Source organism: Procambarus clarkii, chromosome 46, assembly GCF_040958095.1.
Source record: "Procambarus clarkii isolate CNS0578487 chromosome 46, FALCON_Pclarkii_2.0, whole genome shotgun sequence".
Classification (NCBI taxonomy): Eukaryota; Metazoa; Arthropoda; class Malacostraca; order Decapoda; family Cambaridae; genus Procambarus; species Procambarus clarkii.
In genome coordinates, this window is record NC_091195.1 from 28,142,416 (window position 1) to 28,214,504 (window position 72,089).

Consider the following 72,089-nt stretch of genomic DNA (forward strand, 5'->3'; position numbering starts at 1 on the left):
CAGAGGATGAGTATAGGGTGCACAAACTGGTTGGGTAAATGGAAATGGTTGGGTACATTTCCTTTCACCTAATGCGACTATTCATGTGTCCGGACACCGGCGATTGTGTAGTATTGGCTATTTATTTAACCATAACTTTGCATTCATTTAATAATTATATTAAGATATGTTTTCCTTGAAATGTAGTTACATTATCGTCTACATGTCTTTATTCTGACAAAGACCTATGGCGTTACTTTACATACATGCAAAGTAATTATAAAATTGATTGGCTTGTGTGGAGGCCTTCACACTCCCTGAGCGAGCCATCAAGTAACTATAAAAAGGCATATATCTTCACTTTCACTTCAGTTATATTTATGCCAAAGTATTAACATGCAGCTTATATTTATGTCTTTATGATGACATAGAAAACTTCGTTTATTACAATATCTAGATTAAATTAACATTGATCTTCGGAAGGTCATAGTTCCCATATCGGTAAGGAGAGCGTCGGCCATGAAGCCTTGTTTAAAGTATGAATATTTTTCCTCTCTAATAAGGTATAATCTCTGTGATGGATTCACAAAAACTATTTTATATCTGCCTTTCTGATAACATATACAAATATAATCTTTATTTGTGAATATTTGTTAATTAAGCAATATATCAGAGGGCGTGTAGGGTTCGGTGTTCAATGAACGAAAAGGACTGGATCACTGTGTACAGGAGGCTGATATGGCAGCAAACACTCTCCAGGCGACCATATATCTTGGATAAGTCGCTCCACACAATTGTCGCTTGGACCGTCGACTTCCTATGGCGTCACCTCTCACATATTTACGTCTCATTTCGTTATGAAATTAGATTATTTCAGAGTAAAAATAGGTTTGATCATGTTCTACGTGTAGCACCAACATTATAGTAAGTAAATATACCATATTTCTTCATTACTTACGTAATGCTAGGACGATTTGTGTAGTTTTGGGCCGATTTGGGTAATTCTATGGACCGCTTCGGGGGGGTTAGGGAGTAAGACCTCCAACCCACAGTGGTTGGACTTGCCTACCCCATTCTTATCGAAAGGGAGACTACTTTTGTCTGAGGGTTCTTCCTGGAAGGACGTGGTGATCTTCCGAGACACCGGTGCCATCCAGACATTAATTTTAGAGAGTGCTTTGCAAGGTGCCAATACTCTCGACACTGGAGAGGTGGTACTGGTCGTGGGTGTCACTAGTGATACTCGAGCAGTACCCCTCCATAAGGTTACCCTGGAATCTGATTTCCACAAGGGTGTTTGTACAGTCGGAGTCACTTCATACCTATCTTTCCCTAATGTTGATGTAATAGTTGGTAATGATTTAGCAGGGGATAAGGTAGGGGACTCCAGACTGCCTATTATGTTGCCTACCCCTAAGGTTTGCCTGGATCCACCTGCCGCAGAGGATAATGTTGTGTACCCTGCGTGCGCAGTGACCAGGTCGATCTATGGGACTTAACTGTAAGGGCAGCCCTGTGCTTGCCAAGATGGTAAATCCCGAGGACACGAGGAACTTTCCGAGTGGTGAAAACCAAGTGGACCTCGCGGACACATTCATGGCCCGACTCGATGACGTGGCCGAGGACATTGTGGAAAGCCTGCCACCGCCACCTACCAAGAGTAGTGGGGAGGTGGAGGAGAACACTGTTGAGCCTCGGCCAATGGCATCTGACCAAGGCCTAGATGCCTCCTTGAGTGAGTTACAGAAAGCTGACATCACTCTTGCAGATTGTCATGAGACAGCCGTCTCTATGGAGGAAATTGTAGACGCAGCAACTGGGTACTACTACAATGATCGGATTTTGATGAGAAAATGGAGACTACAGAGTGCTCCCTTGTCAAATGAGTGGGAGGTAATCCACCAGGTTATGTTGCCGACCTGCTATAGAGAAAGAGTTTTGGCAGCTGCTCATGATGATCCTATGGGGGGACATCAAGGTATTAATATTACGTCTCACAAAATTTTAAGGTATTTTTTCTGGCCCAAGCTGAAGAGCGACTTGGCAAAAATTTGTAATGCATGTATTGTTTGTCAACTGGTTGGGAAACCAAACCAGACTCCACCTAAAGCTCCTCTAAGGCCTATTGTCGTGTCAGAGGAACCATTTTCTCATGTGGTAATGGACTGTGTTGGTCCATTACCTAGAACTAAGTCTGGTAATATTTACCTAATCACGATGATGTGTATTACTACTCGTTACCCAGAGGCTTTTGCTGGGTCGTGCAAACTGACAATGGTACTAACTTTAAGTCTGATATTTTTGAACAATTTTGTAAGGACCATGGAATAACTCATAAGGTTTCCAGCCCATACCATCCACAGAGTCAGGGGGTAATTGAACGTTTCCATCTAACTCTGAAGCAGATGTTGAAGACATCGTGCGAGAGTTCCCACACCTTCTGGGACGAGAATTTATCGTATGTTTTGTTTGCGGCTAGAGAGGGATTACAAGGTTCACTGGGTTGTTCTCCTTTTGAGTTAGTCTTTGGCCATAAAGTTCGTGGACCCTTGCAAATGTTACAGGAGAATCTGTTAGGGAACGTAACGTTAACCGAAGGTTCAGCTTTCTTTGTGCAACACCACCAGAGACTCAAGGACTGCAAGGCGGCGGCACTAAAGTATCTTGGGAAGGCCCAAGAAAAGATGAAAGAACGTAACGATGCTAAGGCTAAATGGCGGGTATTTCAGCCTGGCGACCCTGTCCTGGTATTAAGGCCTCGACTATAGGGAGCACTATGTCCCACAAGTACGAAGGCCCCTACATTGTGACAGAAAAGACTGGGGACCTCACGTACAAAGTGAGGCACTCTGACAAGCGTAACCAGGTAATGCTCGTACATGTAAATCGGCTGAAGAAGTTCCAGGGCCCCAGGCCCATTGCACTAACCAATGTTTCCATTTCCAGTGAGGGAGGGGATGATTGTTCTGGGGACCCAACTAATCTCATTTTCAATAATTCTAGTTCTGTGAATGCTGTGGAGGAGGGACTGTCCCATTTGCAGATGGCCCAACGTGAAGAGGTGCAGTCGTTGGTTGATGAATTCTCCAGTCTGTTCGGGGAGGTCCCGACCCAGACTGATGCCATTTGCCATGATGTCAAGTTGACGGACTACACCCCCATTCGCCTTCAACCCTATCGGATGAGCCCAGAAAAGAAGGCCATCGTACGGAAGGAGGTCGACTTCTTGCTCCAGCACGGCCTCATCCGGACAAGCCAGGGCTCTTGGTGCTCGCCCTGCCTTTTGGTCCCCAAACCAGACGGCTCCTGGCGATTATGCACCGACTACCAGCAGCTCAACAAGGTGACCATTGTGGATGCCTATCCGTTGCCCCGTCTCGAGGACTGCATCGACGAAATCGGGAACGCCACGTATGTCTCGAAATTCGATCTCTCTAGGGGGTACTATCAAATCCCACTCACTGAACGTACTAAGCAACTAACTGCGTTCGTGACACTCGAGGGTGTTTTTGAGTATCAAGTGTTACCGTTCGGCTTGCATAATGCCCCTGCCACGTTCCAGAGACTCATGAACTCTTTGCTCGCTAATGTACCAAATTGTAGGGCATATTTAGATGATATCGTGCTCTTTGACAGTAATTGGGCTGACCACATAGCTAGGTTACGCCAGTTGTTCACAATTTTAAAGAACGCAAATCTAACCTTAAACGCAAAAAAGTGTCATTTTGGCCAAGGCACAGTGATATACCTCGGTTATGAAGTGGGCCAAAGAAAAGTGTTACCTCGGCAAGATAAAATCAGTGCCATTCTGGAGTATCCAGTGCTAAAGTCTAAAAAGGACGTTCAAAGATTTATCGGTATGTGTGCGTACTATCGACGCTTTTGTCAGAACTTTTCCAGTGTTGCCACTCCTCTCACAGACTTGTTGCGAAAGGCCGTTAAATTTAAGTGTCATCAGACTGTGTAGAGGCATTTAAAAATTTGAAATTGATCTTAGCTTCCGCCCCAGTGCTTGCTAGTCCAAGGTTCGACCGACCGTTTAAAATTCATGTTGACACGTCTGACTCGGGTGCTGGTGCAGTGTTGTTGCAAACTGGGGATGATCAGGTGGAACACCCAGTATATTATTACTCTGAAATTTGACAAGGCGCAGCGCAATTATTCAGTGGTAGAAAAAGAGGCGTTGGCGCTAGTGTTAACATGTAAAAAGTTTGAAGTTTACCTCACAGGTAATATAGTGGAAGTGTACACGGACCATAACCCACTAGTCTTCCTGACTCAGATGAAGGGGAAGAATAAACGCATCCTCAGGTGGGCATTGTACCTACAGGACTTCAAACTGTCTATTATCCACCTACCGGGCCGGCTCAACGTGATGGTCAACGCTCTGTCCCGGTTGCCTGAATAACATTCATCTGGGCCACAGGAAACCATTTACCAACTGTCATGCTTTAGTAATTTTTTTTTTAGGTTCTCCTATGACATTAAATATGCCGTGTCCAATTTATTTACTTCCCTGTTTTTTTTGTGTATGTGTTTTTTTTTTCAGAGAATTCCCTTGTACTTTTCTTGCAGAGAAATTGTTGTTTTTGACTTATTTTTTTTGCCATAGATTTTCCTTTTTATTCTCTGTATACTCTTACAAAAAAATATGACTACTATTCTAGTAGTCACATTTTTTTTTTTCTGAAGGGGGGAGGAGTGTTACAACCCTGGGTTCCTCAGTGGAAACCAGAGGTCAAAATTGAGCTATTAAACTTTCTTATAGTATAGTTGGACGCATCACGAGCTGTGATTGTTTGTATCTTCCCTGCCAGACGTAAGACAATTCATGTTTCTCAAAGAGCATTTAAAGACTGAGCTTGGGGTTGATGATTAAATAATAACATAGGCACCAACTATGTTTACTAATACTTTCTAATCATTTGTAAATTAAACCTGAGTAAACTGGGTATAGGGCTGCGGTACGATTAGTTGAGCAGTCTGCCGGCAGCGAGCCAGCTGGGGGAAAGGAGACTGAGAGTTCCTTTCTCTGAGCTGGCGTGGTGTGGACAGGATCCTCCTACCCTTCCTCCTCATTTCCTTATTTCTGTGTCTTGTTCAAGCTAAGTATACACTGTGTACATTATTCAATCTCTGGCATACACGTGTTCTATGTGTAGAGTAGTATACTTTGTGTGTAGTAGGTGTTTTTAGAGTTTATATTATTAGTTATTCAAAAGGGGGTCCCAGTGGAACCACGTGGTCTCCCTACCCTAAGCGGACTCTAGCTTCAAGTGTTTCCCTAGTAGAACTTTACCCTAGCTTGTGTTCAGTGTAAACCTTGTATCCTGCTTAGGTGGAACAAGGCTTTTAACGTAAGATAGTGTGGTAAAGTAATTATTATTTTTGTTATTGGTGTGAATGTATATGGGGGGTTGTTAAGGGGTTAATAAATAAGTGAAGTAAGAGAGTATCAGTTCTTCCTGTGTAGATCTTAAATCAACCTCTAGACTGACCTTGTGTGTAGCCAAGTATTCAGCACTGCTTATAGTTTTATTTGGGGGCCGGGCCTTTTAGATCTCCCATTTTGATAACTCTTAATGCTTGCTATTGCCCCTACATCCAGATAATACTAGGCCCCATAGTACAGACACTCCATTATTTAACAGGAACACAGATGGAAGCTGAGTACCCAAATGAGACATTAGAAAGAACTTTTTCAGTGTCAGAGTAGTTACTAAATGGAATGCATTAGGCAGTGTTGTGGTGGAGGCTGACTCCATACACAGTTTCAAATGTAGATATGATGGAGCCCAGTAGGCTCAGGAACCTGTACACCAGCTGATTGACGGTTGAAAGGCGGAACCAAAGAGCCAAAGCTCAACCCCCACAAGCATTACTAGGCGAGTACACTCAAACCTTGATAAAGCACTCAGGAGAGTGTGAAAGACTTAGTGTAAAACAACATCAAATACCATATGTACTATTGACAATGATATTGATATAATCATATCCTGAGAGTTTATTGTGATTAACTTCATTTATTTGTGATCAACTATAGTGATTAATGGTAATTACAGATCATTTATTGGGAATACTGAGTGATTGATCATGGAGATCGTTTACGGTAACAAAACAGAGGAAAAGTAGCGTCGATTATTTAGGCTACAAATGTTGAATAGCCTGGTCACTGAGTAGCCTGATCACTGAGTAGCCTGGTCACTGAGTAGCCTGGTCACTGAGTAGCCTGGTCACTGAGTAGCCTGGTCACTGTGTAGCCTGGTCACTGAGTAGCCTGGTCACTGAGTAGCCTGGTCACTGCGTAGCCTGGTCACTGCGTAGCCTGGTCACTGCGTAGCCTGGTCACTGCGTAGCCTGGTCACTGAGTAGTCTGGTCACTGAGTAGCCTGGTCACTGAGTAGCCTGGTTACTGAGTAGCCTGGTCACTGAGTAGCCTGGTCACTGCATAGCCTGGTCACTGCGTAGCCTGGTCACTGCGTAGCCTGGTCACTGCATAGCCTGGTCACTGCGTAGCCTGGTCACTGAGTGGCCTGGTCACTGAGTAGCCTGGTCACTGAGTAGCCTGGTCATTGAGTAGCCTGGTCACTGAGTAGCCTGGTCACTGAGTAGCCTGGTCACTGAGTAGCCTGGTCACTGAGTAGCCTGGTCACTGAGTAGCCTGATCACTGAGTAGCCTGATCACTGAGTAGCCTGGTCACTGAGTAGCCTGGTCACTGAGTAGCCTGGTCACTGAGTAGCCTGGTCACTGAGTAGCCTGGTCACTGAGTAGCCTGGTCACTGAGTAGCCTGGTCACTGAGTAGCCTGGTCACTGCGTAGCCTGGTCACTGAGTAGCCTGGTCACTGCGTAGCCTGGTCACTGAGTAGCCTGGTCACTGAGTAGCCTGGTCACTGCGTAGCCTGGTCACTGCGTAGCCTGGTCACTGCATAGCCTGGTCACTGAGTAGCCTGGTCACTGAGTAGCCTGGTCACTGCGTAGCCTGGTCACTGCGTAGCCTGGTCACTGAGTAGCCTGGTCACTGAGTAGCCTGGTCACTGCGTAGCCTGGTCACTGCGTAGCCTGGTCACTGCGTAGCCTGGTCACTGAGTAGCCTGGTCACTGAGTAGCCTGGTCACTGCGTAGCCTGGTCACTGCGTAGCCTGGTCACTGCGTAGCCTGGTCACTGCGTAGCCTGGTCACTGAGTAGCCTGGTCACTGAGTAGCCTGGTCACTGCGTAGCCTGGTCACTGCGTAGCCTGGTCACTGCGTAGCCTGGTCACTGAGTAGCCTGGTCACTGAGTAGCCTGGTCACTGAGTAGCCTGGTCACTGAGTAGCCTGGTCACTGAGTAGCCTGGTCACTGAGTAGCCTGGTCACTGAGTAGCCTGGTCACTGAGTAGCCTGGTCACTGAGTAGCCTGGTCACTGCGTAGCCTGGTCACTGAGTAGCCTGGTCACTGAGTAGCCTGGTCACTGAGTAGCCTGGTCACTGAGTAGCCTGGTCACTGAGTAGCCTGGTCACTGAGTAGCCTGGTCACTGAGTAGCCTGGTCACTGCGTAGCCTGGTCACTGCGTAGCCTGGTCACTGCGTAGCCTGGTCACTGAGTAGCCTGGTCACTGAGTAGCCTGGTCACTGAGTAGCCTGGTCACTGAGTAGCCTGGTCACTGAGTAGCCTGGTCACTGCGTAGCCTGGTCACTGAGTAGCCTGGTCACTGAGTAGCCTGGTCACTGAGTAGCCTGGTCACTGAGTAGCCTGGTCACTGAGTAGCCTGGTCACTGAGTAGCCTGGTCACTGAGTAGCCTGGTCACTGCGTAGCCTGGTCACTGAGTAGCCTGGTCACTGCGTAGCCTGGTCACTGAGTAGCCTGGTCACTGAGTAGCCTGGTCACTGCGTAGCCTGGTCACTGAGTAGCCTGGTCACTGAGTAGCCTGGTCACTGAGTAGCCTTGTCACTGATACTACTTCCCCAATGTATAGAAAACAGGTTATGAAAACCTTGTAAATAAATATAAATATTTATTTCTAGTAAATTCGTATATATTGTACAGTGACTTTGTGTCCCTCTGTGGACCAAGTGTGTTGGTAAGAGATGTTTACAGGTGTGTGACCATAACAATAATTATACTATACTGCAGCTTCAAGAGGCATAGATGAGCAAGGTGTACATGAGGACAGTCTAGCACACGGAACTACACAAACAGCTACACAAACTCATAATTGGCCTGGGAGAACAACCCGTCCTCTTAAAAATAACACTTTTGGCTCGTATGCGCGCTATGACCAAAAGTGGACGTCATTTGAAATGAAATCAGCTCAGGAAAGTGACGTACTGTCCCGTTTTCTGTTTGAGTCGTCCGGCTTACTCTAAAAGGTTAGGAGAGGAAACTTTCAATTAACGTTTTTCATAACGTTTTGAAACTTATGCGAATTTCCTGCCCACCTAACCTATCAGAGGACCCTTATCTTACTGGTGTTGAAAAAAAATCTCAAATTTAATTTAATTTATTTTCATTTTCAAATTACGTCCACTTTCGGCCATACGGGCAAACGGCCAGAAGCGATGTTTTTTAAGAGGAGAGGTTGGGGAGAAACCCTGCTCTGTAGTCGGGCAAAATCCTACAAAGATAGAGTGGGATGCCCTTATGGAACTAAACAATAGGACGGACATAGTGATTAAAGTAACCGACAAAGGGGCGACAATGGCAGTATGGGGAACGGAGAACTACAGGCGGGAAGGCCTCCGCCAACTAGATGCTCCCACAAACCATCTGATACAATTCTAGGAGAGGCAGTGGGAAACGCACAAGGAAAGAAGTCGGAACTCGGTACTGACAGTATACTCCAACACAAACGGTACAGAGGGACTCCTCACAGCAGCGGCCAGGGATGCATTCATAACATTTTCACATGCAATACCGCCACCATACGTCCTGCCAAAAATACATAAATCATTAAATCCAGATGCACACATGGTCAGGAAGGTCCATACTGAGTGGCTGTGGGGCGTCAACGTGGCCCATAGATCTGATATGCATGGCAATCTTCGTGCCGCTTTTGGGCCTCTTGCTGGAACGCCTGAAGGATGTTATGGACTTTCTGGCCAGATCACAAAACCACAGGGAACCTATTCCATTAGGGGCAAACCTTCATCCTCTGGACAGGGTGTCCTTGTACCCCAGCATTCCCCAGAGAGGCACGGTAGATTGCGACCTTTTTCGACACTCAAGGGACAAATCCAAGTAGAACTGCAGGAGGCATCATACAGGAGACCACCACCCAGAGCCCTGCTAGAAGAATGTATATTACACATCACACACGTTGCTACATTTCAGTGGGAGGGCTTACAGGCAAATCAAAAGCACAGCAGTAGACAGAAGCACCAGCATCTCAGTGGTGGAAACTTGCGTACAGAGAGTACGTGTTGGAAGAGCTCAGAGAACAGCACGCCCCCACAACCCCTCTACTACCCCACAACCACTGTATCTACTGCAGATACAGCGATGACGTTTTTGGCATGACAGCGAAGGAGGTGAACAAGACCTTCAGAATTTTTTTGACTCTTTTAATGGAGTTCATGGGAATTTTAATATTACATTAGAAAGCAGTGAAACGGAGCTGGCCTTCTTAAACACATATGTGTATCTAGATAACAACAATGGGGTGCGGATGGGGAGCCATATAAAAGTTCCAAGCTACATTTATGCCACTCACCATCATTCACACACTCCCTACTGTACTCACTGGCAATAAGGTTAAAAAGAACAGCGAGTGAGGGTAACAGACTTGAGAAGGTGCTAAATGATCTCTCGAGTTTCTTTTCTAAACGAAGATATCCGGACAGGATTCTCAGGAATGCAGAAAGGAAACTGGCATTAACGGAATGACAATCAGTAATTCATACAAATAACAAATGTAACAACATGATAGAGTGATAATACCAACATTGTACGCACCCACTTCGGCAGGGCCGATACGAAGGGAACTAAACATCCCATGAGAATGGATCAACAGGATATATGCAGAACACACAGCGCGGGTCTCCTCGAACAAAGCTTGGATGCTGGCATGGCGAAAAGGACAATTTTCAGCTTACATACCGGTGAGTTCACAATTCCCTATATCCAAAAGTGATAGGCCTAAGGACGAATAAAATAATTCTAAATATATCAAAAAAAGTTTCAAAAACTGTTGGCATTCTTTCTAAGATCAGATATTATGTACCCCGCCCTGCCCTGGTTACTCTCTATTACTCCCTCATCTATCCATACCTCAACTATGGTATTTGTGCTTGGGGTTCTACTACCCAAAATCATTTACGTCCTCTTATTACCCAACACAAAGCTGCTATTAGGACAATATCCAACTCTGGCCCCAGACATCACTCGGTACCCTTACTCAAATCTCTGAATATGTTAGATATTAAGTCACTGCACATTCTCTCTTGTGTATTATACATATATAAAATGCTGAACTGTAATGCCAATCCTGACCTCAAAAGCTTCATTGAAGGTTGTAACAGAACCCATGAGCACCACACCAGGAATAAATACAGTTTTGATATTCCAAGAGTACGACTTAATCAAACTAGAAATGCTCTACAAATCAAGGGACCCAGAATGTGGAATGACCTTCCCAACCATGTTAAAGACTGTACCTCTCTCAACCAGTTTAAGATAAAAACTAAACACTACCTAATAAATTCCCTGTAACCCACCTCACTCCTTTATTGTCAACCCATGTCTGTTATTTTATTATTATTATTTTTTTTAATCAACACTGTTTGTCAACCTATTGTATTTGTGCTGCTTTTTCAGTCATGTTCCCCCTTTTTTTTATCTTTATTTATATTTGTTTTCAACACTTTTTATTCTTTATGCTCAATTAGTATTAAGTTCTAGATATTAATGTTTTTCTTGCCCGAAACGCATTGCGTAATAGTGGCTTTAGGCATTGTATGTACTAGCTCTATCTATATATCAATCCATTAATGTAACATCACTTGTATGTATGTACCTTACCTGAATAAACATATTTATTTATTTATTTATTAATTACTTTCCCCAGGCAGCTATAAAGGTGCCATTTGTTTATCGGGAATTAGCTCAACGTGGTTGATACGTCTCGGTCTTAAACAGCACTCTGAAAAGGTCTTGGATTGTGTACTGTGGCAGTCGCTCGTCGGAAGTCTCTCCTTCTGAGTTCCCTGGAATCAAATAGTAAGGATATTATTCTCTGATTGATGTCCTATTTGATGTAATGATCATGAGAGCATTAATAAGTTTTCCAACCACACAAGAGTAGCAAGCCAACGTAGACCAGGAGTAGTAAGCCAACGTAGACCAGGAGTAGTAAGCCAACGTCGACCAGGAGTAGCAAGCCAACGTCGACCAGGAGTAGCAAGCCAACGTCGACCAGGAGTAGTAAGCCAACGTCGACCAGGAGTAGTAAGCCAACGTCGACCAGGAGTGCACACACGTGATGTCAAGGTCTGTTGAGCCTGCAGAGAGATCCATGCGACTACTCTAAAGGTTGGTGAAATGGCACGCCATGATGATGGTTATTTCTTAAAATGATGGGACTGCACGATGTATATACAGATGAAAGAGTACAGCACTTCCTTCCACCCTGGCAGATAGTACCTTTTGACATCCTGACCCCTGCATACCCCACCAAGAAACTACACAAACAACCCTCATGCTCAGCTTGCTGCTAAATTAAACACCATAGAACACATTCACAGTATACAAGCTGAAAACAACATAGCACAGACCATATACACTGACGGATCACTCAATACAGCTACAGGGAGGGTAGGAAGTGCTGTTATTGCTCATCAGCCCGATGGCAGCACAATTCAAAGGAATATACGAATTAGTAACTGGGCATCCACAATGCAAGCCGAGTTGGTAGCAATACTGGTAGCACTCGAAATTATTGACAATACTGAAGTAGACAGCTTAATTATTTCCGATTCCCTTTCCTCACTACGAGCAATAAACAGTTTGCAATCAAGTAATAACATGCTTGTCTTGGAAGCTAGACGTAGATATATAAGAATACTGAGCAAGAGGGTATATATAAAAATGTTGTGGATTCCTTCTCACATTGGCCTGCAGGAATATGACAAAGTTGACGCCCTTGCTAAGGCTGCATTAAATAAAGACAGCATTGAACGGAATCTTGAGTTATCAAATAGGTCCCTTAAAAGTGTCATTAGACAAGAACTACTGGATGGATTTGAAGAGAGTAGAACTGTGCAAACTGGAACTAGTAGGTTCATTGTTCATCGCAATGAAATGTGTGAAGTAAAACATGTGTATGGAGCAAGTAACAAAGTCAGTAAACTAACAGATGTTGTCACAGCTCGTATAAGACTTGGCTACAAGTATCTCTGGCAGTTCGTCTTGTATAGGGATCTAGATGAAGTAAAGTGTAAAGTGTGTGGACAAAGACAGGGACACTCAAACACTTTTTTTTTTTAGATATATACAAGAGTTGTTACATTCTTGTACAGCCACTAGTACTCGTAGCGTTTCGGGCAGGTCCCTGGAATACGATCCCAGCCGCGAAGAATCGTTTTTACAACCATGTACACATTTTACTGTTGAGTTAAACAGAGGCTACAGTTAAGGATTTGCGCCCAGTAAATCCTCCCCAGCCAGGATACGAACCCATGACAAAGCGTTCGCGGAACGCCAGGCGAGTGTCTTACCACTACACCACGGACACTAATATCTTGGATTGTAGTAAAATTGAGCCATTTAGAGATAAATCTAAGCTTACTCTGTATGCTATGGCAACCTATCATATTACCATGGATAAATTACCTGAAATCCTTGCACTGTATCCACATTTCGCTTCCAGTAGATAAACGACATATGAGATGAAGAAACAAGTAGTGTATTGTGAAGACTAATAATAAACAGAAGCTACCCTATGACTATCGTCATTGGTCAAACTATTATGTATGAGCGATAAGACCTACCATTAATGTATAATGACTTACTGTAAATGTAGAGCTCTTGAAATAGCACTTTCTCTGTAACTAGCTAACATTGTAACTATAAGGTGTGAAGGATAGATGAAATTGTTTATGTAATAATCTAAGATGAGGTCTGATAAAGACCTTTTGTGCCCTCTGTAATGCTTTTTGCACTACCGCTCACAGGATGGGTATGGGGTGCACAATAAACTAGCCGTCTCCGGCGGCAACAATCAAAATCTTAGTAATACTACGAAGTTGACTCCCATGACTGGTCTTCATTGTGGGTACTGATGTGGGTACTTTAAAACTGGTGTGGAGCAAGCTGAAGGTAGTTAACTATCTTGCAGTCCATAATAAACAAGAGGATCCAGGCTGGAGGGACACAGTGCCTCCTACCCTCTGTGAAATTGTAATTTGTGTTCACCCAATGCAACAATATTACACATGTATAGTCACCATGATACATGCACACCAAACCTACCTCATAGATGTGTCATCACACATGCATATTGTGAATACTTTTTGGCTCTCAACTCGCTTCTAGACACAAAAGAAATCCGAGGCCAAGTGAGTCAACAAGCTCCTTGAGGCGATCTTCATCCTCCTGGGGAAGCGAGTCCTTGGTATAGACAGAAAGGCCACTAGTGGTGATGCCCTTCTGGTGGAGGCTTCGTGCTAGGCTCTCCACACCAACACCTGCAGACGGGAGAGCATAATGAGGCACACACCTGAGATATACAAGAGTTGTTACATTCTTGTACAGCCACTAGTACGCGTAGCGTTTCGGGCAGGTCCCTGGAATACGATCCCCGCCGCGAAGAATCGTTGTTACAACCAAGTACACATTTTACTGTTGAGTTAAACAGAGGCTACAGTTAAGGATTTTGAAGCCATGACAAAGCGCTCGCGGAACGCCAGGCGAGTGTCTTACCACTGCAACACGGAGACTGGTAGATCTGACTAACTAGTTAGACCTGACTAACTCACACAGCAAACGCTAGAATCAGCGAAATATAATTTGCTCTACTATCACGTGAGGCTAAACAGCCCCCTAGGCTATTCTTGAAGCATTACAACAAAACAAACTATTGTAATATAAAGACACTGAAGGTTTTAGCGTCAACTCTGAGGAATTCTAGTCTTCCACACACTCAAGATATCATAGTTATTAAGAATATACTTACTAGTGAGGTGAGTATCAGCGAAATCAATTTCAAAATAGAACCCTTTACTGGATTCGGGACACAGTTGACGAGCCAAGTCGCAGCACCAATCGATGTCAGGGCTGTCATCTGTGAGGCAGCGAATTACTGACAGACGTAGATAGAGGAGCGGATATGGCAGTCTGGCCAGGATGGCTGGGTCCATGATGTCGCCCGTGGCATCCAGTATAACATCTGTAGGTGTACATTTGCATGTTATATTGCTCAACTCAAAATCAAAACAAAACCTTCAAACACACTAAGATGTATCTCCTGCTCTCATTGGTGGACATAATAAACACTTGGATGTATCTCCTACTCTTATTGGTGGACATGATAAATACTGGGATGTATCTCCTTCTCTCATTGGTGGACATGATAAACAATGGTGTCGGAAAATCCGACACCATTTAATAATATCATAGACAGATAATATTGCTGTGTTGTATAAACAAGTTACCCATAGAAAATGTAACCTGTAGTGGAATTTCCGTCTATAGAAAACAGGATATCATTACCACATACTATTATAAATTCACCATCTATTATGGTGGGAATTATTCTTAAATACATTAGTCTTTGGACTTTACCATCATAAAAACATCTCATATAAATTAACTTAATTATCAGAATTAAAATAGAGTAAATGTGACCCTTCTATCACTTACTGACATCTGGACAATGTAGACCAGTAGCGTCAGTTGTGAGGGAGTGGTCAGCCATTGTTGTTGTCACCTCCGAGACGCGTGGAGCAAATTTGGCTCCTATCATATCTGGACAATGTCGGCCAGTAGCGTCAGTAGTATGGAGTGTCAGCATTGTTATTGTACTAAGACCACAGAGGCTCACGGGAGCAAATTCGGCTCCTGTTAATTTGACTTGGACGAAGTGTTATGGAAACCAAAGGTGTACCATCATCAACACGCTGTCAACAAATACAAGTTAAGTGTTCTGCCGAAACCCATTTATCTATCATTTGTGGCCATTAATGTAATTAGATAGGGTGAGCCGGTTAGATCACGAGATCGCCTCATACTAAAGGTAATTAAGCCAGGTCTTTATGGTTCCTTGTACAGTGTTTTCTCTGATATAGCTGTCATATATTAGGATTCTGGCTTCATAGCTAGCGCCCTTTTGACAGGTCAAGACGAGGAAGCATGCTTTGTGTACCAGTTACTGGGTGATGGAAGCTACCTCAAAGAGGATAATTTGGTGTCTACATCCTGGTTATACCTGGTGGACTAAGGCCTGCTGTACAAATAAGATAAGGAACCTCTTCAATATGTGTAGTTAATACTGTAGTTTGATTGGCTGCATATATATAAATTTAATATAAACCCCCCTAATGTATAGAGGATCGATTTGTGAGATTATTGCAGAAATACAGTCCACTTATCATCATACAAATTGCTATCGAAGTATATAAATTAACGTAAATATAAATTCATATAAATTAAATAAATATAAATCTCACAGGTCGGTTCCCACATCTGGGATGTATCTCCAGTTCTCATTGGTGGACATGATAAACACTGGGATGTATCTCCTGCTCTCATTGGTGGACATGATAAACACTGGGATGTATCTCCTGCTCTCATTGGTGGACATGATAAACACTGGGATGTATCTCCTGCTCTCATTGGTGGGAGAGAGTAAACAATGAAGGCACAATAAGACAGTCCATCCTCCCGCTTACACAACATTTAATAACCATATAGTCTGTGCCATATAGTAACAATATTTTGTTGGGTTTGCCTGTGCTTGTGTGTTGGTAGCCCTCCTTGGGATCGAGCACTCCACAGCTGTTGACCTGGGTGAACTAAACGTCTTGGCGGCAGGCCGTTTGGGTGCTCTGCACCTTATTCACCATGGGCCTCTGTTACGGACCCGAGTCCACCGTCGGAGCACGGAGCAGTGACGACAACGCCATCTGTGAGTCCGCTCCCGAAACCCCCTCCAAATGGACGACGCCATCTAGCGAGGACAGAATATACTGGCCACAGGGGCTGGATTCCCGTCTTAATCAGCTCATAACATAGCCGCTGCATTGCTGACCTCTGGTGAGGTGGCGCTTAGACAGCAACGCCATCTATGGAGCAGAGAGGTGGACATTTGTGTCTAAGCCTGTAAGTGAGGTTCCCTAGTCCCAGTACTAATGACGTGTCTGATTACAGAGTCGACCTGGGGCTGCTGTATTGGACGATGGATCAGTCTACCCAAGGCAGCCAAGGTCTCTCCATGAGTCTGCTGAAGAAGCTGTGAGTCACCCCCAGACGAACTCTGCTGAGAGTGTTAGCCTGCCTGTGATGTGGCACTATCAGGAATCGCCTTATCCGGGGCTGGCTGGTGGAAGAGACTAGCCACTGTGGTGCTTAGAGAGGAGAGTGATCAGCGGGATCACACAAGGCTCCTGCCTAGGGCTCGCAACTCTAGTATCGGTCGTGGAGTGGCCTACACAGCGGAGCTGATCGGAACCTGCCAGCTACAGGCTGGATTGTGGTTGAAGGCCTCCACGACGGAGCACCCAGTGGAACTGTAATTTGGCTGGCCTGTGGCCAGGGTAGATTCACCAAGAGAATCATGGAGGATTCATCGTGAGCACCGTGGAGCATCCCATGTCTTCGGAGGAAGACAAGCCATTGTACATAATCGTGTATGATAAACCCCGTGTGCAACTGGTATTTATTTATTTATGGTGGTGGTGAAAATATATATATAAATCAGAGCATTTGTATCCCTCCCCCTTTAATTTAACTTGCGTTATGGAACACATCCCTTGAAAGCCTCTACTAACTTGGGGCCGGATTCCCAAACTCTAATACCATCAGAGAAGAACCCGGTTACGCCCCAGTAGGGCCGTAACAGCCTCCTTCCTCATCTTTTCGTGAGTTTCTCCCAGCCCTTCCATCACTCTGTGGGTGTGTGGGGCATTTTGAGGCTGTCACGGACCATTTTTGTTTGCTTTGGGGGTTTTTCCAGATCCTGAATTTACCTGAGGCCCAATACTAGTGGCCTCGATGAGGACAGGAAGCCAGCGGTTTGTCAGAGGTCCCCCCATTTGCCTTGATGATCTTTTGCAGCTGTATTTTAAAACCCAGCAGGGTTTTGGCGTTTATGGCTTCGGCGGGTAGGTTGTTCCATGGGTTTACAACACTAGGGGTGAAAAAGCATCTCCTGTTTTCTGTCCAACATTGTGGTTTGTTGAGCTTGAACTCGTTGTACCAGACACGTTGCTCGGTGCCTGGTGCTTGTTCCTAGGCAATCCAATGGTTTCTTATCATGACCTCTCTCCTGTGATACAGTTTTGTTTTCTTGTTGTGTGTGTGGGTGAGTTAGGTCGGAGAGCCACTGAGAAAACTCTTTTTATAAGTCCAGCATCAAATGTATCGCCTCTTTATCATGACATTAGTGGTTCTCCATTTCCGTCTTTCCCATTTATCATTGGTTGTTGCATGGACAGTGCAGGAGTGAGGTAGCCAGTTGGTCAGTGACTTAAGGCAGCCAGGGCTACCATACGGTGGCAAGAAGATGATTCTAACTAGCGTTCACTTGTCATTAACAAGCGTGTGCATGCCAGGGTTGCTAATGTTTTTCATGCAGAATCTTGTTTTGTTGACCAGACCACACACTAGAAGGAAAACAAATCCACAAGGGCCGTGACGAGGATTCGAACCTGCGTCCAGGAGCATCCCAGACACTGCCTTAATTGACTGAGCTACGATAGGGTAAATGGGTTGAAACCGAAGTTTTACTAAACTTACTGGATCCCGTAGCCTCTCCGAGGCACAAACCAGGATTTTACACAACCCCCCCCCCCTGCTCCCGAGCTATGTCAATAGTCGATTAAGGCGGTGTCTGAGATGCTCCCGAATGCAGGTTCGAATCCTCGTCACGGCCCTTGTGGATTTGTTCATTTGATGCATCACATTAGTGTGATCTCTGTGTGTAGAAGGTGAAGGGACGACGACGTTTCGGTCCGTACTGGACCATTCTCGTCGTCTCTTCACCTTCTAGTGTGTGGACTGGTCAACATACTTTAGCCACGTTATTTATTTATTTATTTATTTATTTACTTATTTATTTATATACAAGAAGGTATATTGGTTTTGTGAGAATACATAGCATAGTACAGTAATTGCACTCTTGTAAAGCCACTAGTACGCGCAGCGTTTCGGTCAGAAATACACTCGCGTTATTGTGACTCATCGCCTGCAATCTTGTTTTGTTGTACTTTACCATTCTGGTGGATTTTCATTCTTTATTTCTGTAGTCTAATACCCAGACACCCTTGTGTCCCAGGTTCTAGGGTTCTGTCAACCCTAGGACCTGATGCTGTGTCTCAGGTTCTAGGGTTCTGTCAACCCTGGGACCTGATCCTACCCAATCCCCCAGTATGTGTTCCTAAGCCATTCAACTTCACCACTGTAATCACTCCTTTCACCTTATATCGTGGTTTTAATTTCTGTACTTAAAATTATCTGTTAGATTAAGGACCTGTCCAAAATGCTATGCATGTTAGTAGCTTTACAAGAATGTAACAACATCAATGCTATGTACTCTCATAAACCCAATGTATCTTGTATATAAATAAATAAATACATGAAAGTAAAGTTTACCATCCTTATAAACAATATTTGGCCTTAGTAAATGTGTAGGTATATATATATATATATATATATATATATATATATATATATATATATATATATATATATATATGTCGTACCTAGTAGCCAGAACTCACTTTTCAGCCTATAATGCAAGGCCCGATTTGCCTAATAAGCCAAGTTTTCATGAATTAATATATTTTCTCTAAATTTCTTCTTATGAAATGATAAAGCAACCCATTTCATTATGTAAGAGGTCAATTTTTTTTTATTGGAGTTAAAATTAACGTAGATATATGACCGAACCTAACCAACCCTACCTAACCTAACCTAACCTATCTTTATAGGTTAGGTTAGGTTAGGTAGCCGAAAAAGTTAGGTTAGGTTAGGTTAGGTAGGTTAGGTAGTCGAAAAGCAATTAATTCATGAAAACTTGGCTTATTAGGCAAATTGGGCCTTGCATAGTAGGCTCAGAAGTGAGTTCTGGCTACTAGGTACGACATATATATATATATATATATATATATATATATATATATATATATATATATGTCGTACCTAGTAGCCAGAACTCACTTCTCAGCCTATTTTTCAAGGCCCGATTTGCCTAATAAGCCAAGTTTTCATGAATTAATTGTTTTTCGACTACCTAACCTACCTAACCTAACCTAACATAACTTTTTCGGCTACCTAACCTAACCTAACCTATGAAGATAGCTTAGGTTAGGTTAGGTAGGGTTGGTTAGGTTCGGTCATATATCTACGTTAATTTTAACTCCAATAAAAAAAAATTGTCCTCATACAGAATGAAATCGATAGCTTTATCTTTTCATAAGAAAAAAAATAGAGAAAATATATTAATTCAGGAAAACTTGGCTTATTAGGCAAATCGGGCCTTGCATAGTAGGCTGAGAAGTGAGTTCTGGCTACTAGGTACGACATATATATATATATATATATATATATATATATATATATATATATATATATATAACCTAACTAATGAAATACATATTGTTCTTATTGCTAGTAAGTCATGCACAGAAATATAGAGAAAAGAACACTGTTTTTCCCAAAAACGGTGGGTTTTCTGAGGGAAGAGAACGTATGTCTGGGAGCTGACTTTAACCGCCCCAAGCTGCGCGCGCAACGAGCCGAGATTATATAAACCCGAACGCAGACTGCGTGGCCCCTCTTCCCGACAAGCCAGCAGCTGCTCTCTTACAAAACGCCCACCCTCCTCCCGGCCGGGATCCTCTGCATCCTCCGTTTTATTTTTGAAAGGGACGGCCTACAGACGTGCTCAAGGGGCAATTGTTCTAGCATGCTAAGCATTTGCTGTATCTTTGGGGGTGCTCTGCCGGAACCCCCAAAGTGATAAGCCTGCAGATAGCTAAGAAATATTCCCATGAATTGCAATTAGTGTAATTAAATTAATGCAACTTTCATTTACTACCTATGGATGTAGTTATTAATTGTAATTGATTTCTACTTTATCATTAAGGATTATTCATTATAATTATCCTTAATACTTTATTGTTATGCACTAGTCAATAATTATTTATCATTCATCCTAATTAGCTATTTGATTCATTAAAAATAATTGCTTATCATTATACTATTTGTTATTATTATTTATTATATAATAATAATTAATTTATTATTTATTAATTTATTATATATTAATTTATTATTTACCATTATAAAATAAACAAGTCCCCAATCTGAGCACGTTTTCTTCCAACCTCAGAAATAAATGATGATGACAATACTCACAAAAGTTTTTGATGTGTGGAAGATGTGGTATGTGATCTAGGAGGATGGGCAGCTCCTGTAGAGTGACACGAAGGTATAGACTGACTATGCTGTCTGGCAAGCTGGGAATGACTTTCTCAGACAGGTGGCCAGCAAACCCCTGCAAGATACATTCGCTTCCCGGCGCTGTCAGGGTTTCCAAATATACGTCTGAGAATTCGTCATTTTCATTGTGGTGGTAAAAGAGAAATAATGATAGAATGATCTTCCTTTTAACTAGCACTGACATAAGAGGACTGATCTGGCCGAGTTGTGGTTTACTGTTGATGGCAATAGAAAGACTCCTAGGTTTAAGGGTCATCTTGTTAAGAACAAGTGGCAGGACGTCACATGAATTAGCATTTTGTATATCCCAGTGCTTTTGGTCAGACAGCTCCTTGACGACGGCTTCGATGATGTGCTCATTCATGTGGGACTCGACTATGTGCTTCAACACCTCATCATCAGGTCTTGCCATGTCAATTACCTGAGAGGCAAATTTGTGTTCCAATTTACGGGCAATCATTACACCTGTAATATTGATTAAGACGTTTTGGTATTTGGCATGATTACTAATTACCCCATCAAGCGTCTCGCCTTCTCCCTCTAACATAACATCATGTAATAGGTTTGGTTTCCTCCATCCTTCCATGTAATGGCTATGCGCTGGTTGGCCGCCTCTCTCCTTGTCTGCCTTCAGCAACTGCGCGAACAGGGCCTTGCTGGCACAATACTCCTGGTACCTGGAGTGAAAGTAACCATAAACCCACACCAGTTTGAGACCTCGACGAGAACTGGTTCTTGTAAAGTAGTTGGACAAGACCTCCTCGTGTGGGAGCTTCAGGGCTTTACATTTCAACTTAATCTCTTTTACCGTGTCCGGCTGGAGATCAAACTCCTTCCTCACGATCCCTCGTAAACTGATCTCTTCAAAGAATAACAGGAACTCGTCACATTTGTCTTCGGGGTCTTCCACTTGTTTGATCTTGAGTCTGGATATTAGCTTCTCGGTTATGAAGCTGTGGATCTGTTCGTAGACTTCGGTGCTCGTGGTGAGCTTCTTAAAATCTTCTGGAGTCTCGACGCACAGGAGCGCCAGCAAGGTCAAGGTGAGTGGTGTGTTGAGGTAATCTCCAAGTAACTCACTCATCTTCTCCAGCCTCTGTGTAAACCTGTCTTCGGTGGCTTTTTGCTTGCTCTTGTCCGTCTCCAGTGCATTGATAATTCTGTTGACGTATTCCAAGCGAAGTTGTGGGCTTATGCCCAAGACGAGTATGTTGTAGCGAGTTTTGGACGGGATGAGAAGTGAGAGGGCTTCATCCCAGCCTGGACGTGTAGTTATCACAAGCTTCACATTCATGCCAGGGAGAGGCAACAGCTCCTTCATCAACTTTTCTGAGTTCTCATTGACCTCGTCGTAGCCGTCAATTAAGAATAATATGTTTAAGCTCAATATTATCTCCTTAAACATCTGGAAGTCAACATCTGAGTTGAGCAATGTTTGAGGCAGCAAATTGTTGATGAGATCATCGATAGTATTAAGATGTCTGTCCCTGCACAATACATAGAAAACAAGGTCCACAGTGTCGAGGTGATGTATGGCCAAAGGGTCCCTTACCCACTTCTCGAGGATGAGCTTGAGTAAAGTTGTCTTGCCCATACCACCTTCCCCAGTCAGGAGGACACACTGAGGCAGTCTTCCGTCCTCTCGTCTGATAGTCAAGAGGTCTTCATATTTGATGTCCTGAACCTTGGGTGTGTGGGAAGGTCGTACACCTATTGTGGAGTCTTGAACAAGCTGCAGTCTTGTGAAGGTGTGACTTGGGTCGTGTTTAATGTTGAGCAGGAGCCAGGGTGCGGGCTCGATCTGGTACAGCTGTCGGTACCCATCAGTTAGCTCCTGCTTGCTGCTCTGCTTAACCTCTTCTATTATTTGAGCTTTGAAGAGTTTAATCTCCTTGTGAAGCCGATCCAGGTGTGTGTTATCCGCGGGATCCAGTGGTTCTCTGATCTTTTCTCGCAGTCCTTCAATATACTCGGTGACATCCTTGATCACCTGGTCCACTTCCTGGCTGTCTCTCCCACCCCGGGCGCCGGCCACTCTCAACATCTCCTTCAGTAAGTCACTAAGCTCAGTTAGCGTTGTCTTGAGCTCGTGCTCCGTCATCTTCACGTGTTCATGTGCCAACGTGTTTCGGTGTTGTTTCAACTTATAAATGAGGTGTTCGAGTGATGGCCCGAGAGGTCCCGGAGTGGTCCACGTGGGGTCATCAGTATCTGCCAGACCACACACGCGTTGCAATAAGCTGTATAATAAGGTGATATCAAATGTATTTACAGTAGTGACGTCGATGGAATTGTCGAGGCTGTGCCGCTGGTGAGTATTGAAGACCTTTCTGTACAGGGCATTAGTGAACCTAAGGGTCTGAGTGAGGTGGGTATTTATTGGGTAGCTTCCCTTGTACAGCCACACAAACACACTACCTAGGGCATCTCGTCCGGCCTTAGTCACAGCCAGCTCATACCGTAATCTGTTGAGATCTTCCTCTTGGACTACTGCGGCTTGCGTCAGGGCGGCCATGTTGGGTTTTATAATTTGCTCAGCACAGCTCTCGGTGAACCCTCGCTAGGATTTTGTTATTTGCAAAGTGAAATGTTGTCCAATAGCTTTACAAATGACCAGATAGTATTTAATGAGTTTCATTGTTTTGAAACAGTAAATTTGTAAAAAATATCACAAATCTCAAAACTTTATCCAATAAATATATATATCAATGATTTCCTCATGTGCCGTGAATACCATACTTAAGGAAAGACATTTCATTAGGTGTGTACAGACCCCGGCGGCTTCTGTTGCCTCCTGTTGTGGGGCTTTCTGATAAGTAGACTTATCTCTTCACCTTGATACTTAAAACATATTTAGCTGTTCACTGTAAATATGGTCCAGTGTCATAACAGAACCCTCCAGAACATGAAGGAAAATTTACATATAACGAGAGAGAACTTTGTGTTGTACGAGCACATACATGTTGTCTTTCCTTTCTATAAGATCTTATTTCTTTCCTATAAGATCTTTTTTTTCTATAAGATCTTATTTCCTTTCTATAAGATCTTATTAACTTTCTATAAGAACTTATTTCTTTCTATAAGATCTTATTTCCTTTCTATAAGATCTTATTTCCTTTCTATAAGATCTTATTTTATTATTATATTTATGCAGATCGCTGAATTATTATGTTCCATAACTTACACTTCCTCTTGTTTCAAAACAAGTTACTTGATAATATAATATTTCTCGGTTGGTCACTTGCCTTTTCTCCTCCAAACGTGTGTTGAACAGAATCTACATCTGCCTTAAGAAAGTCCATCGGATTCCTGACATTTTCTGGAATAAATGGAAAACAATTTCAGGATTATATTACGTCGTGATAATTATTTATTTAATATTTATTACAATAAACAATCTATATCTATAACTTGGAATGTGTGTCTGTATAAGGTTGGAGATGCTAAGGCCAGATGCTTGAGCAGCCTCACCTAACTTTGCACTTTGATTCCTGTTGGGTACATGCTCAACAGGGTCGCCAGAATTCAAGAGGGAACAGTGTCATAGTCAGGGGGCCTGGTGGCTGAATGGACAGCACTCTGGTTCTTAATCCTAGGGTTCGGGATCGATCCCCGGCGATGGCAAAAACAGATAGGCAGAGTTTCTTTCACCCTAATGCCACTGTTCACCTTGCAGTAAATAAGTACCTGGGAGTTCGCCAGCTGTTATGGGCTGCTTCCTATGTATTCACCAAGTTGGGTTTGCGGGGGTTGAGCTTTTTGCTCTTTCGGCCTGTCAACTGTCAATCAACTGTTTACTAACTACTTTTTTTTCTCCACACCACACACACACCCCAGGAAGCAGCCCGTGACAGCTGACTAACTCCCAGGTACCTATTTACTGCTAGGTAACAGGGGCATTCAGGGTGAAAGAAACTTTGCCCATTTGTATCTGCCTCGTGCGGGAATCAAACCCGCGCCACAGAATTACGAGTCCTGCACGCTATCCACCAGGCTACGAGGCCCCTCTGTGTGTGTGTGAACAAATCAGTTGATTGATTGACAGTTGAGAGGCGGGCCGAAAGAGCCAGAGCTCAACCCCCGCAAGCACAACTAGGTGAATACAACTAGTAACACCTGTGGCACCAATGCTCATTTCCTTTAATACTTTGACAAAAAAAAAGTAATAAAAATATTTTACTCATCGTACTCTGGCCATAAAGAGTGACAACCCTTCCCAACCATGTTAAAGACTGTACCTCTCTCAACCAGTTTAAGTTAAAAACGAAGCTATACCTAATAAATTCCCTGTAACCTACCTTACCCTTCTATTGTCAACCAATGTCTGGTTTTTCTTTAAAGAGCGCTGTTTGTCGACATAATTGTATTTGTGCTGCTTTTTCACCTATGTTTTCATTTCTTGTTTTCATTCTACTCATTATGCTCAATTAGTATTAAGCTTATCATGCCCGAAACGCTTTGCGTAATAGTGGCTTTAGGCATTGTATGTACTAGCTCTACCTATAAGTCAACCAATCTTTGTAAAAATTTATTGTATGTATGTACCTTACCTAAATAAACAACATAAATTCAAACCCAGCCGTTATCCTCTAAAAAGCCCCGCCCCCTTTCTCAAAGCCAATGGGACACCGCCTGGCTCCCACCCGGCCCACCACCCACTAATGGGGACTATTTTATTACTTGTTTCTTTCATCAATTATAAGAGACATAGAGATGGATAGGAAGAGACAGAAAGACAGACAGACAAGTGAAGTTTATTTTACTTCTGAACTTCACAGAAGAGAATATAAACAACGTTTACTTCTTATCTTCATGTTGTAGATGTAAACAAACTTTTACTTGCCATCTTTAATTTTTTGATATATACAAGCGTTGGTACATTCTCGTACAGCCACTAGTACACGTAATAAGTACATTCCTGACTGTATAGTACATAAATACGCTTATTGTGCTGTTACATTTACCTCCCCATATATCCTCTTCATTTTCTGTTAATACACTCAAAATTTTTAGGTTGAAGTTTTAGTGTTCAATGCTATATAAACAAAGTTTTAAATATAAAGAATTTCTTTTTCAGTTTTATTAAACAATACAGATTTTATACAAATTTTGAAAATATCGTGAGTTACTTTATAATTTATTGAAAGATTTTAGTTTTGTTTTATTAGTTTTATAAAATTGTAATATCAATACAGCTGTTGGTTAAGTACGAATTGTAATTAAGAAGCAATAAATGCTATTTACATGCTTGTCCTCCTACACTGTTCTGGGAACTGGAACATATTGAAGGGGTGACAGGTAAGCTACTAACATGGATGAAAAATTTCCTAACTGACAGAAAAATGAGGGCTGTGATCAGAGGCAAGGTATCGGATTGGAGGAATGTCACGAGTGGAGTACCACAGGGTTCAGTTCTTGCACCAGTGATGTTTATTGTGTACATAAATGATCTACCAGTTGGTATACAGAATTATATGAACATGTTTGCTGATGATGCTAAGATAATAGGAAGGATAAGAAACTTAGATGATTGTCATGCCCTTCAAGAAGACCTGGACAAAATAAGTATATGGAGCACCACCTGGCAAATGGAATTTAATGTTAATAAATGTCATGTTATGGAATGTGGAATAGGAGAACATAGACCCCATACAACCTATATATTATGTGAGAAATCTTTAAAGAATTCTGATAAAGAAAGAGATCTAGGGGTGGTTCTAGATAGAAAACTATCACCTGAGGACCACATAAAGAATATTGTGCAAGGAGCCTATGCTACACTTTCTAACCTCAGAATTGCTTTTAAATACATGGATGGCGATATACTAAAGAAATTGTTCACAACTTTTGTTAGACCAAAGCTGGAATATGCAGCGGTTGTGTGGTGCCCATATCTTAAGAAGCACATCAACAAACTGGAAAAGGTGCAACAACATGCCACTAAGTGGCTCCCAGAACTGAAGGGCAAGAGCTACGAGGAGAGATTAGAGGCATTAAATATGCAAAAACTAGAAGATATAAGAAAAAGAGGCGATATGATCACTACGTTCAAAATAGTAACAGGAATCGATAAAATTGATAGGGAAGAACTCCTGAGACCTGGCACTTCAAGAACAAGAGGTCATAGATTTTAACTAACGAAACAAAGCTGCCGGAGAAATATAAGAAAATTCACTTTTGTAAACAATGTGGTAGACGGTTGGAACAAGTTAAGTGAGAAGATGGTGGAGGCCAAGAACGTTAGTAATTTCAAAGCATTATATGGCAAAGAGTGCTGGGGAGACGGGACACCACGAGCGTAGCTCTCATCCTGTAACTACACTTAGGTAATTACACTCCCAAAGGTTAGGTTAGGTCGTGGTTTTCTATACAGTTTTACAGGTGAACTCTAATATTCACAATATTTTCGTGCGATACTGGCGATTAAGTGTATTTTTGTACTATGCCGATAGTCTGGATTGTACTTTTTACATTTAGTATGAAAACGTACTGTCTATTCGGAGGATGGGCTGCCATAATCCTACGTTCCCTGGAATACGAACCCCACGAAGAATCGTTTAACAACCAGGTACCCATTTTACTGTTGGGTTAAACAGAGGCTACAGTTAAGGATTTGCGCCCAGTAAATCCTCCCCGGCCAGGATACGAACCCATGACAAAGCGGTCGTGGAACGCCAGGTGAGCGTCTTACCACTACGCCACGGAGACTGCTATCTTGACGTAATGAAAGCTACACAATCTTTATCTTGTTTCTCAATGCAGTTAACCTGAAATAATGTTTACTTTTAACCCTAATGCAATATGTAAAAGTAACATCTACTTCTCATCTGACCGCATTAAGCAAGAAAGAGAAGGATGGGCGGACTGCATTTTCTTGGACTGTCTGAAAGCCTTTGACACAGTCCCACATAAGAGGATGGTGCATAAGTTAGAGAAACAGGAAGGAGAAACTAGTAGGGCGCTCCAGTGGATAAGGGAGTACCTAAGCAGTAGGAAGCAGAGAGTTACTGTGAGGGGTGAGACCTCAGATTGGCGTGAAGTCACCAGTGGAGTCCCACAGGGCTCTGTACTCGGTCCTATCCTGTTTCTGATATATGATAATGATCTTCTAGAGGGTATAGGCCCCTCAATGTTTGCTGATGCCAAAATTATGAGAAGGATTTAGACAGAGGACAGCATGAGGCTTCAATATGACCTGGACAAACTGAAGGAATGGTCGAATAAATGCCTGTTGGAGTTTAACTCGAGCAACTGTAAAGTAACGAAGATAAGAGCAGGGAGCAGGAGGCCAGATACAAGGTATCATTTGAGAGATGAAATTCTTCAATAATCAGAGAATGGGAAAAACCTGGGGATTGATATCACGCCAGACCTGTCCCCTGAAACCCACATCAAGATGATAACATCAGCATCATATGCCATGCTGGTCAACATAAAAACATCCTTTAGAAACTTGTGTAGGGGAGTCGGTCGGCCGAGCGGACAGCACGCTGACTTGTGATCCTGTGGTCCTGGGTTCGATCCCAGGCGCCGGCGAGAAACTATGGGCAGAGTTTCTTTCACCCTATGCCCCTGTTACCTAGCAGTAAAATAGGTACCTGGGTGTTAGTCAGCTGTCACGGGCTGGTTCCTGGGGGTGGAGGCCTTGAGGTTATCTTGAGATGATTTCGGGGCTTTAGTGTCCCCGCGGCCCGGTCCTCGACCAGGCCTCCACCCCCAGGAAGCCAGCTGACTAACTCCCAGGTACCTATTTACTGCTAGGTAACAGGGGCATTCAGGGTGAAAGAAACTTTTGCCCATTTGTTTCTGCCTCGTGCGGGAATCGAACCCGCGGCACAGAATTACGAATCCTGCGCGCTATCCACCAGGCTACGAGGCCTGGTCAAGGACCGGGCCGCGGGGACACTAAAGCCCCGAAATCATCTCAAGATAACCTCAAGAGAAGGAATCATTCAAAACCTTATATACACGGAATATGTCAGACCAACCTGGGAGTATGCAGCTCCAGCATGGAGTCCGTATCTCATCCAGCACAAGACTATATTGAAGAAGGTACAGAGGTATGTATGCCACCAAACTAATACCCGAGCTGAGGGGTATGAGCTATGAAGAGAGACTACAGGAACTAAACCTCACGTCATCAAAGACAGAAGAGTTAGGGAAAACATGATCACCACATACAAAATTCTCAGAGGAATTGATTGGGTTGATAAAGACAGTTTATTTAACATATGGGGCACACGCACTAGGGGACACAGGTGGAAATTGAGTGCCCAAATGAACCACAGAGAAATTAGAAAAATAACTTTTTTAGTGTCAGAGAAGTTAACAAATGGAATGCATTAAGCAGTGATGTGGTGGAAACTGACTCCTCCTGGGATCTGTGTGTGTGTTGGAGAGAAATATATGTAGTAGTCATAATAGAGGAGAAATAGATTGATTAGAAAGGCGGGGTCCAAGAGCTAATAGGTTTATTCTGCAGGCATAAACAAATAGTAAATACACACACACACACACACACACACACACACACACACACACACACACACACAGTACTGCACATGCATGAGACTGCTGTTCAAACTTGAGAGGCAGGCAAGAGTAAGCGGAAATTAAGGCCCTAGCATGGATAAGGAACTACCTAACAGGAAGGAGCCAAAGAGTTACGGTAAGGGGCGAGAAGTCGGACTAGCGAACAGTAACGAGTGGAGTACCACAAGGATCGGTGCTGGGACCAATTCTGTTTTTAAACATGAACGAAATGTTTACAGGAGTCGAGTCCTACATGTCGATGTTCGCAGATGACGCGAAATTAATGAGATGAGTTGTAACAGTTGAGGATTTTAGGATCCTCCAAGAGGACTTGAACAAGCTGCAGAGATGGTCAGAGAAATGGCTACTGGAATTTAACACAGCAAGTGTAAAGTTATGGAAATGTGACTAGGTGACAGGAAACCAAAGGGACAGTACACAATGAAGGGAAACTACCTACCTGTAATGATTCGAGAAAGAGACCTGGGAGTGGACGTAACACCTAATCTAATTCCTGAGACATATATAAATAGGATAACGACAGGAGCGTACTCTACACTGGCAAAAGTTAGAACATCATTCAGAAACCTAAGTGAGGATAATTTAGGGCGCTTTACACTGCCTACGTGAGGCCAGTCTTAGAGTATGCCGCCTCATCATGGAGTCCCCATCTGAAGAAGCATATAAAGAAACTGTTAAAGGTTCAGAAATTTGTGACGAGACTCGTCCCAGAGTTACGAGGGATGAGATATGAGGAGCTCCTGAAGGAACTGTCCCTTACGATACTAGAATTAAAAGGATGAAGTGGAGAGATATGATCGCAGCATACAAAATAATTAGGGGAGATTGACAGAATGGAAATAAACGAAATGTTCACACGGAATACCAACAGAGCCGGTCGGCCGAGTGGACAGCACGCGGGACTTGTGATCCTGTGGTCCTGGGTTCGATCCCAGGCGCCGGCGAGAAACAATGGGCAGAGTTTCTTTCACCCTATGCCCCTGTTACCTAGCGGTAAATTAGGTACCTGGGTGTTAGTCAGCTGTCACGGGCTGCTTCCTGGGGGTGGAGGCCTGGTCGAGGACCGGGCCGCGGGGACACTAAAAAAAGCCCCGAAATCATCTCAAGATAACCTCAAGATCTCAAGATAACCAGGAAGCATGGATGAAAGCTGGAAAATCAGATTTGTCAAAGAGATAGTAGAAAAAGTTTTCTATTAGTGTGATAGTAGTTGGGAAATGGAGTGAAATAAAGGAGCACATTGTAGAAATAATCACTACTCATAGTTATAATAATAAATAATAATAATAATAATAATAATAATAATAATAATAATAATAATAATAATAATAATAATAATAATAATAATTATTTACTTAGGAACAGTACATACATAGTTGCAGCGTTACCGCACAAACATTGTTAGATTTAAAGAGAGAGAGGTAGTACATACAATACCTAAAGCCACTACTGCGCATAGCGTTTCGGGCAAGCCCGAAAAACTAGGTATTAAAAACTAGTTTTAAAACTAGGTATGATAGGGAAGTGGGACCGGAGTCATTACTGTAAAGAACCGGTGGCTAGAAAAGCGGGATCCAAGAGCCAATGCTCGATCCTGCAGGCACAGATAGGTGAGAACTCACAAACACACACAGACTCCATACTGATATATGGCTATGGCAGACTTAACATAGTTTCAAATGAAGATTTGACAGAGCCGAATGGGCTCCAGATTCTGTACACCAGTTGAATGACGGGACCAAAGAGCCGAGGCTCAACCCCTGCAAGCACAACTAGGCGAGTAGATAACAATGGCCTCAATGACGTTGGTCTTACACTGTGATTCACAGCTCTCAGCTGCATCAACACTCAAGCTGGCAACCCCAGGCGACAACGGTCAATCACGGCACTCAATAATTACCTCCACAGTGTCACCGTCAACCCCTGAACCTGTACGTGTCCTGTACAAGGGCGCACACCCAGGGAGTATAGTAGGTGGGCGAGGTGAGAGACGAGAGCACTAACACCCACCTCCTCATCGTCCCGAGGTTCGGGCGGCACTGAGTCTCTCGTCTCATCTAGGAAAACTTCTTCATCAAACTAACACCTTTATTAAAGTTGCAAATCAATTATTGTTAGTATTAGAATTCTCATTATTATAAGATAAGTAAAGTTAGTTATAGTTATAGGTAGTTTAGAGCAATTAGGTTGGGAAGTTAATGTTCCATATAGCCTTGTTATTGACAATCTTTCGGCTGGCAACGCTGCACGAGACGTCACAGAGTATCGTACAGATTGTTGTACAAGACGTCACAGAGTATCGTACAGATTGTTGCACAAGACGTCACAGAGTATCGTACAGATTGTTGCACAAGACGTCACAGAGTATCGTACAGATTGTTGCACAAGACGTCACAGAGTATCGTACAGATTGTTGCACAAGACGTCACAGAGTATCGTACAGATTGTTGCACAAGACGTCACAGATTATTGTACAAGACGTCCCAGTATCGTACAGTGTTGCACAAAACGTCACAGTATCGTACAGTGTTGCACAAAACGTCACAGTATCGTACAGTGTTGCACAAGACGTCACAGAGTATCGTACAGATTGTTGTACAAGACGCCACAGAGTATCGTACAGATAGTTGCACAATCTGTACATTTAAACCACATTTCAAACCCATTCTAGTTTTGACTTCTACTTTTCTTTAAACTTGGATAAATTATTGTTTATCAAACCAATAATACATTTGCGGTTTTTACCAGTACATGGACAGTTTGCAACAACTATAACATACATAACATAACATGTGGCGCCGGTGGCTGTGTGGGTAGCACGCTGTACACGTGATACTGTGGCCCCGGGTTCGATTCCCGGCGCTGACGAGAAGCGATGGGCAGAGTTTCTTTAACCGATGGGAGCCGATATATATATATATATCGGTTATATATATAACCGATATATATATATATATATATATATATATATATATATATATATATATATATATATATATATATATATATATATGCACATGAGAGGATGTGCAGTGACTTATTTTTTCTTACATATTCAGATATTTGAGTAGGGGTACCGAGTGATGTCTGGGGCCAGAGTTGGATATTGTCCTAATAGCAGCTTTGTGTTGAGTAATTAGAGGACGTAAGTGATTTTGGGTAGTAGAACCCCAAGCACAAACACCATAGTTGAGATAAGGATAGATGAGGGAGTAATAGAGAGTCACCAGGGCAGGGCGAGGTACATAATATCTGATCTTAGAAAGAATGCCCACAGTTTTTGAAACTTTTTTTTTTTATATATTTAGAATGTGTCCCTGTAAATTCAGCTTGTGGTCAATGAGAACGCCAAGGAACTTGCCATCTACTTTGTTACAAACTTGGGTATTGTTTGTCCTGAGATTTATTTGATTAGAGGATTTATTGCCAAACAAAATATAGAAAGTTTTGTCAATAATGAGGGTGAGTTTGTTGGCAGTTAGCTAAAGATGGACTTTATTTAGCTCAGTATTCACTGTGGCATTTAGAGCAAGGGGGTCAGGACTGGAGTAAATGAAGGTTGTGTCGTCAGCAAATAGAATTGGTTTGAGTTGCTGGGAGGCATTTGGAAGGTCGTTAAAGTAGATGAGAAAGAGGAGAGGGCCAAGTATGCTGCCCTGAGGAACACCAATGTTGATGGGTAGGGTGGGAGAAATTGAATTATTCACAGAAACATATTGGAGCCTGTCAGTAAGGTAGGATTTGAGGCATTGTAGGGAGTGTCCTCTGACACCATAATGATGTAATTTAAGAAGAAGGTTTTGGTGGTGACAGTGTCAAAAGCCTTACGCAGGTCCACAAATAACCCAACAGGGAACTCATTTTTATCAAGTGGTGCATGAATCAAGTTAATCATACTAATAAGTGCATCGTTAGTGCTTTTTTGGGTCTGAAGCCATATTGACAAGAGCTAAGTATATTGTGTTTGGCTAGATAAGAGTAAAGCTGCTTGTAGATTAGTTTTTCAAATATTTTTTGACAAGTTAGGCAGAATTGATATAGGTCTGTAGTTGTTAACATCAGTGAGATCACCACATTTGTGAACAGGGGTTACTCTCGCATTTTTTTAGAATATCTGGAAAGGTTTGGAGTTCAAGTGACTTGTTGAAGAGCAATGCAATAGCAGGGGCTAAAGATCTGGAGGCTTTTTTGTAAATTAGAGTTGGTATCTCCTCAAGGGCACTAGAGTTAGTTTTAAGGGAAAGGATTATCTCATTAACATTAGTGGAATTAGTGGGCGTTAGGTGCAAAGACTGTGGATAGTTACCTGTAAGATAGTCCTTAATGTCAGTACTGGAAGATGGAATATCATTAGCAAGGGATGACCCAATGGAAGAGAAGAACCTATTGAATTCAATAGCAGTATCTGAGGCTGAAAGCAGACCATTGTTATTGGACAGGAGCATTGGTTTGTTATTTAAAATCTTTTTTTATCCCGATATTTGTGAAATTATGCTCCATGTTTTCTTAATGTTGCTCTTTATTTGGAAAAATTTATCTTCGTAGTACTTAATTTTGGCTCTTTTAATTATTTTAGATAGTAATGATGAGTAATTCTTTGAAATTTCTTTGGAGACGATTCCTAACCTATACTTTTTCTCAAGGTCATTTTTATTAATAGATTTAAATATCCCCTTTGTAAGCCAAGGATTGTTTAGCCTTTTAGTTGTGACTTGTTTCGTTAGCAAAGGACAGTGGGTGTTATAAAGGCTGAGAGTTTTTTGAAGAAATGATTGCACTGCTAGGTTGATGTCCCCTATGTTACCTAATTCGGATTCCCAGTTGATATTTGCAGCATTAGCTATAAAATTGCCTATAGCAGTTTCATTGTGCAGCCTAAAGCTTAACTCCCTCTACTCTAGAGGTGGTTTGTTAATGTTTGTTAAGAGAAATGTGGGGTAATGGTCTGTAGTGCTATCGGTGATTATACCTGAAGTAAGCGGAGAGGTTATGTTGGTCCAGATGTGGTCAAGAGCTGTGGCAGTACTGTCAGTGATTCTAGTTGGTCTAGTGATTAAGGGTATGAGGAAGCAGGAATTCATACAGTTGAGGAAACTAGCAGCAGGAGGGTTATCAGGCTCGCAGAGGTCAACGTTAAAGTCACCCAGAAATAATCAAGTGGTTTTTGTTCAGTCTGTTCTCTAGTATAAGATTTCTAAGATTAGAGTTAAATTCAGTCACATCAGTGTTAGGGATTCTGTAGACTGCTCCCACAGTCAGGACAGCCTCGCTACCCTTGACTCTGAAACAGGCAAATATATACTCTCTACAAGGATCTCTAGTTTTAATTACTATTAAGCAAGTCAGTTCTTGGTGGTAGTAAAGTGAAGTACCACCACCTCTTTGTACAGGACGACAGTTGTGAATGGCTGATTAGTTAGGTATGTTGTAGAGTTGAGTAGTATCCTCTTTTAACCACGTTTCAGTAAACACAACAAAAGAGAATTTGTTGTCAACTGTTTGAATCAGGGCATTAACATCATCAAAGTCTTTACTTAGAGATCTTACATTCAAGTTAATTACAGAAACATTGTGATTACAAGTTAAAACATTGCTTACATCATGTGCTGTATAATACCTGCAATTTTGATCATTAAAGTGATGATTGTCGTAGATACTAGATAAGAGGTTAAGGTCTGGGTCTATAATAGTTTGCATAAGAGGACTGTTTGACAGAAATTAAACAAAAAAGACAATTATAGAAAGATCCAGATACGAAAAAAAAGAATATATAAAACTATACACAAAATGAGGCAGGTTGCTGAAGGGTACTTTCAGGTACACTGAAAGTAAAATTTGCACTGGGAGGCACAGGCAAAGCCAAGACCACCCTGGGTTACAAGGGTGGAGAGGCTGGGCAACCTGGGTTACAAGGGTGGAGAGGCTGGGCAACCTGGGTTACAAGGGTGGAGAGGCTGGGCAACCTGGGTTACAAGGGTGGAGAGGCTGGGCAACCTGGGTTACAAGGGTGGAGAGGCTGGGCAACCTGGGTTACAAGGGTGGAGAGGCTAGGCAACCTGGGTTACAAGGGTGGAGAGGCTAGGCAACCTGGGTTACAAGGGTGGTGAGGCTGGGCAACCTGGGTTACAAGGGTGGTGAGGCTGGGCAACCTGGGTTACAAGGGTGGTGAGGCTGGGCAACCTGGGTTACAAGGGTGGTGAGGCTGGGCAACCTGGGTTACAAGGGTGGAGAGGCTGGGCAACCTGGGTTACAAGGGTGGAGAGGCTGGGCAACCTGGGTTACAAGGGTGGAGAGGCTGGGCAACCTGGGTTACAAGGGTGGAGAGGCTGGGCAACCTGGGTTACAAGGGTGGAGAGGCTGGGCTACCTGGGTTACAAGGGTGGTGAGGCTGGGCAACCTGGGTTACAAGGGTGGAGAGGCTAGGCTACCTGGGTTACAAGGGTGGAGAGGCTGGGCAACCTGGGTTACAAGGGTGGTGAGGCTGGGCAACCTGGGTTACAAGGGTGGTGAGGCTGGGCAACCTGGGTTACAAGGGTGGAGAGGCTGGGCAACCTGGGTTACAAGGGTGGAGAGGCTAGGCAACCTGGGTTACAAGGGTGGAGAGGCTAGGCAACCTGGGTTACAAGGGTGGTGAGGCTGGGCAACCTGGGTTACAAGGGTGGAGAGGCTAGGCTACCTGGGTTACAAGGGTGGAGAGGCTAGGCAACCTGGGTTACAAGGGTGGAGAGGCTGGGCAACCTGGGTTACAAGGGTGGAGAGGCTGGGCAACCTGGGTTACAAGGGTGGAGAGGCTGGGCTACCTGGGTTACAAGGGTGGAGAGGCTAGGCTACCTGGGTTACAAGGGTGGAGAGGCTAGGCTACCTGGGTTACAAGGGTGGAGAGGCTGGGCAACCTGGGTTACAAGGGTGGAGAGGCTAGGCTACCTGGGTTACAAGGGTGGAGAGGCTAGGCTACCTGGGTTACAAGGGTGGAGAGGCTAGGCTACCTGGGTTACAAGGGTGGAGAGGCTAGGCAACCTGGGTTACAAGGGTGGAGAGGCTGGGCTACCTGGGTTACAAGGGTGGAGAGGCTAGGCTACCTGGGTTACAAGGGTGGAGAGGCTAGGCTACCTGGGTTACGAGGGTGGTGAGGCTGGGCAACCTGGGTTACAAGGGTGGAGAGGCTGGGCAACCTGGGTTACAAGGGTGGAGAGGCTAGGCTACCTGGGTTACAAGGGTGGTGAGGCTGGGCAACCTGGGTTACAAGGGTGGAGAGGCTAGGCTTCCTGGGTTACAAGGGTGGTGAGGCTGGGCAACCTGGGTTACAAGGGTGGAGAGGCTAGGCTACCTGGGTTACAAGGGTGGAGAGGCTAGGCTACCTGGGTTACAAGGGTGGAGAGGCTAGGCTACCTGGGTTACAAGGGTGGAGAGGCTAGGCTACCTGGGTTACAAGGGTGGAGAGGCTAGGCTACCTGGGTTACAAGGGTGGAGAGGCTAGGCTACCTGGGTTACAAGGGTGGAGAGGCTAGGCTACCTGGGTTACAAGGGTGGTGAGGCTGGGCAACCTGGGTTACAAGGGTGGAGAGGCTAGGCTTCCTGGGTTACAAGGGTGGTGAGGCTGGGCAACCTGGGTTACAAGGGTGGAGAGGCTAGGCTACCTGGGTTACAAGGGTGGAGAGGCTAGGCTACCTGGGTTACAAGGGTGGAGAGGCTAGGCTACCTGGGTTACAAGGGTGGAGAGGCTAGGCTACCTGGGTTACAAGGGTGGAGAGGCTAGGCTACCTGGGTTACAAGGGTGGTGAGGCTGGGCAACCTGGGTTACAAGGGTGGTGAGGCTGGGCAACCTGGGTTACAAGGGTGGTGAGGCTGGGCAACCTGGGTTACAAGGGTGGTGAGGCTAGGCTACCTGGGTTACAAGGGTGGAGAGGCTAGGCTACCTGGGTTACAAGGGTGGAGAGGCTAGGCTACCTGGGTTACAAGGGTGGAGAGGCTAGGCTACCTGGGTTACAAGGGTGGTGAGGCTGGGCAACCTGGGTTACAAGGGTGGTGAGGCTGGGCAACCTGGGTTACAAGGGTGGTGAGGCTAGGCTACCTGGGTTACAAGGGTGGTGAGGCTAGGCTACCTGGGTTACAAGGGTGGAGAGGCTAGGCTACCTGGGTTACAAGGGTGGAGAGGCTAGGCTACCTGGGTTACAAGGGTGGAGAGGCTGGGCAACCTGGGTTACAAGGGTGGTGAGGCTGGGCAACCTGGGTTACAAGGGTGGTGAGGCTGGGCAACCTGGGTTACAAGGGTGGTGAGGCTGGGCAACCTGGGTTACAAGGGTGGTGAGGCTAGGCTACCTGGGTTACAAGGGTGGAGAGGCTAGGCTACCTGGGTTACAAGGGTGGAGAGGCTAGGCTACCTGGGTTACAAGGGTGGAGAGGCTAGGCTACCTGGGTTACAAGGGTGGTGAGGCTGGGCAACCTGGGTTACAAGGGTGGTGAGGCTGGGCAACCTGGGTTACAAGGGTGGTGAGGCTAGGCTACCTGGGTTACAAGGGTGGTGAGGCTAGGCTACCTGGGTTACAAGGGTGGTGAGGCTGGGCAACCTGGGTTACAAGGGTGGTGAGGCTGGGCAACCTGGGTTACAAGGGTGGTGAGGCTGGGCAACCTGGGTTACAAGGGTGGTGAGGCTGGGCAACCTGGGTTACAAGGGTGGTGAGGCTAGGCTACCTGGGTTACAAGGGTGGTGAGGCTGGGCAACCTGGGTTACAAGGGTGGAGAGGCTGGGCAACCTGGGTTACAAGGGTGGAGAGGCTAGGCTACCTGGGTTACAAGGGTGGAGAGGCTAGGCTACCTGGGTTACAAGGGTGGAGAGGCTAGGCTACCTGGGTTACAAGGGTGGAGAGGCTAGGCTACCTGGGTTACAAGGGTGGAGAGGCTAGGCTACCTGGGTTACAAGGGTGGAGAGGCTAGGCTACCTGGGTTACAAGGGTGGAGAGGCTAGGCTACCTGGGTTACAAGGGTGGAGAGGCTAGGCTACCTGGGTTACAAAGAAAAAGTTGAATACAAATTCTAAAGTAATATAAACTTAATGGTAATTTAAGTAATATAAACTTAATGGAACTTAAGAAAAGTAAAAATGAACTAGAATAATTAATTCCAATAGATGACCACTACAAAAACAATTAATAATTCTATCAAACAAATAGCTTACTTACTATAATATTATAATTATACTATAGCTAATTACTAAAGCTACACAAAAATAAAATGAGATAGATTAATTAGAGATACACTGAATGATAAAGTTTATACTAGAGGACACAGGCAGAGTCAGTGTACAATGGAACAAGGGAGAATGGGTATATAAAAGATAGAGTAAATAAACAAAATAAAAAAAGAGACAATAACAAAGATGACAATTTTTTTATTAAATAAAATTAAAACCTTTTGAAAGGAAAGGCAGAGCTACCTTGGTTACCTTGAGGTTACCTTTAGGTGCTTCCGGGGCTTAGCGTCCCCGCGGCCCGGTCGTCGACCAGACCTGGAAGTCGACGTCGACCAAGCTAAAGTACACATTGGTTGTTAGATGAAACTATAATTTGTATATTGGTTATTCAGCTGTTATCCCACAGTCATTCAGGAAAGAATTAAGGTGAGCTTCAGTGGTTATTACATAGGTTTTTTCAGTGTCCGTCTTCCTAGCTATAATTTTACCATCTTGCACAAAACAATGTTTATTTGCAGGGGAATTTTTGCAGAATCCACACAGTTTAAGTAAGAGATTTTGTCTGAACCTGGTCAGACATTCACATAAACAGTGGATTTACTGGAGACTGCAGTTCTGATAAGGTCTGACTTGTGGGTCAGATCTCTGTCTTCACAGATGCGTCCAAGTCTGCTGGCAGTGTGGGCTACTCCGGTGTGTTTCCTGACCACACCTATATGTGTGTCGCCTGCCTCCGGAGACTAACATGTTCACGGGTGAACTTTATGCAGTTTTGTTTGCTCTTCGTCAACTGGTTTCTCGCCGTAATTCTTCCTTTGTTGTTGTGGTTCACTCTCGCAGTGTCCTCATGGCTTTCGAGTGCTTTAATCCTGCCCATCCTGTGGTCGTCGCAATTCAATATTGGCTGTTTCTTATCGCCAGCAGTTTTAAGACAGTCGAGTTTTGCTGGGTTCCCAACTTCTTTGGTGTTAACTTAAATGAGCGTGCGGACGCTGCAGCGAAGGAGGCTATCCCGCACTTGTCCCATTTCTCGCAAAGGTAGACGCTGCAGCGAAGGAGGCTATCCCGCACTTGTCCCATTTCTCGCAAAGGTAGACGCTGCAGCGAAGGAGGCTATCCCGCACTTGTCCCATTTCTCGCAAAGGTAGACGCTGCAGCGAAGGAGGCTATCCTGCACTTGTCCCATTTCTCGCAGAGGTATTCCTTATTCAGACTTCTACCCTGTTATTCATTCCTCGAGCCGTGCCCGTAGGCAGGATCGCTGGTCTTCTCTTACTGGTAACAAGCTGCGTGTTCTGAAGTGTCCCCATTGGCCTTCCTCCTACCACCATCACCGGCGGTTCGAAACGGCTATGGCGAGGTTACGTATTTAGTATTTAGGTTACGTATTAGGTGAGGTTACGTATTAGCCATACACGTTTAACTCCCTTTAGTCACTTAATGCCCTGCTCCTTATTGTCCAAACTGCATTGTCCCTCTTACAGTCGTGCATATCCTTGTTGAATGTCCTGACTTCCAGGATGTGCATTTATCTTGCTTTCAGACCGTCTCTGGCGGTCATCGATCTGTCCCTCGATAGTAACCTTAGTGAATCGGATGCCTTTGATGTTGTTCACCTTATGCGCTTTTGTTCTCATATTGACATCTTTATAGAGGTATTTAGCGCTTACACACAGAAATAACAATAGCGTGATGCATCAAATAAACAAATCCACAAAGGCGTGACCCTTGTCACGGCCTTTGTGGATGTGTTCATATTTAGCGCCTTTGGAATATCCCGCACTTCTGACGGTGCTTCTTAGCCTTCCCGGCTTGGTGCCTTCTTTTGATAATTATTTACAAGAAGGATTATCAATATTAATCAAATTAAGGTTTCATGAATAAATGAATTGAGATTCAAATAGTTAATAAACTAGGATATAGATAATCAGTCAAATTAACATTAAAGAAAATTGTAATACATTAATGTCATATGGTAATAATTAAAATTAGATAAAGGATGGACAATGGAAACATATAATTAATAAAAGCAGAACAAAGTGAAGACTACATTTATTTTCATTTATTTATATACAAGAGTAGTTACAATCTTCAAGTTCAAGTTCAAGTATGTTTATTGAGATAAGCAAGAAATACATCTCAAAGGGATAGAGTAGCTTAGGCTATTTCTACTCCCCTGATACAATCTTGTATAGCCCCGAGCACACATAGCATTTTGGGCAGGTCCTTAATCCTATGTTCCCGGAACACGACCCGCCAAATTGTTTAACAACCAGGTACCCATTTTACTGTTGGGTGAACAGAGGCTACAGTTAAGGATTGGCACCGGGTCAATCCTCCCCGGCCAGGATACGAACCCAGGCCAAGCGCTCGCAAAGCGCCGAGCGAGTGCTTTACCACTGCACCACGGGGACTACATAATAAAGTTGAGACCAAGAATAAGTAAATTAAAATTCAAATAATTAATAAACTAGGATAATGATAATTAATCAAATTAAGAATTCAGTAATTCCTTAAGTTAAGATTGTAATATACTAATGCCACACAGGAATAAGACACGCTGGATAAAGTTTATCCCTCGGTGTTCTCATTGACAACAAGCTGAATTTCCGGGGCCACATTCAACATATAGCAAAAAAAGTTTCTAAAACAATTGGAATTCTTTCTACAATCAGATATTATGTACCTCTCCCTGCCCTGGTAATGTTCTATTAGTCTTTCATCTATGCTTATCTCAGTTATAGTACCTGTGCTTAAGGTTCTACTGCCTAAAATAAGCTACGTCCTCTAATTACCCAACACAAGTCAGCTATCACAACAATATCAAGCTCTAGCCCAAGACAGCAGTCGGGCCCCTTAATTAAATCTTTGAATATGTTAAATATTAAATAATAATATAATATAATATAATATAATATAATAATATAATATAATATTTCATTCACAAGAAGGTACAATCGGTTGGTGAGATTACATTAGTGATATTTTTACATTTTTGCAAAGTCACTAACACGCATAGTGTTTCGGGCAGGTCCTTAAACTAACATAATAGGTAAGATACAAAAAAGTACATTGTAGCAAGGTTTTATATCAGCACTATAAATTGACAGAGGTGATTACACTGGCTAAGATTAAGTACTGTACTTAATTAGTCTTTATTTATCTATTTATTTATGTATTTATATACTTGAAGGTACACTGCCCGAAACGCTGCGCGTACTAGTGGCTTTACAAGAATGTAAATACTGTACTATCCAATGTATTCTCACAAACCCAATGTACCTTCTTGTATATATATAAATAAAATAAAATAAATAAATAAAATAAAATAATAACATTGGGGGTTAACAGAGAATATAGAAATAAGTTGAATTTACATTCTCGTAAAGCCACTAGCACGCATAGCGTTTCGGGCAAGTCCTTAAACTAACAGAAAATTTTTAGATAAATTAACAGTAAAATTTATAAAAAATGTTTACATGTACTTTCCAGCTTTACTTTTACAGGTACAGATAATTTTAAGTAGAATAATTTTAAAATAGAATTTAAGTACAAATATTGGGGAAGTGAGTAGTGCAAGATACAGTGTGAGTTTGAAGCACAAGGTAGGAAACTATGAGCATGGAATTAGGTACTTTTCAGTTTTACTTTTGAACAGGGCATAGGATGGACAGTTATTTTAATTCATCAGGGAGTGAGTTCGACAGTCACTGCACATTTCCTCAAATGTACTTTCTATATATAAAACTGTGAATTGTAATGTCAATCCTGACCTTAAAAGCTTCCTAGAAGGTTGTAACAGAACCCATGAGCACCACACCAGAAACAAATGCCTATTTGATATTCCAAGAGTACGACTTAATCAAACTAGAAATGCTTTACAAATCAAGGGACCCAGAAGGTGGAATGACCTTCCCAACCATGTCAAAGGCTGTACCTCTCTCAACCAGTTTAAGAATAGAACTAAGTACTACTTAATAAACTCCATGTAACCTACCTTACCCCCCTAAATGTCAGCCCATGTCTTGCTATTATCAAACATTAATGATTAATGACCAACTTGTATAACTGCTAATATTTGCCATGAAGAAACTTAAAGAAAATTATAGCCTGTCTGTTTATTTAGTTAAAATTACTTGTGTTGTTCTGTTGCAATTTCAGCTGTTCCGTCCATCTTGTAATTATTGTCATTCTTTTTTTTTATTTCAGTTCAATTCATGATTTTGATCTCAATTATTTTTAAGTCTTAACTTTTAAGTTTTCCCACATCTTGCCTGAAACGCTGTGCAAAATATTTCTTACAATGTACCTGTTAACATTTTTAAATTTTCTTAGAAATTACCTACTTAAATTATGTGTTAGATTAAGGACCTGCCCGAGACGCTATGCGTGTTAGTGACTTTACAAGAATGTAAAAACATCAATGTTATGTACTCTCGTAAACCCAATGTGCCTTCTTGTATATAAATAAATAAAAAATTAATAAAAAAATAAATAAAAAAATAAATAAAAGTTTAAACCGTGAATGACAGCAGGAAGGAAGGTCAGACTCTTAGAGCAGAAAACTACAATGTTACATGATAATTAAAAGGAAGTTTATGGAACATCTTCATCTATTTGTAGAGGTGGTTTCCATATCCGTAAGATCTGAGGGGTCCAGCAGCTCTGTGATCTTTGTATACGATGCATCAATATACTCGGTGACAGAGTTGATCACCTGACTCACATCATTATCAGTTCTCCCAAACCGTCCTCCGGCTTGAGTCAACACCTGTACCATTAAGTCCTTGAGTTCTTTCAGTGTTGTTTTGAAGTCTTGCTCAGTCATACTCAGTTGTCCATGAACAGCATAATTTCGGTGTTGCTTCAGTTTATAAATGAGGTGCTCAAGCGATGGCCCCAGAGGTCCTGGAGTGGTCCACGTAGGGTCATGAATATCTGCCAGACCACACACACGCTGCAGTAGTTTGTATAATAAGATAAAATCAAAACTAGTGCTGTCAGCAGAAGCTTGAAGCTTATCCCGCTGGTAAGCATCAAAGGTCTGCCTGAACTGGGCTTTTGTATACCCCAATTCCTCAGTGAGGTAATTGTGTACTGGGAAGGTACCTCTGTATGACCATCTGAACACTGTGTCAAGTACTAATCTTCCTGCCTTAATCACAGCGAATACGTAACACAATTGGTTGAGATCTTGCTCTTGTAATACTAGCAAATCTTCCTGGTGTAATCTGTTGGGATCTTCCCAAGAAAGCGGTGTCAAGCCCCCCATTTGGCGCTGAAACACCGGCTCTGTGTTTTTTTCTAGCAGTGCGTCAATAAACACAGTGAAGTTTCTAAACATTCGGTCCACTTCACGGCTGTCTTTCCCACACCGGGCGCCGGCCTTAGCCAACATCATCTTCAGTATATTACGGAGCTCTGTCAGGTTTTCCTTAAGGTCTTGCTCAGTCATCTTATTTATATGGCCCCATTTATTGTCTCTGAACGTCTTCAGCTTGTAAATGAGATGTTCAAGCGATGGTCCGCTAGGCCCTGGAGTGGTCCACGTGGGGTCCTTAATGTCAGCCAGACCACACACACGCCGCAGGAGCTTGTACAACAGGGTAATATCAAAAGCTGCCGCGTCAGTTGAATCTTGCAGTATTGTCTTCTCATGATCAAAGAGGTTAACGTTGGACACAGTTACTGGGAAGCCGCCCTGGTACAACCACGTGAACACACAAGCCAGTGCATCTCGTCCTTCCATACACAAAGCCAGGCCAAAACGGGTCCAGTTTTTGTTGTCTTGCGTTACTGGCATACTGAACTTACTGATTAGCACCTCACAATACTTTTGTTCGGTTTCTCCTTGTTCACTGGCGACTGTCTCGTACTTCTTCAGTACGGTGCTCCAGCTTCTATATTGTGGTACAGTATTGAACTTTGAGAAATTTATTACATATTTAATATATTATTTTGTTGTTTATATATTTTCAGTAACTTTTTGTAATTCAATTGTTTTGCTGAAGAGATTAAAATTGGTATTTCTTATGTTTTACTTTACACTAATGAAAAGTCATCAATAACTTCCTTGCATTTCGTCCAACGTTCCGGAGACGTCTGTACTTCGTCCAACGTTCCTCAGACGTCTGTACTTCATCCAACGTTCCTCAGACGTCTGTACTTCGTCCAACGTTCCTCAGACGTCTGTACTTCGTCCAACGTTCCTCAGACGTCTGTACTTCGTCCAACGTTCCTCAGACGTCTGTACTTCGTCCAACGTTCCTCAGACGTCTGTACTTCGTCCAACGTTCCTCAGACGTCTGTACTTCGTCCAACGTTCCTCAGACGTCTGTACTTCGTCCAACGTTCCTCAGACGTCTGTACTTCGTCCAACGTTTCTCAGACGTCTGTACTTCGTCCAACGTTCCTCAGACGTCTGTACTTCGTCCAACGTTCCTCAGACGTCTGTACTTCGTCCAACGTTCCTCAGACGTCTGTACTTCGTCCAACGTTCCTCAGACGTCTGTACTTCGTCCAACGTTTCTCAGACGTCTGTACTTCGTCCAACGTTCCTCAGACGTCTGTACTTCGTCCAACGTTCCTCAGACGTCTGTACTTCGTCCAACGTTCCTCAGACGTCTGTACTTCGTCCAACGTTCCTCAGACGTCTGTACTTCGTCCAACGTTTCTCAGACGTCTGTACTTCGTCCAACGTTCCTCAGACGTCTGTACTTCGTCCAACGTTCCTCAGACGTCTGTACTTCGTCCAACGTTCCTCAGACGTCTGTACTTCGTCCAACGTTCCTCAGACGTCTGTACTTCGTCCAACGTTCCTCAGACGTCTGTACTTCGTCCAACGTTCCTCAGACGTCTGTACTTCGTCCAACGTTCCTCAGACGTCTGTACTTCGTCCAACGTTCCTCAGACGTCTGTACTTCGTCCAACATTCCTCAGACGTCTGTACTTCGTCCAACGTTCCTCAGACGTCTGTACTTCGTCCAACGTTCCTCAGACGTCTGTACTTCGTCCAACGTTCCTCAGACGTCTGTACTTCGTCCAACGTTCCTCAGACGTCTGTACTTCGTCCAACGTTCCTCAGACGTCTGTACTTCGTCCAACGTTCCTCAGACGTCTGTACTTCGTCCAACGTTCCTCAGACGTCTGTACTTCGTCCAACGTTCCTCAGACGTCTGTACTTCGTCCAACGTTCCTCAGACGTCTGTACTTCGTCCAACATTCCTCAGACGTCTGTACTTCGTCCAACGTTCCTCAGACGTCTGTACTTCGTCCAACGTTCCTCAGACGTCTGTACTTCGTCCAACGTTCCTCAGACGTCTGTACTTCGTCCAACGTTCCTCAGACGTCTGTACTTCGTCCAACGTTCCTCAGACGTCTGTACTTCGTCCAACGTTCCTCAGACGTCTGTACTTCGTCCAACGTTTCTCAGACGTCTCCAACTCCTGGAAAAATCAAATGTAAACAAACAGGCACATGAAGGTTACCTGCCCAAAATATATATTTATGTAAACTAATATTAATTAAATACAATTTAGCAAGGTATTATAAATGTAATTACATCCAATAGAAAGAAATAAAGATTTCATTATTTTTCATTCTAAACTTCACACAGTAAAGGTGGAACTTCCCACAGTAAAGGTGGAACTTCCCACAGTAAAGGTGGAACTTCCCACAGTAAAGGTGGAACTTCCCACAGTAAAGGTGGAACTTCCCACAGTAAAGGTGGAACTTCCCACAGTAAAGGTGGAACTTCTCACATTAAGGTTGAGTAGTGAGAGTTATGACTATTGGGTTCCCTTTTCATTTTTTCAAGGGATCCCATAGTCATAGGGGTGTTTTCAATTTTTTGTCTATGGCCCCTTGTAGCATATGGGGTATTTGAATTTTTTATTCGATGGTACCACATAGTCTCCAAATATTTTCAATCGTTTATCGACCTCTCCCTTTCATATATATATGTTTCCGAAGGGGTATTAAAGGGCTCCGTTCTGTCGTCCCCAAATGTGGTCACCTCGGAAACCCGGACAGGTACAGTCATCCCTAATGTTCAATGACGTCCACAGCCAGCAAGTCTTCATCTTCACTCAACACGTCCGTTTTCTGTGATGGCATATTTTAATCTTATTTTCATATTTATTTAATGTGAACAAGCCTGAATGGGTTCGAGTCACTTCTGGGGTGTGAGTTTTCAGTTGCATATAGTCCTGGGGACCATTCAGACTTGTTCTCATTTGTGTCCCTCACATGTGCCCCAAAGAATGAGGTGATTTGATAAAATGCTATGCCCAAGATTACCATCCGAGTGTTGGCGGGGAAGTGGTTCAAATAGCTTCGGCTATCACATCCTTTTGTCCAGTCGTGATGGTCAAGCAGATTAAGGCGTCCTGTACATACCAGTTGCGTTGCTCCTGGCAGTATGGGTTCGAGTCACTTCTGGGGTGTGAGTTTTCAGTGGCATATATGCCTGGAGACCGTTCAGGATTGTTTGCATATTTATATATATATATATATATATATATATATATATATATATATATATATATATATATATATATATATATATATATATTCTTTATCTTCAATAATTTATGAGAGCAATATACACTGCAGCTCTTAATAGCAAGTGTCAATTCATAGCTTGTGTGGTTTTTTTTTCATTAGCACCAAGGCGTATGTACCGACCAATGGGAGCATTACGTCAGCGGCTAGCCCGTTCTCCAAAAATGGAGAGGTAAATGTAACAGCCCCATAAGTGCAATTATGTACTATGTATGACAGTCAGAAATTGTACTTATTTACTCTTAGTATTAAATCGTACTGTCAAATATATTGTGAATATTTGCGTTTTCCTGAAAAGCTGAATAGAAAACCATGACCTAACCTAACTGTCTTAGTTTATCAAGATAAACATTTTATTGCTTCTTAATTACAATTACTACTTAACCCATAGCTAAACTGATATTACAGTTTTATTACACAAATAAAACAAAACTAAAATATTTAAATAAATTGTAAAATAACTCAGGATATTTTCAAATTTTGTATAAAATCTCTATTGTTTAATAAAAGTGAAAAAGAAATTCCTAGTAATTAAAACTTGTTAATAGTAAACTGACCTTTAAAACTTCATCCTAAAATTCTAAGTGTCTTATTAACAGAAAACGAGGGGAATTAAATGGGGTGATAAATGTAACAGCCCCATAAGTGCAATTATGTACTATGTATGACATTAAGGAAATGTACTTATTAAACATAGTATTAAAACGTACTGTCAATTCGGATCGGTTGCAGATATATATATGTCGTACCTAGTAGCCAGAACGCACTTCTCAGCCTACTATGCAAGGCCCGATTTGCCTAATAAGCCAAGTTTTCCTGAATAAATATATTTTCTCTAATTTTTTTCTTATGAAATGATAAAGCTACCCATTTCATTATGTATGAGGTCAATTTTTTTTTATTGGAGTTAAAATTAATGTAGATATATGACCAAACCTAACCAACCCTACCTAACCTATCTTTATAGGTTAGGTAGCCGAAAAAGCTAGGTTAGGTAGTCGAAAAAATATTAATTCATAAAAACTTGGCTTATTAGGCAAATCGGGCCTTGCATAGTAGGCCGAGTACGACGTTCTGGCTACTAGGTACGACATATATATATATATATATATATATATATATATATATATATATATATATATATATATATATATATATATATATATATATATATATATATATTGTTAAATATAACCAAAAAGGTGAGATTAATAATTCTAACGCGAATTTTCTCAATATTTCTTATGTTTCTTTTTACTGTCGATGGTAATTGAAAAATCAATTCTCCAAAATTCATTTTTATTTCTAGTCTGACGCGACGCTTGAACGCGTTTCGTAATAACTTGTTACATTTTCAAAGACTTTAGTTTACACACACACAACTGTAACCTGAAAACAATAAACATAGTTTTACTTATGCTAACACTAAACACCTTATCCGTCATATATACTCGTACTTGGGTGAGGTGATATGGTGCAACAGTTTTGGATGAGGTGAACAAATTTGTGACAAATGGAAGACAAAACACTAAACAATGGGTATTAATTGGATAAGGGGGCATAAGAATGGAAGTAACTGCAGAGGGCCTATTGGCACATACTTCCTCTTGCTGCTTCTATATTGGTTCGGAGTCTTGAAGTGGGTAGAATATAGTTGTGCATTAATTGGCTGTTGATTCCTGGTTGGTGAATCAACAGCCAATTAATGTATATATATATATATATATATATATATATATATATATATATATATATATATATATATATATATATATATATATATATATATATATATATGTATATATATATATATATATATATATATATATATATATATATATATATATATATATATATATATGTCGTACCTAGTAGCCAGAACGCACTTTTCAGCCTACTATGCAAGGCCCGATTTGCCTAATAAGCCAAGTTTTCCTGAATTAATATATTTTCTCTATTTTTTTCTTATGAAATGATAAAGCTACCCATTTCATTATGTATGAGGTCAATTTTTTTTTATTGGAGTTAAAATTAACGTAGATATATGACCGAACCTAACCAACCCTGCCTAACCTAACCTAACCTATGTTTATAGGTTAGGTTAGGTTAGGTAGCCGAAAAAGTTAGGTTAGGTTAGGTTAGGTAGGTTAGGTAGACGAAAAATAATTAATTCATGAAAACTTGGCTTATTAAGCAAATCGGGCCTTGCATAGTAGGCAGAGAAGTGCGTTCTGGCAACTAGGTACGACATATATATATATATATATATATACATTATATATATTATATATATATATATATATATATATATATATATATATATATATATATACATATATATATTAGTATATTTTGGTAGCAGTCTTTCCTGTAGACATATATTATTAAATATGACCGAAAAAGTAAGATTAATAATTCTAACACGAATTTTCTCAATCTTTCGTACATTACGCTTCACTGTTGGAGGTAAATCAAAAATCACTTCTCCAAAATTCATTTTTATTTCTAGTCTGACGCGACACGGGCGCGTTTCGTAAAACTTATTACATTTTCAAAGACTTCACAAATACACAACTGATTAGAACTTACGTCTCTCTGATATTATATCTACATTTGAGTGAGGTGGGAAGGATGATGTGGCATTAACACAAGACAGAACAGGGGATATTAATAGGGTATTAAAAGTATCAACACAAGACAGAACAGAAAACAATGGGTATTGAATAGAAGTGTTTGTAGAAAGCCTATTGGTCCATATTTCTTGATGCTTCTATATTGGAGCGGAGTCTTGAGGTGGGTAGAATATAGTTGTGCAATAATTGGCTGTTGATTGCTGGTGTTGACTTCTTGATGTGTAGTGCCTCGCAAACGTCAAGCCGCCTGCTATCGCTGTATCTATCGATGATTTCTGTGTTGTTTACTAGGATTTCTCTGGCGATGGTTTGGTTATGGGAAGAGATTATATGTTCCTTAATGGAGCCCTGTTGCTTATGCATCGTTAAACGCCTATTAATATCCCCTGTTCTGTCTTGTGTTAATGCCACATCATCCTTCCCACCTCACTCAAATGTAGATATAATATCAGAGAGACGTAAGTTCTAATCAGTTGTGTATTTGTGAAGTCTTTGAAAATGTAATAAGTTTTACGAAACGCGCCCGTGTCGCGTCAGACTAGAAATAAAAATGAATTTTGGAGAAGTGATTTTTGATTTACCTCCAACAGTGAAGCGTAATGTACGAAAGATTGAGAAAATTCGTGTTAGAATTATTAATCTTACTTTTTCGGTCATATTTAATAACATATATATATATATATATATATATATATATATATATATATATATATATATATATATATATATATATATATATATATATATATATATATATATATATATATATTCATATATTGTGTGTTCATGAGGCTTTTCTTTAATCTTTCATCCTTATTCTCTGACCGCTTAATCCTCTTTGACCATTCTAAGCTAAGCTATACCTGTTTCTGGTTAATTCTTTCCCTAGGGATGGGTTGGTCAGGTGTCGGCCTATATATACTGATATACTAAAAACAGCAGAGATAGCACCACTTCATAAAGGAGGAAATAAGGCAGAGGCAAAAAATTACAGACCGATAGCACTAACATCACACATTATAAAAATTTTTGAGAGAGTGCTAAGAAGTAAGATCACAAAATACATGGAATCACAGCATCTCCATAACCCCGGACAACATGGTTTCAGAACAGGGCGCTCTTGCCTGTCGCAGTTGCTGGACCACTATGATATGGCATTAGATGCTATGGAAGACAAACAAAACGCTGATGTAATTTACACAGATTTCGCAAAAGCTTTTGATAAATGTGACCATGGCGTTATTGCACATAAAATGCGTTCAAAAGGAATTACCGGAAAAATAGGCAGATGGATCTACAATTTCCTGACCAACAGAACTCAATGTGTAATAGTCAACAAAATAAAATCCAGCCCATCAACCGTGAAGAGCTCAGTCCCCCAGGGTACTGTGCTTGCTCCAGTACTTTTTCTCATCCTCATATCGGACATAGATCAGAACACAACCTATAGCACTGTATCATCCTTTGCAGATGACACTAGGATCTTCATGAGAGTAGGCAACATAGAGGACACGGCAAACCTCCAGTCAGATGTCGATCAGGTCTTTCTATGGGCTACAGAAAACAAAATGGTGTTTAACGAAGATAAGTTCCAGCTCATGCGCTATGGAAAAAATGAAAATATAAAAACGGAAACCACGTACAAAACTCAGGCAAATCATAACATAGAACGTAAAGGCAATGTAAAGGATCTGGGTGTACTCATGTGGGAAGACCTTACCTTTAAAGAACACAATAAAGTAGCCGTCACAACTGCAAGAAAAATGACAGGTTGGATAACAAGAACTTTTCACACTAGAGATGCTATACCGATGATGATACTCTTCAAGACGCTTGTGCTCTCTAGAGTGGAGTACTGCTGCACAATGACAGCCCCTTTCAAAGCTGGAGAAATTGCTGACCTGGAGAGCGTGCAGAGATCCTTTACTGCTAGAATCCACTCAGTAAAACACCTAAACTATTGGGACCGACTAAAGAGCCTAAAACTGTACTCCCTTGAGCGCAGGCGGGAGAGATACATAATAATTTACACGTGGAAAATATTAGAGGGGCTGGTCCCAAACCTGCACACAGAAATAACATCACATGAGACCAGAAGACATGGCAGGATGTGCAGAATACCCCCGTTGAAGAGCAGAGGTGCAACAGGTACTCTGAGAGAGAACTCTATCAACATCAGAGGCCCGAGATTGTTCAACACGCTTCCGCTACACATAAGGGGCATAACTGGCCGACCCCTCACAGTGTTCAAGAGAGAACTATCAACATTAGAGGCCCGAGACTGTTCAACACACTTCCACTACACATAAGGGACATAACTGGCCGACCCCTCACAGTGTTCAAGAGAGAACTATCAACATCAGAGGCCCGAGACTGTTCAACACGCTTCCACTACACATAAGGGACATAACTGGCCGACCCCTCACAGTGTTCAAGAGAGAACTGGATAAGCACCTCCAAAGGATACCTGATCAACCAGGCTGTGACTCATACGTCAGGCTGCGAACAGCCGCGTCCAACAGCCTGGTTGATCAGTCCGGCAACCAGGAGGCCTGGTCGACGACCGGGCCGCGGGGACGCTAAGCCCCGGAAGCACCTCAAGGTGCTTCATATATATATATATATATATATATATATATATATATATATATATATATATATATATATATATATATATATATATATATATATATATATATATATATAATATATATATAAAGTAACGCCTACACATCCACTTTGATAAGCCACTGGGGCAGGGGCGGCCAGCGGTAATTTGCCTTCCCTAATACATATTTCAAGACGTAGCAGACTTATGAGAGCAAATTATTATCTCGGCCACAATAATTACTGCTCTGCAACATCTACGTGCACTGTTAAGAGCCTAGAACAACTTATTATAAGGCAAATATTGTATTAGAGAGGAGCGCCAGTACTCACCTCTACGTGTGGGACGGGTAGCAGTCGTGTGAGGCTCTACTGCGCATGCGTCGCCTCCCGCCACATGTACGATAACTTCAGGCAGTGTGTTCACTAACACTCAAAGAGATATGCAATACAACGTTATCATGGCTCTTTAAATAAGCCTATTATATCGTAATGTGGCCTAGCCTAACCTAATGTATGTACTGTTCCTAAATAAATTATTATTATTATCAATCTAACACACTTTAGGCTACCTTACCCAAGTATAACGCAAAAATAATAAAGTCTGCGTGACGTCATATTTGTGACACTGGGGAACTCTTTTGAGACTCAAGTTTAATCGTTTTCTTTGCAATTATATTTATTATTTAGCTTATTATTATTATTATTATTATTATTATTAGTAGTAGTAGTATTTATATTTAATTTATTTAATATAGCCTACCATTAATGACTAAAAACAGTCAACATTACTGACTAAAAACTTAATACTAATTGAGTATAGAGAATAAAATGTGTTGATAACAAATAAAAATAAAGATAAAATAGGGGGAAACATGGCTGAAAAAGCAGCACAAATACAATTAGGTCGACAAACATCGTTGATTAAGAAAATTATTATTACGAAGTGTAAGTATAGGACAACTAGACAGCGGATGTCTTCAGATAAGGAAGATAAGATACGGGTCCAGGATGCACAATCGAGAATTTCGGGTTCGAATCCCGGGCGGGACATAAATGGTTGGGCTCATTTCCTATCACTTAATGCATCTGTTCACCTAGTAGTGAGTAGGCATTCAGGAGGTAGTCGGCTTGTTATGGGGTTGCATCCTGGGCGGGGTCAGTAATTCCTCCCTGGGGTTCAATTAGTTTAAGACTGAATGAGTTAGGATATATATCCACTTTCCTGGGTAATTGGATTAATTAGTTTATATATTTATATATATACAAGAAGGTATATTGGGGTTATGAGAGTACACAGCATGATGTGTTTACATTCTTGTAAAGCCACTAGCACACATAGCATTACGCGCAGGTCCTTAATCTAACAGATAATTTTAAGTTGGTAATTTCTAACAAAATTTAATAAAATTTAACAGCTTCATTGTAAGAAAATTTGACAAAATAGGTAAATTAAAGTAACATTTGAGGATTATAAACAAGTACTTTGTATCATAATTTAAGGATTATTTCAAGGTATAATGTAATATAATATGCGTTCAATATAAGAATCATGATATAAGATAATAACAATGATTACAATGGTAAAGGTGTATGGCTTAGGTACATATATTGGGGGACTGAGTAGACAAGATACAGTGAGAGTTTAAACTACCAGGTAGGAAACTATGAAGATGAAATTAGGTACTTTTTGGTTTTGTTTTTGAATAAGGCAAAAGTTGGACAGCTTTTCAATTCCTTGGGGAGTGAGTGCTATTAACAATGTCACTTTATTTGCATAGAGTGTTTACACAGAATAAGTTTGACTGGGGATTTCAAAGAGATATTTATTTCTGGTGTGGTGATAATGGGTCCTATTACATCTGTCCAAGAAGAGTTTCAGACCAGGGTTAGCATTTAGGAACGAGGTTTTGTAAATGTAGTTGACACAAGAGAATGTGTGGAGTGAGTTTATGTTTAGCATGTTAAGGGAGTTAAACAAGGGGACTGAGTGTTGTCTGAAAGCAGAATTTGTTATTATTCTGATAGCAGATTTTTGCTGGGTGATGATGGACATGAGGTGGTTTGCAGTGGTATAACCCCATGCATGTGTGTCTATGTATGTATTAACACGTTGTAATGATTGGGGTGAGAATAGCTTGAGCTACCTCATCCCTTTGTGTGTATTTTACCTCAATAAACTTATTTCAATTTCAATTTCAAACCCCATGCACAGATACCATATCTAAGATAAGGATAGATTAGCGCGTAATATAATGAGAGGAGAGCAGAGTTTGGAACATAATATCTGATCTTAGAGAGTATATCAACTGTTTTTAGAGACTTTCTTGGTTATGTGTTGAATGTGGGTGCTGAAGTTGAGTCTCTTGTCTAGGAATAGGCCAAGAAACTTTCCATCATTTTTATTACTGATGTTAACATTATCTATCTGAAGCTGAATTGCATTTGTTGATTTGCTTCCAAATAAGATGTAGTAGGTATTTTTAAGTTAAGTGTGAGTTTGTTGGGTGATATCCATAAGTGGGCTTTTTTAATTCATTATTTACAAAATTATTTAGTGTGTGGGGGTTGGGGTCTGAGGAGATGAAGGTAGTATCGTCAGCAAATAATATTGGTTTAAGAATGTTAGAGACATTATAGCACTGATACACATCGTTACCCATAACCTGTGTACTCTCAGTGATACTTTTAACTGTATTAATGATGTATGGTGTACACTGATAGATCTATGAACTGATAGATCCCAGTTATCTCATGGATTAATTGGCTGATTAATCATTAATTGAGTTGGGTACATATTTCATATTTTGATGGAGTTGGTTACCTTGTAGAACCAAAATGCATAATCAGATTTCGTTCTTCTTCTATAGACCTCAGGTGAGTGCAGCATATTAGAAAGTTCAGCTTTAAAATTTCATGTGTTGCCGAGATCTACTCAATGCCTTCACGCCGAAAACTGTGCTAATAGACAAAATTCTCTCACTTATGGTAGGTAATTTTAACTCAGCTCTCATATTAACTTTTCTCGTAGACTTTGGAGCCCCAAGGATGAGACGCATAGCTTCATTTTGCAAGGTTTCAAGATATTTCAGCACTTTGTCAGTATACAGTGCGAGAAGTAGAGCATTGTAGTCAATCACAGAGTGTGAAAATGGTACATAAAACATTCTAGCAAGTCTCACGTTAAGTCCATGATTGACACCAACAAGGACCCGCAAGGGCTTTAATCTCTCCCACAGTCTCCTCTTGAGAGAAGAAAGGAACCCAGGGTCGTTAATGGGGACACCAAGATATCTGTAAGACTCGCAGTTCTCAAGTGCTCGCCCATCTATATGATAATTGGCTGGTGGAATACCACATGGAATGAGGGCACGAGTTTTCTGTACAGAGATAAGGAGGCCACATTCCTCAGCTCTAGTCGCAAAAGCAGTTAGTTTAGTTCATTTATTATGCACCCCATACCCATCTTGTGGGCGGTAGTGGAAAGGGTTACAGAGGCACATAATGGGCTCAGGGACTGAACCCCACAATTCATTTAGCTAAGCAAGTTACAATCTTGATGAGCTAGTTACAAAATTCAGTATAAGTCGTCACATCAACAATGGGTTCGAGATCGACCACAAGTACAGTTTTGAATTAAGCAACTGACATATGTGGAGAGCTAGTGTCACAATTGATATATTTGTCCTGCACACTGCCCCCCATCCAGTGGGCAGCGGTGGATAGGTTACAATCACTTAGTTACTACCTACAGTTAGCAAACTGGGGATATTTGGCAAATATTTCTGGTACCAGATCATTTTGAATGAAATATTTACACATCTTTGGAATATTTCTTATAGAATTGTCTTGAATTGTATCTTTTCGCACTCCATCACATAGTGACGGAGGGTGTGCGAATAATTTTGTTGACACAGTTTACATTTGGTCAGGTCTACATCAGCAGATAATGAGAATTCCCAGAGATACTTGTAACCGAGTCTAAGCCGAGCAGTAGTAACATCTAGAAGTCTGCTGATTTTATTGGATGATCCATAGATGTGTGGCTCCTCTTGCATGATAGTATGATGATAGATGGAATTACTGGCGTCGATTTCATTACAATCCAAGGTTACACTCAACGGCTCCTTTAAAGGCAGATTCTTTGGCTAACTTATCAGCTCTATCATGCATTCGGAGGCCAACATAAGATGGAGACCACATGAAATGAACTCTGTTACCATCATTAATAATTTTGTTGTATTTGTGTCTAGCTTCATACACAAGCATAATACAGTTATGTCTTAAAGAGTTTGGAACAATTAAGGATGTTAAAGAGTCACTTAATTACAATTAATGTATCAAGTTTGGAGACTTGTACACATTTCAGTGCAAGGAGCAAGGCAAATAGTTCAGTCTGAAGGGTAGAGGCCCAGTTGCACTGGAACCATCAGTGTATATGTGATTTGAGAGAGAGAATGCTCTGTGGACAGAGCATCAATATGGCTTAAGGCGTTGAGCTTTGCCTCAAGACGAAGCTTGGGCTGATCTCTAATTTGCTTCTTGGGTGGAAAGGGAGGGATTAAAACTGGAAAGGTGTAACCTCCCACGGTGCAGGAAAGTGCCGTTGTTGTTTCTCTTGGTACAAATCATGAACCTGATACATTCTGAGTTGAGTTCCAGTTTTAATTATCCATTTGGAACAATGTTGAGTAGGCTGTGATGGGAAATAGCGATGTGGGTCACCATCGCAGACGAGACAATGTTCGAAATCAACCTTGCAAAGGGTGTGGTGGCGGTCCTCTGTGCAGATGCTGGACTTGGTGACGCGTTCATGGCATTTATTGGTGATGGTGTGTGTTGATAACACTTGAAGCACTGCTTGTGGTCGTAATGCCGCTCTTTCTTCATCTACGCATCATCTTGACACCAAAATACGTGAGCTCTTGTAAGGCGGCGAGGTCCGCTGTAGTTACCGAGATGAAGGTCAGTTGCTCCCTGGTCGGGCTGCTCCCAGCGGGGCGGATGGTAGTGAAAGTGGTCGGTTTCATTAAGGAGTTTTCGGGTTTGAAGCTTGCGATAACGTCTTCGGGTCTGTGGTCGTTGGTCCGTGTGCTGGCTCCTCTGATGAAGACCGTTCTCTCAGCAAGGAAGCGTCGAGAGAATGTAAGGCTGATATATGGTCGTGCAGAATGGTCCAGGTGGAATTTAATTCCTGGTGATCGATGTTAATCTCCTGTAACACCACTATATTGTAACACCACTATATTGTAACACCGCTATATACATAAATTAAGACGCTGCCACCATCTGCCTTGACCATTGAGACTATATCAAGCAACGAGGCAAGAAACATTGCTTAACTTGGAGAGTACTTTCTTTAACTGTCAATATTTATGGGACGGTTGTTAGCCAATTATATTAGAATATAGGGTCTGTTGATAATATAATATAATAATATTGTAATTATTATAATATATTACATAAATATATATATATAGAACTAATGCCCCAATAGAATATTAGGGTCTGTAATTGCCAGGTTCTTTCGGCTTAGGAATCGGTATGATGTCTGCTTTCTTCCAAGAGGTCGATAGTTTGCCTTGCTGCCAAGATGCAGTGATGACGTCCAATATTCCTTGTTCTCCAGCAGGACCTGCGTGTGCGATCATTGAGTATGTAATGTTATCAGCACCTGGGGCAGTGTCCTTACCATAAATAACGATGGTCAGCTTACAGCCTCTGATTCTGCTATTGAGTTCAATAGGTTCTTCTCATCCATTGGGTCATCCCTTGCAAATGATATTCCATCTTCCAGTACTGACATTAAGGACTATCTTACAGGTAGCTATCCACAGTCTCTGTACCTAAAGCCTATTAACTCCACTGACGTCAATGAGATAATCCAAGTCTGGTGCCCTTGAGGAGATACCAACTTTAATTTACAAAAAAGCCTCCAGATCTTTAGCCTCTGCTATTGCATTGCTCTTCAACAAGTCACTTGAACTCCAAACCTTTCCAGATATTCTAAAAAAAAGCGAGAGTAACGCCTGTCCACAAATGTGGTGATCTCACAGATGTCAACAATTACAGACCTATCTCAATCCTGCCAAACTTGTCAAAAATATTTGAAAAACAAATCTACAAGCAGCTTTACTCTTATCTAGCCAAACACAATATACTTAGCTCTTGCCAATATGGCTTCAGACCTAAAAAAAAGCACTAACGATGCACTTATTAGTATGATTAACTTGATACATGAAGCTCTTGATAAAAATGAGTTCCCTGTTGGGTTATTTGTGGACCTGCGTAAGGCTTTTGACACTGTCAACCACCAAAACCTTCTTCCTAAATTACATCATTATGGAGTCAGAGGACACTCCCTGCAATACCTTCAGTCTTACCTTACTGACAGGCTCCAGTATGTTTCTGTGAATAATTCAATTTCTCCCACCCTACCCATCAACATTGGTGTTCCTCAGGGCAGCATACTTGGCCCTCTCCTCTTTCTCATCTACTTTAACGACCTTCCAAATGCCTCCCAACAACTCAAACCAATTCTATTTGCTGACGACACAACCTTCATTTACTCCAGTCCTGATCCCCTTGCTCTAAATGCCACAGTGAATACTGAGCTAAATAAAGTCCGTCTTTAGCTAACTGCCAACAAACTCACCCTCATTATTGACAAAACTTTCTATATTTTGTTTGGCAATAAATCCTCTAATCAAATAAATCTCAAAATAAACAATACCCAAATTTGTAACAAATTAGATGGCAAGTTCCTTGGCGTTCTCATTGACGACAAGCTGAATTTCCAGGGACACATTCTAAATATATAAAAAAAAAGTTTCAAAAACTGTTGGCATTCTTTCTAAGATCAGATATTATGTACCCCGCCCTGCCCTGGTGACTCTATTACTCTCTCATCTATCCTTATCTCAACTACGGTATTTGTGCTTGGGGTTCTACTACCCAAAATCATTTACGTCCTCTAATTACTCAACACAAAGCTGCTATTAGGTCAATATCCAACTCTGGCCCCAGACATCACTCGGCACCCCTACTCAAATATCTGAATATGTAAGAAAAAATAAGTCACTGCACATCCTCTCATGTGTATTTTATATATATATATATATATATATATATATATATATATATATATATATATATATATATATATATATATATATATATATATATATATATATATGTGTGTGTGTATATCACGAAAATAAACACGTGATTAAGAATGTGACAATGTCAGAAAAGTACTTTCGTATATTAAATACATCTTCAGTGCCACACCCAGCCAGTGCAATACCCAGCCAGTGCCACACCCAGCCAGTGCATCACCCAGCCAGTGCCACACCCAGCCAGTGCAATACCCAGCCAGTGCCACACCCAGCCAGTGCATCACCCAGCCAGTGCCACACCCAGCCAGTGCAATACCCAGCCAGTGCCACACCCAGCCAGTGCATCACCCAGCCAGTGCCACACCCAATGATGACCTTCAGACCTTCTGAAGATGTATTTAATATACGAAAGTACTTAAGGAAATTTCCTGTTTCATTTTTCCTCCGTGGTCTGACATTGTCATATATATATATATATATATATATATATATATATATATATATATATATATATATATATATATATATATATATATATATATATATATATATATATATGCGAACAAGCCTGAATGGTCCCCAGGACAATATGCAACTGAAAACTCACACCCCAGAAGTGACTCGAACCCATACTCCCAGAAGCAACGCAACTGGTATGTACAAGACGCCTTAATCCACTTGACCATCACGACCGGACATAATGAGGTGATAGCCGAGGCTATTTGAACCACCCCACCGCCGGCACTCGGATAGTAATCTTGGGCATAGCATTTTACCAAATCACCTCATTCTTTGGGGCACACGTGAGGAAGACAAACGCGAACAAGCCTGAATGGTCCCCAGGACAATATGCAACTGAAAACTCACACCCCAGAAGTGACTCGAACCCATACTCCCAGAAGCAACGCAACTGGTATGTACAAGACGCCTTAATCCACTTGACCATCACGACCGGACATAATGATGTGATAGCCGAGGCTATTTGAACCACCCCACCGCCGGCACTCGGATAGTAATCTTGGGCATAGCATTTTACCAAATCACCTCATTCTTTGGGGCACACGTGAGGAACACAAATGCGAACAAGCCTGAATGGTCCCCAGGACAATATGCAACTGAAAACTCACACCCCAGAAGTGACTCGAACCCATACTCCCAGAAGCAACGCAACTGGTATGTACAAGACGCCTTAATCCACTTGACCATCACGACCGGACATAATGAGGTGATAGCCGAGGCTATTTGAACCACCCCACCGCCGGCACTCGGATAGTAATCTTGGGCATAGCATTTTACCAAATCACCTCATTCTTTGGGGCACACGTGAGGAACACAAACGCGAACAAGCCTGAATGGTCCCCAGGACAATATGCAACTGAAAACTCACACCCCAGAAGTGACTCGAACCCATACTCCCAGAAGCAACGCAACTGGTATGTACAAGACGCCTTAATCCACTTGACCATCACGACCGGACATAATGAGGTGATAGCCGAGGCTATTTGAACCACCCCACCGCCGGCACTCGGATAGTAATCTTGGGCATAGCATTTTACCAAATCACCTCATTCTTTGGGGCACACGTGAGGAACACAAATGCGAACAAGCCTGAATGGTCCCCAGGACAATATGCAACTGAAAACTCACACCCCAGAAGTGACTCGAACCCATACTCCCAGAAGCAACGCAACTGGTATGTACAAGACGCCTTAATCCACTTGACCATCACGACCGGACATAATGAGGTGATAGCCGAGGCTATTTGAACCACCCCACCGCCGGCACTCGGATAGTAATCTTGGGCATAGCATTTTACCAAATCACCTCATTCTTTGGGGCACACGTGAGGAACACAAATGCGAACAAGCCTGAATGGTCCCCAGGACAATATGCAACTGAAAACTCACACCCCAGAAGTGACTCGAACCCATACTCCCAGAAGCAACGCAACTGGTATGAACAAGACGCCTTAATCCACTTGACCATCACGACCGGACATAATGAGGTGATAGCCGAGGCTATTTGAACCACCCCACCGCCGGCACTCGGATAGTAATCTTGGGCATAGCATTTTACCAAATCACCTCATTCTTTGGGGCACACGTGAGGAACACAAACGCGAACAAGCCTGAATGGTCCCCAGGACAATATGCAACTGCCCAAGATTACTATCCGAGTGCCGGCGGTGGGGTGGTTCAAATAGCCTCGGCTATCACCTCATTATGTCCGGTCGTGATGGTCAAGTGGATTAAGGCGTCTTGTACATACCAGTTGCGTTGCTTCTGGGAGTATGGGTTCGAGTCACTTCTGGGGTGTGAGTTTTCAGTTATATATATATATATATATATATATATATATATATATATATATATATATATATATATATATATATAACGCTGAACTGTAATGCCAATCCTAACCTTAAAAGCTTCCTAGAAGGTTGTAACAGAACCCATGAGCACCACACCAGAAACAAATACAGTTTTGATATTCCAAGAGTACGACTTAATCAAACTAGAAATGCTGTACAAATCAAGGGACCCAGAATGTGGAATGACCTTCCCAACCATGTTAAAGACTGTACCTCTCTCTTAACCAGTTTAAGTTAAAAACAAAGTACTACCTAATTAACTCCCTGTAACCTACCTCACCCCTAATGTCAACCTATGTCTGTTATTTTTAAACAATGCTGTTTGTTGACCTAATTGTATTTTTGCTGTTTTCTGCCATATTCCCCCTTTTTTATTTTTACTTTTTCTCAACAAATTTTATACTTTTATTTCAATTAGTATTAAGTTTTAGTCTTAGTGTTTTTCCTGCCCGAAACGCTTTGCGTAATAGTGGCTTTAGGCATTGTATGTACTAGCTCTATCTATAAATCCATCAATTTTTGTATCTCGTCTTGTATGTATGTACCTTACCTGAATAAACATTTGAATTTGTGTATTCACCTAGTTGTATTCACCTAGTTGTGCTTGCGGGGGTTGAGCTCTGCTCTTTCGGCCCGCCTCTCAACTGTCAATCAACTGTTACTAACTACTATTTTTTTCCCCACACACATACACACCCCAGGAAGCAGCCCGTGACAGCTGACTAACACCCAGGTACCTATTTTATTGCTAGGTAACAGGGGCATAGGGTGAAAGAAACTCTGCCCATCGCTTCTCGTCAGCGCCGGGAATCGAACCCGGGGCCACAGGATCACGTGTACAGCGTGCTACCTACACAGCCACCGGCGCCACATGTTATGTTATGTATGTTATAGTTGTTGCAAACTGTCCATGTACTGGTAAAAACCGCAAATGTATTATTGGTTTGATAAACAATAATTTATCCAAGTTAAAGAAAAGTAGAAGTCAAAACTAGTATGTGTCTGAAATGTAGTTTAAATGTACAGATTGTGCAACAGTCTGTACAATAATCTGTGACGTCTTGTGCAACAATCTGTACAATAGTCTGTGACGTCTTGTGCAACAATCTGTACAATAGTCTGTGACGTCTTGTGCAACAATCTGTACAATAGTCTGTGACGTCTTGTGCAACAATCTGTACAATAATCTGTGACGTCTTGTGCAACAATCTGTACGATACTCTGTGACGTCTTGTGCAGCGTTGCCAGCCGAAAGATTGTCAATAACAAGGCTATATAGAACATTAACTTCCCAACCTAATTGCTCTAAACTACCTATAATGATAACTAATTTTACTTATCTTATAATAATGAGAATTCTAATACTAACAATAATTGATTTACAACTTTAATAAAGGAGTTAGTTTCATGAAGAAGTTTTCCTAAATGAGACGAGGGAGACTCAGTGCCGCCCGAACCTCGGGACGATGAGGAGGTGGGTGTTAGTGCTCTCGTCTCTCACCTCGCCCACCTACTATACTCCCTGGGTGTGCGCCCTTGTACAGGACACGTACAGGTTCAGGGTTGACGGTGACACTGTGGAGGTAATTATTGGGTGCCGTGATTGACCGTTGTCGCCTGGGGTTGCCAGCTTGAGTGTTGATGCAGCTGAGAGCTGTGAATCACAGTGTAAGAGCAACGTCATTGAAGCCATTGTTATGTACTCGCCTAGTTGTGCTTGCAGGGGTTGAGCCTCGGCTCTTTGGTCCCGTCATTCAACTGGTGTACAGAATCTGGAGCCCATTCGGCTCTGTCAAATCTTCATTTGAAACTATGTTAAGTCTGCCATAGCCATATATCAGTATGGAGTCTGCGTGTGTTTGTGAGTTCTCACCTATCTGTGCCTGCAGGATCGAGCATTGGCTCTTGGATCCCGCTTTTCTAGCCACCGGTTGTTTACAGTAATGACTCCGGTCCCACTTCCCTATCATACCTAGTTATAAAACTAGTTTTTAATACCTAGTTTTTCGGGCTTGCCCGAAACGCTATGCGCAGTAGTGGCTTTAGGTATTGTATGTACTACTTCTCTCTCTTTAAATCTAACAGAATGTTTGTGCGGTAACGCTGCAACTATGTATGTACTGTTCCTAAGTAAATTATTATTATCATTATTATTATTATTATTATTATTATTATTATTATTATTATTATTATTATAACTATGAGTAGTGATTATTTCCACAATGTGCTCCTTTATTTCACTCCATTTCCCAACTACTATCACACTAAAAGAAAACTTTTTCTACTATCTCTATGACAAATCTGATTTTCCAGCTTTCATCCATGCTTCCTGGTTATCTTGAGATCTTGAGGTTATCTTGAGATGATTTCGGGGCTTTTTTTAGTGTCCCCGCGGCCCGGTCCTCGACCAGGCCTCCACCCCCAGGAAGCAGCCCGTGACAGCTGACTAACACCCAGGTACCTAATTTACCGCTAGGTAACAGGGGCATAGGGTGAAAGAAACTCTGCCCATTGTTTCTCGCCGGCGCCTGGGATCGAACCCAGGACCACAGGATCACAAGTCCCGCGTGCTGTCCACTCGGCCGACCGGCTCTGTTGGTATTCCGTGTGAACATTTCGTTTATTTCCATTCTGTCAATCTCCCCTAATTATTTTGTATGCTGCGATCATATCTCTCCACTTCATCCTTTTTATTTTAGTATCGTAAGGCACAGTTCCTTCAGGAGCTCCTCATACCCCATCCCTCGTAACTCTGGGACGAGTCTCGTCGCAAATTTCTGAACCTTTAACAGTTTCTTTATATGCTTCTTCAGATGGGGACTCCATGATGAGATATACTCTAAGCCTGGCCTCACATAGTGTAAAGCGCCCTAAATGCCTCCTCACTTAGGTTTCTGAATGATGTTCTAACTTTTGCCAGTGTTGAGTACGCTCCTGTCGTTATCCTATTTATATATGTCTCAGGAATTAGATTTGGTGTTACGTCCACTCCCAGGTCTCTTTCTCGAATCGTTACAGGTAGGTAGTTTCCCTTCATTGTGTACTGTCCCTTTGGTTTCCTGTCACCTAGTCACATTTCCATAACTTTACACTTGCTGTGTTAAATTCCAGTAGCCATTTCTCTGACCATCTCTGCAGCTTGTTCAAGTCCTCTTAGAGGATCCTACAATCCTCAACTGTTACAACTCTTCTCATTAATTTCGCGTCATCCGCGAACATCGACATGTAGGACTCGACTCGACTGTAGACATATCGTTCATGTTTAAAAACAGAATTGGTCCCAGCACCGATCCTTGTGGTACTCCACTCGTTACTGTTCGTCAGTCCGACTTCTCGCCCCTTACCGTAACTCTTTGGCTCCTTCCTGTTATGTAGTTCCTTATCCATGCTAGGGCCTTTCTGCTTACTCTTGCCTGCCTCTCAAGTTTGAACAGCAGTCTCATGCATGTGCAGTACTGTGTGTGTGTGTGTGTGTGTGTGTGTGTGTATTTACTATTTGTTTATGCCTGCAGAATAAACCTATTAGCTCTTGGACCCCGCCTTTCTAACCAATCTATTTCTCCTCTATTATGACTACTACATATATTTCTCTCCAACACACACACAGATCCCAGGAGGAGTCAGTTTCCACCACATCACTGCTTACACTGCTTATTGCATTCCATTTGTTAACTTCTCTGACACTAAAAAAGTTCTTTTTCTAATTTCTCTGTGGTTCATTTGGGCACTCAATTTCCACCTGTGTCCCCTAGTGCGTGTGCCCCATATGTTAAATAAACTGTCTATATCGACCCAATCAATTCCTCTGAGAATTTTGTATGTGGTGATCATGTTTTTCCTAACTCTTCTGTCTTTGGTGACGTGAGGTTTAGTTCCTGTAGTCTCTCTTCATAGCTCATACCCCTCAGCTCGGGTATTAGTTTGGTGGCATACATACCTCTGTACCTTCTTCAATATAGTCTTGTGCTGGATGAGATACGGACTCCATGCTGGAGCTGCATACTCCCAGGTTGGTCTGACATATTCCGTGTATATAAGGTTTTGAATGATTCCTTACACAAGTTTCTAAAGGATGTTTTTATGTTGACCAGCATGGCATATGATGCTGATGTTATCCTCTTGATGTGGGCTTCAGGGGACAGGTCTGGCATGATATCAATCCCCAGGTTTTTCCCATTCTCTGATTATTGAAGAATTTCATCTCTCAAATGATACCTTGTATCTGGCCTCCTGCTCCCTGCTCTTATCTTCGTTACTTTACAGTTGCTCGAGTTAAACTCTTACAGGCATTTGTTCGACCATTCCTTCAGTTTGTCCAGGTCATATTGAAGCCTCAAGCTGTCATCTGTCTAAATCCTTCTCATAATTTTGGCATCAGCAAACATTGAGGGGCCTATACCCTCTAGAAGATCATTTTCATATATCAGAAACAGGATAGGTCCGAGTACAGAGCCCTGTGGGACTCCACTGGTGACTTCACGCCAATCTGAGGTCTCACCCCTCACAGTAACTCTCTGCTTCCTACTGCTTAGGTACTCCCTTATCCACTGGAGTGCCCTACTAGTTTCTCCTTCCTGTTTCTCCAACTTATGTACCATCCTCTTATGTGGGACTGTGTCAAAGGCTTTCAGACAGTCCAAGAAAATGCAGTCCGCCCATCCTTCTCTTTCTTGCTTAATGCGGTCAGATGAGAAGTAGATGTTACTTTTACATATTGCATTAGGGTTAAAAGTAAACATTATTTCAGGTTAACTGCATTGAGAAACAAGATAAAGATTGTGTAGCTTTCATTACGTCAAGATTAGCAGTCTCCGTGGCGTAGTGGTAAGACGCTCACCTGGCGTTCCACGAGCACTTTGTCATGGGTTCGTATCCTGGCCGGGGAGGATTTACTGGGCGCAAATCCTTAACTGTAGCCTCTGTTTAACCCAACAGTAAAATGGGTACCTGGTTGTTAAACGATTCTTCGTGGGGTTCGTATTCCAGGGAACGTAGGATTATGGCAGCCCATCCTCCGAATAGACAGTACGTTTTCATACTAAATGTAAAAAGTACAATCCAGACTATCGGCATAGTACAAAAATACACTTAATCGCCAGTATCGCACCAAAATATTGTGAATATTAGAGTACACCTGTAAAACTGTATAGAAAACCACGACCTAACCTAACCTTTGGGAGTGTAATTACCTAAGTGTAGTTACAGGATGAGAGCTACGCTCGTGGTGTCCCGTCTTCCCAGCACTCTTTGCCATATAATGCTTTGAAACTACTGACGTTCTTGGCCTCCACCATCTTCTCACTTAACTTGTTCCAACCGTCTACCACATTGTTTACAAAAGTGAATTTTCTTATATTTCTCCGGCAGCTTTGTTTCGTTAGTTTAAATCTATGACCTCTTGTTCTTGAAGTTCCGGGTCTCAGGAAGTCTTCCCTGTCGATTTTATCAATTCCTGTTACTATTTTGTACGTAGTGATCATATCACCTCTTTTTCTTCTGTCTTCTAGTTTTTGCATATTTAATGCCTCTAACCTCTCCTCGTAGCTCTTGCCCTTCAGTTCTGGGAGCCACTTAGTAGCATGTCTTTGCACCTTTTCCAGTTTGTTGATGTGCTTCTTAAGATATGGGCACCACACAACCGCTGCATATTCCAGCTTTGGTCTAACAAAAGTTGTGAACAATTTCTTTAGTATTTCTCCATCCATGTATTTAAAAGCAATTCTGAGGTTAGAAAGTGTAGCATAGGCTCCTCGCACAATGTTCTTTATGTGGTCCTCAGGTGATAGTTTTCTATCTAGAACCACCCCTAGATCCCTTTCTTTATCAGAATTCTTTAAAGATTTCTCACATAATATATAGGTTGTGTGGGGTCTATGTTCTCCTATTCCACATTCCATAACATGGCATTTATTCACATTAAATTCCATTTGCCAAGTGTTGCTCCATATACTTATTTTGTCCAGGTCTTCTTGAAGAGCATGACAGTCATCTAGGTTTCTTATCTTCCCTTTTATCTTAGCATCATCAGCAAACATGTTCATATAATTCTGTATTCCCACTGGTAGATCATTTATGTAGTCAATAAACATCACTGGTGCAAGAACTGAACCCTGTGGTACTCCACTCGTGACATTCCTCCAATCAGATACCTTGCCTCTGATTACGGCCCTCATTTTTCTGTCAGTTAGGAAATTTTTCATCCATGTTAGTAGCTTGCCTGTCACCCCTTCAATATGTTCCAGTTTCCAGAACAGTGTAGGAGGACAAGCATGTAAATAGCATTTATTGCTTCTTAATTACAATTCGTACTTAACCAACAGCTGTATTGATATTACAATTTTATAAAACTAATAAAACAAAACTAAAATCTTTCAATAAATTATAACGTAACTCAGGATATTTTCAAAATTTATATAAAATCTGTATTGTTTAATAAAACTTAAAAAGAAATTCTTTATATTTAAAACTTTGTTTATATAGCATCGAACACTAAAACTTCAACCTAAAAATTTTGAGTGTATTAACAGAAAATGAAGAGGATATATGGGGAGGTAAATGTAACAGCACAATAAGCGTATTTATGTACTATACAGTCAGGAATGTACTTATTACGTGTACTAGTGGCTGTACGAGAATGTACCAACGCTTGTATATATCAAAAAATTAAAGATGGCAAGTAAAAGTTTGTTTACATCTACTACATGAAGATAAGAAGTAAACGTTGTTTATATTCTCTTCTGTGAAGTTCAGAAGTAAAATAAACTTCACTTGTCTGTCTGTCTTTCTGTCTCTTATTTCCTATCCATCTCTATGTCTCTTTTTAATTGATGAAAGAAACAATAAAATTTTATTTATTTTATTTATTTATGTACAAGAAGGTACATTGGGTTTGTGAGAATACATAGCATAGTACAGTAATTGCACTCTTGTAAAGCCACTAGTACGCGCAGCGTTTCGGGCAGGTCGTTAATCTAGCAGATAATTTTAAGTAGGTAAATTCTATCAGAATTAATAAAATGATAACAAATACATTGCAAGAAAAAAAATGAGATGGGAGAGATTAGTAAGTATATTAAAGCACATTGGTATATTAAAGCTCTGATTGATTACATTGACAGCTTGATTGGTAATTTAAACAAGATTAATAGACACCATACAGCAGATTGACAGTATATATAAGAAGACAGCAATGATAAAGATGTTCAGATTGGGTACATAAAGATTGGGTAGCAATAGATACAGTGCAGTTTTAAAGCAAAAGGTAAAAAACTATGATGATGAAATTAGGTACTTTTTAGTATTGTTTTTGAATGACGCAAAAGTTGGACAGCTTTTCAATTCAGTAGGGCGTGAGTTCCATAGACTGGGTCCCTTTATTTGCATAGAGTGTTTACACAAATTAAGTTTGACTCTGGGGATATCAAAGAGATATTTATTTCTGGTGTGGTGATAATGGGTCCTATTACATCTGTCCAGGGAGAGTTTCAGAGCATGGTTTGCATTTAAGAACAGGGTTTTGTAAATGTAGTTGACACAAGAGAATGTGTGGAGTGAGATTATGTTTAGCATAATCATTAATTAGCATGTTTAGCAAAATAGTGCCCATTGGTGGGTGGTGGGAGCCAGGCGGTGTCCCATTTGCTTTGAGAAAGGGGGCGAGGCTTTTTAGAGGATAACGGCTGGGTTTGAATGTGTGTTGTCACTCTTTCTTGTGCTTGGGGTTCTACTACCCAAAATCATTTACGTCCTCTAATTACTCAACACAAAGCTGCTATTAGGACAATATCTAACTCTGGCCCCAGACATCACTCGGTACCCCTACTCAAATATCTGAATATGTTAGATATTAAGTCACTGCACATCCTCTCATGTGTATTATACATATATAAAACGCTAAACTATAATGCCAATCCTGATCTCAAAAGCTTCATTGAAGGTTGGAACAGAACCCATGAGCACCACACCAGAAATAAATACAGTTTTGAAATTCCAAGAGTACGACTTAATCAAACTAGAAATGCTCTACAAATCAAGGGACCCAGAATGTGGAATGACCTTCCCAACCATGTTAAAGACTGTACCTCTCTCAACCAGTTTAAGATAAAAACGAAACACTACCTAATAAATTCCCTGTAACCTACCTTACCCCTCTGTTGTCAACCCATATATGTTTTTTTTAAACAACGCTGTTTGTCGACCTAATTGTATTTTTGCTGCTTTTTCAGCCATGTTCCCCCTCTTTTTTATCTCTGTTTTTATTTGTTCTCAACATATTTTATTCTTTATACTCAATTAGTATTAAGCTTTAGTCATTAATGTTTTTCCTGCCCGAAACGCTTTGAGTAATAGTGGCTTTAGGCATTGTATGTACTAGCTCTATCTATAAATCCATCACTCTTACGATGAGTAAAATATTTTTATAACTTTTTTTTTTGGTCAAAGTATTAAAGGAAATGAGCATTGGTGCCACAGGTGTTACTAGTTGTACTCACCTAGTTGTGCTTGCGGGGGTTGAGCTCTGGCTCTTTCGGCCCGCCTCTCAACTGTCAATCAATCAACTGATTTGTTCACACACACACACACGCACACACACACAGGGGGCCTCGTAGCCTGGTGGATAGCGCGCAGGATTCGTAATTCTGTGGCGCGGGTTCGATTCCCGCACGAGGCAGAAACAAATGGGCAGTTTCTTTCACCCTGAATGCCCCTGTTACCTAGCAGTAAATAGGTACCTGGGAGTTAGTCAGCTGTCACGGGCTGCTTCCTGGGGTGTGTGTGTGTGTGTGTGGTGTGGGAAAAAAAAAAAAAAAAAAAAAAAAAAAAAAGTAGTTAGTAAAAAACAGTTGATTGACAGTTGAGAGGCGGGCCGAAAGAGCAAAGCTCAACCCCCGTAAAAACACAACTAGTAAAAACACAACTAGTAAACACACACACACACACACACACACACACACACACACACACACACACACACACACACACACACACACACACACACTCACACACAGGAAGTAGCCCATATCAGCTGTCTAACTCCCAGGTACCTATTTACTGTTAGGTGAACAGTGGCATTAGGGTGAAAGAAACTCTGCCTATCTGTTTTCGCCATCGCAGGGAATCAATCCCGAACCCTAGGATTAGGAATACAGAGTGCTGTCCATTCAGCCACCAGGCCCCTGACTGTGACACTGTTCCCTCTTGAATTCTGGCGACCCTGTTGGGCATGTACCCAACAGGAATCAAAGTGCAAAGTTAGGTGAGGCTGCTCAAGCATCTGGCCTGAGCATCTCCAACCTTATACAGACAGACGTTCCAAGTTATAGATATAGATTGTTTATTGTAATAAATATTAAATTAATAATTATCACGACATAATATGATCCTGAAATTGTTTTCCGTTTATTCCAGAAAATGTCAGGAATCCGATGGACTTTCTTAAGGCAGATGTAGATTCTGTTCAACACACGTTTGGAGGAGAAAAGGCAAGTGACCAACCGAGAAATATTATATTATCAAGTAACTTGTTTTGAAACAAGAGGAAGTGTAAGTTATGGAACATAATAATTCAGCGATCTGCATAAATATAATAATAAAATAAGATCTTATAGAAAGTTAATAAGATCTTATAGAAAGGAAATAAGATCTTATAGAAAGGAAATAAGATCTTATAGAAAGGAAATAAGATCTTATAGAAAGGAAATAAGATCTTATAGAAAGGAAATAAGATCTTATAAAAAGGAAATAAGATCTTATAGAAAGGAAATAAGATCTTATAAAAAGGAAATAAGATCTTACAGAAAGGAAATAAGATCTTATAGAAAGGAAATAAGATCTTATAAAAAGGAAATAAGATCTTACAGAAAGGAAATAAGATCTTATAGAAAGGAAAGACAACATGTATATGCTCGTACAACACAAAGTTCTCTCTCGTTACATGTAAATTTTCCTTCATGTTCTGGAGGGTTCTGTTATGACACTGGACCATATTTACAGTGAACAGCTAAATATGTTTTAAGTATCAAGGTGAAGAGATAAGTCTACTTATCAGAAAGCCCCGCAACAGGAGGCAACAGAAGCCGCCGGGGTCTTCACACACCTAATGAAATGTCTTTCCTTAAGTATGGTATTCACGGCACATGAGGAAATCATTTATATATATATTTATTGGATAAAGTTTTGAGATTTGTGATATTTTTTACAAATTTACTGTTTCAAAACAATGAAACTCATTAAATACTATCTGGTCATTTGTAAAGCTATTGGACAACATTTCACTTTGCAAATAACAAAATCCTAGCGAGGGTTCACCGAGAGCTGTGCTGAGCAAATTATAAAACCCAACATGGCCGCCCTGACGCAAGCCGCAGTAATCCAAGAGGAAGATCTCAACAGATTACGGTATGAGCTGGCTGTGACTAAGGCCGGACGAGATGCACTAGGTA

General features: G+C 41.7%; 2 protein-coding genes across 4 annotated transcripts in view; one reads left to right on the top strand and one right to left on the bottom strand.

The window, feature by feature from the left end:
• Window positions 1–7,962: 7,962 nt before the first annotated feature.
• On the bottom strand, window positions 7,963–52,612 carry LOC123770560 (uncharacterized). The gene is made up of 9 exons (XM_069301610.1): window positions 52,492–52,612; window positions 42,970–45,801; window positions 39,839–40,021; window positions 34,701–34,870; window positions 23,859–23,932; window positions 20,530–23,173; window positions 14,129–14,341; window positions 13,426–13,640; window positions 7,963–11,162 (listed from the first exon to the last, which is right to left on the bottom strand). The coding sequence occupies exons 2-8, from the start codon at window positions 44,157–44,159 to the stop codon at window positions 13,474–13,476; spliced, it is 4,641 nt and encodes a 1,546-aa protein (XP_069157711.1). The 5' UTR covers window positions 44,160–45,801; window positions 52,492–52,612; the 3' UTR covers window positions 7,963–11,162; window positions 13,426–13,473.
• Window positions 52,613–63,078: 10,466 nt separating this feature from the next.
• Window positions 63,079–72,089, top strand: part of LOC123753102 (uncharacterized) — a 24,117-nt gene continuing 15,106 nt past the window's right edge. Inside the window, exons 1-2 of one of the 3 annotated variants that reach the window (XM_069301860.1) lie at window positions 63,079–63,230; window positions 71,056–72,089. The exon at window positions 71,056–72,089 is cut by the window's right edge and continues 2,499 nt beyond it. In XM_069301860.1, the coding sequence (XP_069157961.1) occupies window positions 71,990–72,089 (100 nt within the window). In that variant the 5' untranslated portion in view covers window positions 63,079–63,230; window positions 71,056–71,989. Of the gene's footprint in view, window positions 63,316–71,055 lie in introns of all 3 variants that reach the window. The other 2 variants (XM_069301861.1, XM_069301862.1) reach the window with 2 other exon arrangements.

What these genes read in the sequence shown, in the direction of transcription:
- LOC123770560 (XM_069301610.1), bottom strand. Translation starts at nt 44,159, where the DNA reads ATGCCAGTAACGCAAGACAACAAAAACTGGACCCGTTTTGGCCTGGCT. An exon ending in CTTGAATGTAAGATCTCTAA is followed by an intron (nt 23,933 to 34,700) that starts GTAAAGACTTTG and finishes CATTTATTCCAG; the next exon opens with AAAATGTCAGGAATCCGATG. An exon ending in ACACGTTTGGAGGAGAAAAG is followed by an intron (nt 23,174 to 23,858) that starts GCAAGTGACCAA and finishes ACAAAATCCTAG; the next exon opens with CGAGGGTTCACCGAGAGCTG.